A 72,089-nucleotide genomic window follows, 5' to 3' on the forward strand; every position below is an offset into this window, starting at 1 on the left:
TTCATGATTTTGCATTTATCATTCTTGAACTGTAACTGAAATCCTTTTCAACTAATTGACCAACACTCAAAATATTATGCTTCAAACCTTAAACATAATAAACATTGTCAGTATTGTGCTTACCATCAAAAGATATAGTTCCTTTTCCTCTAATCAAACAAGATTTATCATCCCCAAATCTTACTAGACCTCCATTGTTTTCCTGAAAAGATAAGAAATTACTTTTATCACCAATCATATGATGTGAACATCCGGAATCTATAATCCATTCATCCTTTTCTTCAATTTTAGCTGCTAGGGCCCGCTCAACTAGTGAAATAGTAGGTGTCGATTGATCTTCTTTTATTGCAGCACAAGCCCATCCATTGTCTTTCGGTTCTTCATCAGAATCATCAGTAACTCCTTCATCAACATAGTAATATGATTTGTCTCTATTCTTCTTAAATATGTATCTCTGATATTCAGGGTTAGGCTTATATGCTCTTTTAACTTCTTCTCTCAATCTTGCATGTCTATTAGGACATCTAGATGCCATATGACCAACTTTATTGCAGCTAAAACATTTAAATGGTGCTTTACCTTCATACTTACTTCCAATAGGACCTTTAGGTATTTTCCTTGCAAATGATGCTTCAAGTTCTTCCAATTCTTCATTTTCTTTCCTGATATCTTCAAGTTCTCTTGCATAAAGTTCTTTCCAATCAAATTTTTTAGATGATGATGATGATGCTACAGATGATGATGCTTTGAAGGCCAAATCTATTTTAGTTGTAGCAACAGGACCAAATTCCTCAAGCTCAAATGCTGAAAGTTTTCCAACCAAGGTATCTCTAGATACTAATGTATTAGGCATTGTTCTCAACTCATTAATAACAGTTACTTTCATTTTGTATGCCGGTGGAAATGCTCTTAAAACTTTAGAAACAATTTCATCTTCACTTAAGGAACCTTCACATCATTTTATTCCTAAAATAATTTCATCTACCCTTTCCATAAAAGCAAAAATTCTTTCATCTTCTTCCATTTTTAGATTTTCATACCTGGCCTGGAAGCATTCCAGTTTTGCAATTTTGACAGTGGTATCTCCTTCATTCAATGTCTCCAATTTATCCCAAATAGCTTTAGCAGTAGATCAGCCTGATAATCCCATGATTTGTTGATTTGATAATGCGCTCAAAAGTGCTTCTCTTGCTTTGCAATCATTTTCCATGTCCTTAGCCAATGTTGGTGGATGAGGTTGATTCGGTAAAGGAGCAACATAGCCATTCTTTGTAACATCCCATATGTCTCTTCCAATGCAATTCAAATGTGTCTCCATTCTGATCTTCCATATACCATAGTTAGTTCCATCAAGTTTTGGACTGTCCTTCCTAAAAAAGTTTGTTGCCATAGAATCTCCTCAAGCTATTAAACTTCTACAAAAAGAGGACTTAGCTCTGGTACCAATTGTTAGGACCCAGAGGCAACTAAGAAGGTGGGGGGGTGAATCACTTGTCTATTAATTTCAACCCAAATATAACTTAATCAAACTTGATACTTAATACCAGTAAACCAAACTTAATGTCAGTTGACAGATTAGCAGTTAATATTAATACCGGTGAAACTCAATGCATAGAATAGAAAGAGAAACAACATCCACAACACATAACACAGAGATTTGTATGTGGAAACCCTATAAGGGGAAAAACTATGGTGGGAAACCTTACCCACAATCAGATGATACTACTATAGATAGTATGTGTATACAAATGGGGTATGCACATGCAGAAAGGCCAACCGCCTAGAACTCACTGCTCAATCACAAAATAGGAGGCACACTGACTACAATTGGATGATTAATCCAATGATAATATACTACTCAAAGTAGCACCTCCAATGTTGGATTCAGTACCGGTTAAGCTCTGATAATCACCTTCAAACCTTCCTTGAATCTTCTCTATGGTCTTCTCATGCGATCTTCAATATTCGCACATATCATGTTATAATACCATAACCATATACCTTCTCTTTTCATCTCACAAATGAGATCTTACATATATACCAAAACCTAAAACCAAATGTGTAGGTCGGCTAACTAAGAATATTACAATTAAATCAATTACAAATAAGTCAAGATGTGATGCATCATGTCAGCTCAATACATTTACAATAATATCCAATTAATTAAATCATCTCCATAACGTGTCATGTTGATCTGGAATAGATAATGCACGTCGGTCCATAACCTAGACCAGTTTGCTGGTAACATCAAATATGTCAACCCGATTAGACCAATAACCAAAATACCAAAACCAAGTGTCCAAACCATGTCTTAAACATAACCAAGTCATCTCCAGATGATAACAAGTCATCCTTAGTGCCGGTGAACAATATAACCTACCGGTGACTGTGCATAAGTCACTAAACATGCCAGTGAACATAATGTGCTGATTCAACATAACCAAAGATCTCCAAAAGGATAACTATTGACATCAATGACAAAACCAATGCAACACATCCATAATACCAACAAGAGGGATTTAATAAATTTAAATAAATATTAATTTATATCAATGTGAGAAATGATATTTTAGGGATTTAAATAAAAATTAATTTATTTAAATGTGAGAGATGGGATTTGGGGATTTTAAATAAATATTAATTTATTTAAATAAGAGAGATGGGATTTTGGGATTTTAGATAAATAATAATTGTGCAGGGGCACCCAACAACATTGATGCATCCATGAGGAAATTTTTCAAAACATGTGTTGATTTGTATCAAATGAGGTCCTATGGACCATTTTTTGGTAATTTGTAATCAAAAGATGTGAGGGGACACACTTTTGTGTTCATGACACAAAGTTGTTAGTAAGTTGTCAAAGTTGTCATAGAGGTGCAAAATTTGTCAAGATGGTTGAAAAAGGGATTTAATCATGTAACAAGGTCTAATACACCACATGGAATCAATTTGATTCTATTTTAGGTCATATGTCAAATGTGAAAAAATTGTCAGAGGTTGACAAAAAGTTGTCATTGCAACTTTCTTATAAAATTGTCATATTGAGCAAAATTGATTAGTTTGGGGTTAGTAACAGAAAAAGGTTTAGGTCTATGACAAGGATAATAACAAGGAAAACACAACACTAAGACCTACACAAAAGGTCAAGCTAAATGGGCTTGTTATGCCTTGCATATCCATTCCCCATTAGTTTCCTTGTGTTACAATGTGGGTCCCCTATTTTTGCTCATTTTTGCTTTACCTTTTTCTTTTTGTTCTTTTATCTCAGAACTCCAGATTCTCGGACTCCTGAGGTCTCTTTTGTTGTCTCAGAACTCTGGAGTCTCAAAGTCCCAAGGTGTGTCTTTGTGTTTCCTTGTTCTTTACCTCAGAACTCCAAAGTCCCGAGGTATGTGTGTCTAATCCACCCCGGAACCCCGGAGTCCCAAAGTCCCAAGGTGGATCCTTGCTTTCTTTCTTTCCTTATCTTGGAACACCGGACCTCCGAAGTCCCGAGGTAGGATGTTTTGTTTGGTGTTTTGTTTGCTGAGCTCAGAACCTCAAGACCCCGGAGTCCCGAGGTCCTATTTAAATCACTTGTACGGACAAGTTTTGGGAGGGGGTATAAATAGGTATGATGAAATTTTAAAATTCATTTGTGCATTCAAAGCTCCTTCTTCCTTGCCTCCTAACTGCGAGCCTCTGACTGTCGAGCTTCCTTTTGCATTCTTGGGCATTTTGATCCACTAGATAAGTGATTTTTCTTTCCCTTTTGGTCATTTATTTTTTGTTTCCTCTTCTTTTCATTTTGTGTGTTTTTTCGTGTATCCCGCATGCCCTAATTTCCTTATCCCAGAACCCCAAAGTTCTGGGTGGTTTGCATTTCCTTATCCCAGAACGCCAGAGTTCTAGGTGGTTTTCTCTTACTTACCCAAGAATCCCGAACCTCAGAGTTCTAGGATCTTGTTGAAACTTTTCTATCACCCAACCCGAAACCCTGAAATCCTGGAGTTCCAAATTATTTCTTTGCGAGGAAGCCCTATCATTTACCCCGAAACCCTCGAGTTCCAAGGTCTATCTTTTTGCTAAACTCCTATTGGGTATTTGGCTCAGGACCACAAGATCCCGAGATGAGCTTAAATTCCATACCCCGGAGTTCTAGAATCAAGTGTTATCTACCCAACCCAGAATCCCATAGTTTTAGACTGCATCCATGAGTACCTACCCCAGAACCCCGGACCCTGTTTTAAAAAAAACAAAACTCCCTATTCTGGAAGCTCGAAGTCTCGAAGTGAATGAACTTTTTATGTTTTTTTTGTAAAGAAATGACCCTCGTTTTCTTCTCATAGGTTTAGGTACTTAGATGGACTCATCTTTTAGAAAAACAAGAAAAGATACTGACAAACTTCTAGCTACCATGAAGTATCATTATCAAGGACAAGTCTACTCTTCAAAGTTGGATGATCAAGTCAAATGGGTTACCGAGACGAAAATTGTCCATATTGAAATTGAAGATATCAGAACCTAGTTAAATAAGCCCAAACTAGAGGCCCTACATAGGAGAATCAAAAGGTCAGGCTTAGTGGAGACAACTATTTTTCCACAATTAGTGCAAGCACCGTAATTTATAATGACAATTGCTCAGTTCTACAACCTGAACACTAGAAAGTGCATTGACGCACAGGGAAGGACGGTTATCGACTTGTCTCTTGACATGCTAGGATTCATGTTTGGTATCCCAACCAGAGAAGAGATATTCCTCTCAACTAAAGAGGAGGCCTTGAAGGTATGGAATGACAAAGTTGCAGCAAATAAAAGGCACATGAATAAAAACTGGTTAGAAGAAGAGAGGAAAATAGGTCTCAAGGCAATAGAGATCCTGAGGGCAAACTTCAAGGAGCCCCAAAGAGACTTGATTATTATGTTGAGCAGGGCCTTTTGCAAGCCTGATTGTAAGCATTTCCATCCATGGATGTTCCAGTTTATGACCACTATCCTAATTGGAAAACAATATTTTGATTGCCCGCAGATCCTCTCTGACAACATTTGCAAACAAATGAAGGAAGTTTGCCAGACTCAAAAGTTCTTTTTCACATCTTTTGTCATCTAGGTGGCTTCCAGAGCTGGAAAATTTTTGGGACTAAAAGTAGAAGGTCAATTAGGGGATGAGGAAGGACAGAAGAAGGTATGGGAATACTATTCCCAACTCCCCCTAGCCAATGCAAAGGCTCATTTCAAAAGAATTAATGATGCCTTCATTTTTCTAGTAATAATTAAATTGATAGGATACATAGGATATCAGATTAGCCTTGAGGCCATGGCTATTATTCGAGAGTGGGCATGTTGGTTTATCCAGAACCCACGCTCCACTTACATTAGGGTCAGTGGATTCATAGGGAACCCAATGTTTCTTCCCAGATACTGCAATGATAGAGTAATCTTATTGGAATATGTAAGGCAACTATTGGGCCTCCAATCCCTCTTATCTTCAAAACATAAAATAGGCATTGATTTTTCAATATCTATTGGATACTTCTCATGCTCTAAGATATAAGTTGCAAAGCTAGCAGAGCCAGAGCTTCAAGATTTGAACTTGAAAGAGTATGATTATGCTAGGGAATTTTATGATCCCTACGGGAAGCTCAAACAAGCTATGTCTAAGGCATATGAGGGACACAGGCTAAGACTGGAGGATTTTTGGGCCAACCTCTAGGACAGTTTTGATGTCAGAGAGAAGAACTATAATAGGTTATCTGTGCCATAGAAAAGGGATTTCAAAATTGAGACCAATCTCCCTAAAGACCTCAGGGATGATGGAGACCTGCTCGATGCGACTTATAAAGGATTAGAAATTGAAAAGAAGCCCCTCTCCCTAATAAGGTAGTCTACAAATGAGGATGTGAATATTGAAAAGGTTTCCCAAGTGGTAATCAATAGGACCAAGCAATGGTTAAGCCAAAGGGTAAGGCCCAGTGCCTCAAAGGTGAAACAGAAGGAGTCCACTTAAAGGGGTACCCCAATCAAGGGGTTACAAGGAGTATGCTCGAAAGATGAGGTTAAGATCAAGACAAAATACATCCACCGATCCTAATGAGGGGGAGAAACCTCAAGAAAGCATTGAGGACTTGTTGAAGAAACTCCAAGAGAAGACTAAGGAGTCTGAGTTGTTGAAAAAGGTTGTAGACCTTGGAGTGACCGATGGATTAGGAGCAATATCACTAGCTAAAGTCCTCCCACCAAGGATAGTTATAAGACAGACTGCAGGAGAGGGTACCCAAGAGCAAGAAGAAGAAATAGAAAAAACTAAAGATATACCTACTCAACCACCTTCAACAGATGCCACACAGGATCCAAATACCAATGCCCCTACACCGCCACCAGCTAATATACCCGCAAGGCACCCTGGAGTGCAAGGCTTCAGGTCTAGCATCGAAGGAATAAGAGTTAGGAACATTGAATCTGATTTAGATTAGGAAGAAGAGGATCTTGAGCAACATCGACTACTAGAAGGCAAGAAAGAAGGGGATGGGGTGGATGACCTATTGAGTGAAAGATTAGTTCTAACCCCTCAAGATCAAGAGGACCTCCTCAAGGAAATAGCATCTCAGCAACGTGAAATAGAGGCAGGTGAGGAAGGGATTGCATTCAATGAAGAGGTTAGTGGCAAATTGGGAGAATTACATAAGCAACAAGCTCTCCAAAACAATCAGTAATACCCTAAAAATGGTCATCTAAACCATGAGCCCCTAATCTCGACAACATCACCAAGGTCCTAACCAAAGGCAATTAAATAAATCTTGAGCACACAATTAATTTTTAAAATCATCAATGTCACATGGAAAATTAATCAACTAATATTAATTAAATATTTATTTTAATTAATTGATAATTCCAAGTAAATCATTTTTAAAACAATTATCCTATTTATTTCATTGAATATCCTAACATATTTAATTAAATAAATTAGTTTGTCATTAAATCATCAAAAAGGAATTAATTTGAAAAAATAATTAAAATTTGAGAAAAGAAATCAATTGGAGATAATCTTGAAAAACAAATTAAAAATTGATAAATAATCTCAATGAAAGCAATTAAAACAATTAAATCTCAAAATTGAATGAAATAGAGAATACATCGGTTTTTTCCTGATTTTATCTTAATTTTAGTTCAATTTCCTCTCTTGGAAAATCTTGACTGCTCATCATCATTTGATCTCAGCCATTGGTTTCTTTCTAAATTTTCTAAAAATTCAGGCTCTCATCTCTCATTCAAAAGATCTTGGAGAATATATTGTTATTATGTTGTTTTTTCTCTAGGTTCATTGAGAATTTGCATTGAGATATTGCATATTAGTTATTTCATATTTCTTAAATCATTTAGCTTAAATATTCATATATTGCTTAAATCATGTTAGATTAATCTTGCTTATCTAGCTTACATCCTACATCCATTTAGCTCATATTCATGCTCATATAGATTTAAAAATCCTTAGTTTAGGTGTTGTCTAGTCACTGGATAGCTTAACAATCTGAGAGCAATCTAAACTCGCATCTACTATAAGGCAATGGGTCTCTTTGTAATGGTTTATTATTCATTGATTATTGATTTGCTAACCATGCATCTAATGACTTAATTGAAGTGTTGTGTATTCCAGATACAAATACAGGTCCACTTTTCACACACAACATTTTTGGCACCCACCGTGGGGCTCGAAATTCAATACTTCGGCCTCAAAATCACTTTTTTTATCCTGCAGATTTCGTCTATACAACCTCTGTGAAATATCATACGAGTGTATATCCTACATTGTATGGTATTCTATCAAGGTCTCTATTTTATCGTACGAATAAGAAAATGGGCTTGTTCGAATTTCTACTCTGAATATCTGATTCTATACTTTGTCATTCTATTCTCAATTCTAACTCATACGAGCAACTACTTTTGTCGTTTGCTTCTGTGATAATTGTCGTACGATTCTATATTCTGTTGGGTTAGAAATAAACGAGTTTCATTCTTCATATTTTCTGTTCAATTTTGATTACACTGACACTGACCCTGGCTGTTTGTCTATTTATCTGAAGAATTGTTACAACCTAACCAGTTTCTTGCAGAACGCTTGTCAAAGAATTTATCAATCACACACACGCCTGTCAAAGAATAAAAACAACATGACTAGTGATGCATTATTTTTTCAGGTTGCCTAAAGAAAATCGACCAAACATCATGTATTCTTTAAATTCATTTTTAGGCACTTAAATTGCTACCTGGTTAATGAACAAATTTGTCTTTTGTGTTTTAAAAAAAATCTAAGAGGTAGGAGAGTATGCTCTTGTCTTTTACAGACAATCAGAAATCTAGAACCTTGAGGCTTTTTCTAAAATTGAGATTTGTGTACCTTTAGCAGGCCTAATGGGAAAAAGTAATCACCCTGTGAGAATGACCCAAGTGAGTACAGTTGGACCTAAGCATTCCAACTCACAATAATAAATAGGCCTCTGATGATTAAAGTCTCAGAGGATGGGATTATTTGAGTTTTCTCTTTGAGATCTCTCATATCAAGCATTTTGTAGGGCTTCATGGTCTCAATCACGTTTATGTGACTACAACTTGTTTCGGTACCTTGTCGGGCTATATGCCTCAATCATGCTTGCATGACTTCAAGGGGTAATTTCAAATGAAATTCCTGACTAAGAACTATAAGATTAGAAGCTACCTGGTTCACCTCCGAAAGGTTGATATTTTTTATGCAAGAGAGATAGTAACTCTCCCAAGACACTTTTCATATCATGCCCCCATTAGCATTTGGATTCAGCTAATATAGCATTGAGAATCCATTGTGTGAGACTCAGTGGCCATATTCTAATTAGCTATTGGGTGTGTACCTAAGTCAGCAAGCAAAGGTTTTCTTCTCTAAGCCAACTTCCATAGGGTTAGCATGCTATGCTTGGAATTATTAAACATCTTGTGTAATTTTTGTGTTTTCATCCCTAAAACTGAAACTGAAACACTAAAAATGGAGAAAACAATACCAAATAACTTAGTGATAAACTCTATCAGTGTCAAAAACTAGTCCCTGTTGGTCATTGAAAATCAGTCCTATATCAAAAATTGGTCCTCGTCAGTCGTAAAAACTTTGTCTATCAGAATTTCATCTTTGTCCATTCCTCTGTTGTACAAGCCTTTTGAAATTTCATCATGTTACATACCTACTATCGTATGAGCTTTAATTAATCCTCATAGTTTGTCGTTTGGCTTTACAAACTTTGTGGTACGAGTCTCAGAAATAGTCATTTGTCCTTTTAAACTTTGTCATATGAAAATATGTAGCATTCACAATATTATCGTCCGGAGTCTGCCCAACTGTCGTACGAAATCAGGTAGCCACTCATACAAAATACTGTCTTTATCATCTGTAAATAGCTAAACTGTCATCTGGGTCTACAAACTTTGTCATACGAATTCCTATTCTTGTCAGTCAAAATAGTCAAACCTGCTCATATCAGTCTACAACGAGCATAAAACTTGACATTGTAATTCTAAGCATAAACAATCTTGATAGTGTACCCATGTCGTTGCGTTGCATGATTTTGTTGGTTACCTCTTAGCTAGGTCAATCAACCTAATCCAATCAACTAATCTGTTGTCCAAACTTCACTCTCGAGTATCACTTAGGCTACTTAGCCTTGACTCAAAATTGGAGTCAGAGTATCTCACCTGCATAGTTTTGAACATCAACCTCTAGCCTCAACAAACAACTAGATTTGATCTCACCTTGACATCTGTAACACCTCTCACTATCAATTGTAAATGGCTACCTTAGCTCCAATTCCCATGGCTACCTTGGCTCAAATGACTCAAGATATCAAGAAAGAAATATATGACATGAAAATCCAACAAAATAAATCAAGGACTCCATTTGAGAAACAAATGCATGATATCAAGAGTGAGAAACTTCAAGGAATGCTAAAATGATTATATGATTTGACAATTGAAAACCAACAAATAATTAACAATCAAAAGCCAAATCTAAAACAAGCTCACAAGATACCTTCACCAAGACATAAAGACATTTCCTCCAAGTATCCTCTAGATAGATAGTTTACACCTTTTGGGCAATCTATTGAGTCGACTTTGGAAGAGCTTCTTGAGCATAATCTTATCATATTGCCTAAAAAGACCACATGGGGATGTGAATTTGTGAGTAAGTATTATGCATATCATAGACAAAATGAACATAAGACTTCAAAATGCATGGAATTCAAACATAAGATTCAAGATCTCATTGATAATGCTGTCATTGAAATTGAAGATCCTAATGACTCACCTAAATAAAAAGAAGGAACTACTTCTAAGCATGATCAGATTCATGAACCTATGTCTAGCAAGGCTCCGTATGTGGCCTCCATCCCTTCCATGATGCATTCATCTCCTAAAACTTCTCAGCAACAATCCATACCATCTCCTTCAAACAATAAAACTTCTCATGTTTACCTTCAAGGGCTATCTCCTATGGAAATCCAAGTTAATGTCAATATTGATACAAGTTCCTCTAAAGATTTAAAAATCCTAGATCCTATGTCATCATCCACTCCAATTCTAAACATACCCACTCCAGAGAGTCCCACTCAAAATGCTTCCCCAACATGCCAAAACATGAACACCTTCCAAGAGTCCTCTATGCATATCAACAATATTACCCCTTCCTTAGAAGTGACTCCATGTCAAGAGGATAATCTTAAAAATGAAGAAACAAGTCCTATCATAAATCAAGATCAAGACACCAAAACTCCTCAATCCCATCTAATGATTGAAAAAGATCCCACCTCCCTAGAATCCCATGATGATCCCTTTATACCTTTCCTTTTCTTCCAAGATGAACTCCTTCCATCTCAAGAGCAAAGTATCCTTCCAAATCTCATTCCTAATCCACTTCCTAAGCAAGATCATGATGCCTCTTCCACCTTTTCAAATGGTCATATTCAAAATGAAGAGTCAAACACCCTTCCTACTCTATCCAATGGTCCTCTTCCATGTCAATATCAAAGTAACCCTTCATCTCCTTGTCATAATCCTCCATATTCACCTCAAGGATCCATCATGCCTACAAATCCCTCTCATGATCCTATCATTCCCTACATTCCATCTCCATCTCATAATGGACTCGTGTCTTCTTTCCAAAGCAAAGTGTATCCTACAAGTCAAAATATTTATAAAGGAAAAGGGGTAAATCTCCGCAAGCAAGAACCCTTCCATATTTAAGAAAATCTTAAAGGTCATGGCCTTAGGGATATTTCTCAATATGTTGGTATCTCTCATAAATCCTACATTTCTCCAGTTAAATCCAAATATAGGCTTTCCCCATCATCGCTTCCATCCATCTAAAAGACCTCCATATCATTCCTATCTATCCACACATCTCCCTCCAAGCAATTTGGATACCAAGCATAAAAGTCATAAGTCAAGTAATCCACATGTACTCAAGGATCAACATGTCCCATCTAATCAACATGTCAAAAAAATGAAAAATATGATCCAAAAAGAAAAAGAAAAATACCAAATGCCACAAAGGCCCACAAAGAAAGAAGAAAAGTCAAAAGTTATATGGGTTCCTAAGGCACTTGTACAAGCAATGCACTCTAATTAACGACAAAAACATGAAAAATAAAAAACCATGTGGATCCCTAAGAGGCTGCTTGAAGCACAACAGTCTAAAGAAAAAATCAAAATTGGCATCCAAAATTGTTGTTCCTCCATCTAAACCTTCCGAGTTTATTCCTCCATCACCTCCTTCATCCATTTTGGGTTCTTATGCCCCAAAATTTGTAACCTTTCCTCCATCCAAATCTCAAAATATGAGATTCACTTCTCTTCCATATGTCCACCATCCCTCAAGGTGTGTGTCAATGTTGATCTTTCCAAAATTTCCTTCTAGCCATACACAATTCTTCCAACATCCCATCCATTATCCAACTCTTCTTTTTCACCCTTCCATCCCTCTTATCCAATCCTTTGCATAAATCCTTGCCCTAGTTTCATTTAATTATCCTGCCAACATCTTTGAGAATACCTTCATAGCCATGGTCTATTGCAACTCATATTCCAAGGGTACCATCCAAAGAAGCGAGACGATGGGGTCCTTCTTCCATCCCCTATCATGCCTCCATTATCTTCCAAAAAAAAGAAAAATCAGAAAAAAAAGTAAAGAGAAATAATTTTGTCCATGAGTGAAAACCACTTCTTGTGGCACCTTGGGCAAGTACCATGATGAAAACCTGGCAAATAGGCATCATGCATAATCCATTATCCTTTTTCACTTTACACTGGGGGAAAGTTCCATCCATGTACATCCATCTATTATCCTTCATCCTCTATTATCCCTCATTCACTCTATCTACATTCATATCCCTTTTCCACCTTTGATCTTAACAAGGTTAAGGATCCTTGCAGGATTCATTTATCCTATCTATTACACTTGATCGAGACCCTTTAGCTCCTATCCATTGCTTGTTTACATCCTTCATTACCACCTTTGATCTTGATTATCCTATCTGCCTCCTATCCAAATCTATTCCTTGATCTTGATCAATACTATGGACAAAATGCAAAAACATGCTTTCCACAAACCTCTTGACATGGCCACTTATTGGGACCATATGGCTTCGTTATGCTATATCCTTTCTTTACATCACTAAAATCCTTGCTTTACATTGCTATATCTGGACTATGTCCTTGGATTAATATTGTAAGATAGTCCTTGATAGCATCCACCATCATTCGCTTATCCATTCATGTACTCAAAATCCCTTTTGCCTTGCTAGACACTAGGGGAGAACATCAAAATCCTAAAAAATCATAAAATGTCCTAAAAAAATCCTAAAAATAAGAAAAAGTCCTAAAAAAATCCTAAAAATCAGAAAATGTCCTGAAAAAATCCTAAAAATTAGAAAATGTCCTGAAAAAAATCCTAAAAATAAAAAAATTTCCTAAAAAAAAAGAAAAAGAGAAAGATCTTTGCCAAGTAGGTGAAAACCTAGTAAATAGGTGCCTCTTGTACTCAAGCGCTCCATCTATCAATGCAACATTGGCATTTCCTATTTTTATTCTTGCTTTCCTACATCTTTGCTTTTGCTTGTACATATCTTTTAGTCGCTTTTGTGACATCTGGTTCTTTTGGAACTCTCATGGCTTGAAATTGATCACTGACCTATTCTTAGGTTAATCGACTGATCAATTTACATGTCCTAAGCAATATCAACCAAGTCATCTTTATGTTAGTGAAACCTGGTTGTCCACTCCAAGTCAGTCACCTGTCTCCTAACCACTGAAGAGTTTTATCACTGAGTACACAAGCAAAACAATATTATTGAAAACAATCACTAAACAGTTTGAGCTATGCATGGAAATCTTCTTTGTGTGTTGTCTTTTATATTGGTTTTTGATTATTATCCCTCTGAGTAACTCGAGGAAGTCTATCTTGACTAAGAGGAGCAAGGATTGGAGGCATAATATTTTCTTTGTTTTCTGCTTGTAGGAATGATTCTGATGATCCGGAAACATCTAATTAGCTGGGTGTCTGTGATAAGAGCCATCACATCAAGGTGAAATCACCACACATACCTTGACTCCACTTATTTGTATGCTATAGGGAGGTTCCCATCATTTCTTTGTCTATTTTGAGGGAATTTCTTTATCATGCAATCCAGGTCCCTACGAAAAAATGGTCATTGTGGACAAGATAATTAATATTGCACATTAAAAGAAAGGAACTCTAATCTGCCTGCTATGTTTGTTAATGCTCAGTGATGAAACTTAAGCATTTCAAATCCAGTGACTAGGTTTAGGTTGCATTTCATTCTACATTTTGTGAATTTAGAGTAATTTCGGTATGGTAACAATGATCTCTTTATCTTCTGAATGAGAGTTGGAAGCATCATCATTTCTTAGCTTTGGTCTCTTCTTCATCATTTCTCTGATCGAGTACTTGTGTATTGAGATGTTTAGTTGCATACATAAGCATTTACTATAGATTCATAAATTCATTATCACTCATTTACATTTATCTTATTGCATTGAAAAATTAAAAAATTCGCACTACTCGTTGCTCATTCTCATCTTTCATTTGCATAATCATTTATTTGCATGAAAAAGAAACAAAAATAAACATCCATATTCATTTACATTACATCCATACTGAAAAGATATGCATACATATAGAATAACGCATATAGAAAAGCATCTCATAAATTGATTGACACAAGTACAATGAAGTCAAATCAAGATCTTGTATATATAATGATCAAGTCTTAGGGTACAAAATAGTGTCAATTGACATATACAAACTCCCATCGGAGCAAGAATCGTAAGGGCTACAAAAAATGGGCGTGTCTACAAAAAAATCTCAGAGCTACAAAAGGAAAATCTAACTCTCTGCCTCTCCCTCATTGCTAGGTGGAGGAGGTGGAGCCTGCTAACCTAGATCCTACCTAGGTGCTTGAGCTCCCTCCAATCAAGCCATATACTAAGAGTACGGTACAACCTGCTACGCTAATGGAACTGCTATGCTATAAGCCACAACACAATAGGCTGCTCGACTCGTCTGATGGAGAACCTCCTGCTGAAGAGCATCTCGCTCTGCCCTCATCGTTGTGACCTGACAATCGTGCTCTGCTCTAAGCTCAGCTAACTGACGATCTCTCTTTTCTCTAAGGTCCACCAGCTGTCGGTCTTGTTTTGCCAGCTGTCGGTCTCGTTTTGCCAACTGTGTTTGTGCCACTATCAACTATGACTACAAACCCGCTAGGCATGCTCTCATCGACCACACTGCGTCAGCCGCCTGATCCCTCACAGGCTCTTTGCCTCCATCGCCTCCTCCATCTCCACCTTCGGCTCCCCCTTGCTCCTCTCTCCTCTACCAAACATGTCTCAGAGCTGCTCTCTCCTCCTCTCCTCCACCCTTCGCTACCCTCACTCTGCTAAGTCTCACCCCAACATGCCCTAGAGATCCACACTCTCCTCTTTGTTGCTGCCTACCACCAAATGGTACCCTACTGCTACTAGCACCAGGATCACCACTTGCCCACCTCGAAGCCTCGACCCTCTATCCCTGCCTCTGTCCCTATCCCTGTGCATGCATAGGGGCATCATACTCTACCTCCTCTATGCGAGGTGCCTTCTCTACTGGATCACTAAATGTTGAGAAAGGGTGCTACTGAAACCAATCCCTATACTGGGGCAATACCCATGCATCTACAATATTATCAAGGTAATCCCATCTCAGCCACTTGTTGGCAAAAGTTTGCCTATATCCTAGGTTTTGTGGTCATCTTTCAATTTTTGTGTTCTAGTTCATGTCATGATCAAGGTTCATTTTGGGAAAGTTAGTTCTATGGTAATTTGTATCCTCCTCTTTAAATGTAAGGTCAGCAGTTTGTAAAATGTGTACCTTATTGAACTTGTGTGAACCTATTTGAACCAGCATGGACTGCCTTGTACTTTTTGTTTTCATTCAAGTCAGTTATTTCTCCTTTCTTTTCAATATAGTTGGGAGTCTTTCTTGATAAATACATAAACATGGTTGAACATGTGTGAACTGACTTGAACCTTTGTGTTTAATGGATTCGTGGGGTTCAATAAGGGAATGTTATGATTCATTTTGTACGCCAAGGACTCTTCTTTCAAAGACAATAGCTGGCGCCAAATTTTTCAAGGCACATGACATGATTGGATGTTTGTAATCATGGAAAGTTAAGTTTATGACATGTGTCAAAATAGTTGCAATGAGTGGAATGAGTGAGGTGATGGAAGTTAAGAGATTGCATTTAATGCTTGTCATATCAAAATCTTCGGCATGTGTGAGGCAGATTTGTTTCTCAATTAATTTAAATTTGATATACGACACCATTATAAGCGATGATTTTACCAACAACCTAGTCAGTTTTTGATAAGGCGGTGGAGGTGGCGAGAGGTAAACTTTTTCTGCAAGCATAGGTATTTCAAGAATTTGTTGACACAAGGTGAGTTCAGTTCTTTCATTTTCCTGTTGGCTTTTACTTCTGGTTTTTTTCTGCTCGAGGAATTGTATTTTAATGGCTAAGTTAGTGAAAGTGAAATCTGCATTTCATTTATTCAGAAATGCTACTAGTCTAGAATGTGTGCATCCTAAATTCAGTGACACTAACCTAAGAGATTTTGACATGGGTGACATCTTAGGGAGGTTAAAGAGTCAAATGTCAGAACCATTCATGACTGAGATAGAAAATAGTGGTTTGGTGGAAGCTGCAACCTGTCCAGAATTGGTGAGGAAATGCATCAATAGATTTGATATTAGACACCAGTGTATAAGGAAAGATGATGGTCAGGTTTTGTTAATAGTGAACCAAGAAACAATCATCTCAGTATTTAGAATTCCTGAGAGGGATGCATACTCTGAATTTACCCCTTCTCTCTCTGTTACAAGATTTCATGAGAAGGAAGACAAGCATAGAAATGCTATTGCTAAAAGTTGGTTGATTAAACCTCAGAGAGGTGGTTCATGGTTACCAGAATCCTTGAATTGAGATCATGTGAAACCCTACATTAGGGATTTCATAGTTTTGTTGCATAAGGTTAAGGGAGCGATTGATTCTTATCTGTTCATGGAATGGATGTATCATTTCATCCAAGTCATCTTAGAAGGAGCCTGCTACATTGATTGGGGAGAGGTTATTGCAGAAGCACTCCAAGATCAATTGAAACAAGCACAGTTTGGGGATAAGCATTTCTACATGTCTTCATATCTTATATATTTTCTGGCATGCACAAAAGAATGACAAGGAGTATCTCGAGCCCCAATGTTTGAAGGAATTCAGGTTTATGAATTCTATCCATGTTTTCAGAGTGAAAAGGCTTTGGAAAACTATAGGTAGGTTCATGATGCTTTTACTGGATGAATGTTTGCAGAACTGACAGGAAATCTAGAAAGAAGGATTTCTGAAGAGGCTCAACAATTAATTAGAGTATACGGGAGCTACTATATTCAATATTCCCACTTCACTTACCTTTGGCTGGGTGGTTTTGAGGAGGAACCCATGAAATTGCCTTGGTATGCTTTTGATTGTTCTGTGTTAGCAGAGCTTTGTAGACAATTGGCCCATGTGATTAAAAAGTATGCAGATTTAAGTGATCATGAAGCCCTCTTTCCCCTTGAATTAGGTTCTTTTTCTTGCAAGTCATTTGCAGATGTAGCTAGTGTTTGAGTTGATTTAAAAAATTCAATTTAGGTTTCTATCAAGCTAGAAATAGTTTTGATAATAAACTCTTTGTTGTTCAGACCTTTAAATTAGGAAAAAGTTATGCTCCTTCTACCCATTTGGAAGATTTTTGGGAGGACTGTAAAGATGAGTTTGAAGTCAGGGTTAGAGACTATAATAGATTGAGGATCCAATAGATTATTGATTGAAAGATAGAGGTGAATGTTGATGGGGTTACAGATCATGACAAAGACATCCTTGATCTTGAATTTGTTAGAATCAAATCAAAGCCTTTAGATGAGATAAGTTGGATTGAGTATGAAAAGGATGACATTGATGTTAGGGCAATAAACTTGATTCAAAGAACTGTACTTTGGCTTTCTAGAATGAGATGATTGGATGCTCAAAGTTCAGAATTACAAATGATTAAACAAGTTGTTTTTAGGGCTCCTGATGCTAACATTTCTGAAAATATTTGTCTTACAGGAACAAAAACAAAAACCAAAAAATCCTCTCACCATAAGAAACCCACCTCTACAGCTAAAGAGGCTATCAGATCACCTATTTCTGTTCGTGTGACTAGATCAAGGGCCAAAATCGGTATGAGCGAATTGCAGGTCACATAACACTTTATTGATCTAGACCCGAGCGAAGAAGGTGAGAAGGATAAGTTGCCAGAAGAAAGTAACTTGTCAAAGATGGATCACTTCGGTGCCAATATTGATATGGATTTTGCTGAAAACCTTGACACTTCTCTTGGTTTTAAAGAATAGACTCAGGAGAAGTCTTTAATCCTAAATGATTCTATTGTTAGTTCTCCCCAATGGCTAATGTCTTTTGTGAACAAAAGGAAAAATATTGTTCCCATCACCTTGCCAATCGGCGATGTTGTGAGTAAGTATGTGACAAAAACACCTCAACCAAAAAGGGAAAAGGCAATGACAAGGTTAGGGATTGATGATAAAATAGGTAAATGGATGGTGAAGGTTGCGAAGCCAAAAGTTGATGGAGAAGCATCAGAGCTTTCTGCCGATAGTTACGACGTGGAGAAAGTAGAGCTTGGAGTTGCTGACAGGGATACAAATAACCATCACCTTGAAGTTTCTACAAAATGCATGCTAACCTGATCGCAAAAGGATGGGAAGGATAAGATGGAGCTGAAATAGATGATCAAAGTGCTGGTGGATTACATTGATGCAATCAGCAGTGTATCTTCTTCTCCTAAGCCATTAGCTCAAGCTTCCCAATCTTTTGATCCCACATCACCTGCCAGTCAAAATTTATTGAGTTAGATCCAAAGGGGAAAGGCCATCATAGCTATTTTTGATGATTGGGTGAATGGAGTCATTAATATTAGTTGCAAATTTATTTAAGAATCCAGAAAAGTGTTTGATGAAACCTCACTGTTAACATCAGACATTCAATTAGAGGTTAAAATGTGGGAGAGTGAAGAAACCAAATGGACATCTGCCTCTTTACAAATTTATGAAATTCAAAGGTATGGAGTGGCTAAGTTTTTTACTGAAAAATTACTTAAAACAGTTGATGAATCACTCTTGTTCACTGGTAAGTGCAATATTGATTGGAGGAATGCAACAATCAAGACAAGATGTGTGGAATTCATCAAGTGGGAGAAAGAATTAAAGGGAGTATGTCAGAATTTGGCAACTGAATTAAGACATATTCATACCACTTATGTTTGGGGTGATGGCCAAGTAGAAAAGAACATGAATATGGTTGTAGAACTTTTCTCTGATGCTATGAACAAAGTTAAGAAGAATGTAGCACTCACGACAGCTGATTTCACAAAGGTCGCCAGAGTTGAAGCTGTATTATACGTTTACACAGATCAATTACCTAACTATGTGGATAAAATCAAGAAGATCCGGCTAGAGAAAGAGGTGTGGAAATAGAGGATGACATTTTATAAAATTCCCAGTATTCCATCTTTATAGGAGTTCATCACAGCGTACAAGGATTGGAAGGCGGTGCTGAATGTGAATGCCGAGGATGGCGCAACTCAAAGATCCCCAATGCCTAGTTAGGATTTGTTTTCATTTCTAAGGATGTGTCCTCTTTTATCTCACTCAAAAGACTTTTTCTATTATTTATAGTTATGTTTTCAAACTGTTTCTATTGGTAATTGTTTACCATAGAAAATTACTCAATAAAGGTTAAAAATAAAAATTGATGTTATTTAAGGAATGTTTTGAAACTGAAGAGGGGTTCGGATTTTTGGAGAAATCGAGAAGGTTTTGGGTTTATTACTATTTGTTGTATGTTTTTTTCAGAAAGATAATCATGTTGAACTATTATTTATCTTTGAATGAATGAAGAAAACAGATATTGGCTGAAAGACTTGAATTTGTGTGTTCAATCTTGAGAATTTGCCTCTTTGTGGGTTTAATTATCACTGAATCATATCTGTTTATGTGAATGATTTATCTAAGAAAGAACATTATCTAGCAATATTGATTTGCTAATTCCTTGTTTATGTGAAGTCTGAAATCTGTGAAACTGTGTTTTCATGATCAAAGGAAATATTTACGTATGTTATGTTCATTGCATGTTTATGAATGAATGTATTGCCTTACTGCTTTCTAGTTAAAAGTGTGCACAAATTTATATTGAATAATTCATTGAATATTATATAAGGGAGTTGTACTATTTTAAAATTCAGAGGGAAAAGAAAAACTGTGTTTTTTCCCAATTTGTTAGTTTATAGTTGTGACTTCATGAGGGCATGGAGTTTAATTGAATAAAAATCAAAGAAGCATAATATGTTAACTAACATATTTTTTTGGCGATACTACTGGGGAATGAAACTAATTATTGTCTTTGCATAAGACAACCGCCTTTTTACATTTCTATGAAATTTTAGAGAATGGTGTTACCTCATGAAGGTCTCTTACCAGTACTGCAACCAAATCTTAACTAGATACAAGAAGAGCAGGGTAATATTATTTTTGATTTAGACACATTGGCTTGGAGGAGTAGGTGTAGCCGAACTGAGTATGTGTGGATTAGTCTATTTCTTGAAGAAGAGGAAGGACAAGCAAATCATCCAGTGTTAGTGCTTGTGAGGGTAGTGGTTTCGAGGGTTTTATTTGTGAAAAATCGTGTTGTTCAAAATCAAAATCCTAGACGCTTGATGCCATGAGTTCTTTTTAAGGTTGATTCCTCATAGGATTTTGTTGTTTACACTGGAATCTAGACCTTATACTCGTTCATAGAGGAGAGAAGGTTGGGAGGATCCCATCTTTCAAGAATTATAGAACTTTTATTTTTCAAATCCCTCTCCCTCGTGTAGATCTAGGAGTAGACCCGCATCTCCTCCTCCAAAGCAAGCCACATCTCCAATTTTCCAAGCTTTAACCTTGCATGGTACAGTTTTGCCAGTTGTAATAAACTTTCAACAAGTAACTCACCAAATGGCTAATAATTCATGGGGAGCTGCAGTGGGACCTTTGAATCTTGCAGCAAATAACAATCTCCCTAAAGAAGCGAGGGATGTATTACCCAAGTTTAGTGGAGATGGTAAAAGTTCATTTGATGAACATTTGAATGCCTGTAATGTGGCCTATGGGATATTAGTCATGCAGCATGAGGATGTAGCTGTGAGATTATTTGTTCAAACACTAGTTGATGGTGCAGCTGGCTGGTTCTACCACTTGCCACATGGTGTAATAACAACATGGGATGATATTAAAACTTGGTTTGAAAATAGATATAGGACCACAGAGGATGATCATACCTTGTTAGTCCAATTAACTCAAATGAAGAAAGAAATACATGAACCAATGAGAGAATTTGTGGCCAAATACAACAAATTAATTCAAAAGGTTCTTGTTGCCAAAATACCAAATGATGAGAACCAAAAGAATTTATTTCTGAATGCAATGCCCCTAGATATATGTTTTCATCTTAGAAGAAGTCCTTTAGCAGATTTGACAGTGGCACAAAATAGAGCAATAAGTTTAGAGGATGACTTAATAACTACTGGAAAATGGAGGAAGATGTACAAACTCCCAACATGCAACCATCCACATCCTTAGACCCTGTGATACAACGCCTTATGAATGATGTAATTTCTCTTAAAATACAATTACCAAAGACTAATCCAACATACTAACAACCCTATCAAGATATTGGGAGAAGGTAGTTTAATTAGCCCAATTCAGGTAGGTTACCCCAATTACCTATAGCTCAACCAAGATTAACCATTGAAGCCCCACTTGGACAAACAAGTATGTGTGTATTTCATTTGACAACTGACCATGATGGAGCTACTTGTCTTGACATGCAAAGATATTTGCAAATGAAAGCTACCAAAGATACTTTAGGGGAGATGACAACAAAAGAGAGAGTTTTTGGAGTGTCTGGCGACTCTAGAACTTACTTCCTTGAATATGATTCAGATTATGAATGAGGAGGTGATATATTGGTTACTTTGGAGGACCCCTCTTGTGCCATTTTGACAAGGAATCATAAAGCAACTAAGACACAATTTAGAACAGTTTCTTCTATCAACTTAGCCCATGAAAAAGAGAAGTTGACTCAAAAGACTCTTGAAGATGTTAAGTCTTCTGATGTTAAAATTCTTCCAAGAGGTTCTTCTCCTTCTACTTCCATGTCTTCTTTATATGATGTTATTGAATTCTATAAAGAATCTACTATTCCAATATCTCCTGCAGAATATTTGAGATTAAATCCAAAGGAGCTAGATAAGTTGGTTAAATATGTTAGGGATGGGAGTCAGGAATACACTGATGACCAAAAAATTATTTTAGAAATTTCTGTGAGTACTAAATTACCTTTTCATGATTAAAGTTCACAAGATAAATCCAATTCAGCTTAGGGAATTTTAGGTGAACCTTCTCAGGCTTGTGAAGACAAACCCAATCCTTTCTATGTCTCACTACTTCTCAATGGTCATAAACTGAGCAACTGTATTATTGATTCAGGTGCTTATGATAATATTATGCCCTCGTTTGTAGCTAAATATTTAGGGTTAACTTTGACTAAAACTTTTGGGAGATGCTACTCAATGGATGGTAAATAGGTTCCGCTCATGGGTCAGGTTAAAGACGTTCAAGCTATGTTGGCAACATATCCTGATAAAAGGTTGAAATTAACAATATTAGTAGTTGATATACCTGCCAGCTATGGTATGCTTCTTAGTAGAACATTTTGTAAAGATCTTGGAGGAGAAATTAAGATGGATTGGTTTGATGCAGTTATCCCAGTTGGTAAAAAGCGAGTTAAGTTGGAGCCTGAGGTCAAGAACAAATTTACAGTCTTCCTTTCAAATAATCCAAAGGCTCGGATATTGTTTGAGGAGACTGAGTTTGGAAATTATCTCATTATTTTAACTAATGAGAAAAAAAAGAAGGAGTCGGATATTACTAACGATAGCCTATGGACCATGGAGTTTGATGGAAGTTATGCTAGCTTCTATTCAGGTGCAGGTGTGGTTCTGATTTCTTCACAAGGTGATATTATTCCTTTTTCTTTTAAATTGGATTTTAAGAATACCAATAATACAGTAGAATATGAAGCATTATTATTGGGTATTTAGAGGATAAAAATAAGGGTATTAAGTTATTAAGAGCGAAGGGTGATGCTGAGTTAATAGTGAAGCAGGTTAGAAATGTCTTTTTAGTTAAGAATGAAAGATTGAAACACTATAGGAATAGGGTATGGGATGAAATAGAATTCTCTAGCCATTTCCGCCGCACTTTGCCTCATCTAGATTTTAATGAAGATACATATAGGGTGGAGATGATTTACCAACCAAGTGTTCTTGACAACATTTAGAACTGGCAGGTTTTTGAGGGAGATGCATAGATAAGGGATTTTCTAGAGTGTGTGCGATCCTTTATTCACTCTTATTTTGAAGGTTCTAAGGATGTGTGTAAAGAATTTAGTCCTGATCCTGGGATCGAAGTAGACAAAGATGTTATATAGATTAGATCCCAAAAGGCCTAGTCACTCTTGAGAGGTTTTTCTCTTAGAATGATGTGTTTACTGGTAGTAAGAAGATTATGAATAAAGAAGATGGAAAAGGAGAATGTGAGAAAGTGAATATTGGGAGTGAGGAAGATCTAAAATGGATCACTATTGGTAAATGTTGCATTCTGGAGGAAAAATGTAAACTTATAGAACTTCTTAGGGAATATATTGATGTGTTTGCCTGGTGTTATGATGACTTAAAGGAGGTTAGAAATGGGCATGTTTGACATTAGATTCCTTTGAAGCCTGGTGCTACTCCTTTTAGACAAAAGTTGATAAATTTCAATACAATGGTTGCTGAGGCGATTTTCAAGGAGGTTGATAAAATGATAAAGGCAAGGGTAATTTATCCTATACATCATTCCACATGGGTGGTGAACATAGTTCTAGTAAGGAAAAAGAATGGTGAGATCAGAATCTGTGTAGATTTTAGGAACTTGAATCAAGCAAGTTTAAAGGACAATTATGCTCTGCCCAATATGGATCATATCTTGTAGACTATTGTTGGTTCAAAAATAATGTCAATGTTGGATGGGTTTTTTGGCTACAACCAGATTGGAGTTGATAAACAGGAGCAACATAAGACTGCATTCCTAACCCCATGGGGAACTTTTGCATACAATAGAATGCCTTTTGGTCTGATTGATGTAGGTCCAACTTTTCAAAGGGTAATGGATTCTTCTTTCAGATATTTCAGAGACAAGATAATGGTGATTTATTTAGATGATTTGATAGTATTTTCAAAAGAAAGGAAGAATCATCTCAGAGATTTGAGAGTAGTCCTTCAACATTGCAGAGATCATGGAATTTCTCTGAACCCAAAGAAGTCAGTTTTCTGTGTTACAGAGGGAAAATTGTTGGGGCATATAGTTTCGAAAGAAGGAATTAAGATTGATCCTAAATGGGTTAAGGCAATTCAGCAGCTCAGTTTGCCGTCAAACTGGAATGGGGTAAGATCATTTTTTGGGCAAATAAATTTCTTAAGAAGATTTGTTCTTGACATCACAGAAACTACAAAGCACATTGTTGGGTTGATGAGTGAAAAACATCCTTTCAAATGGACTGAAGAGGCTAGGGAAGAATTTAAAAGAGTTAAAAGTTCAGTTGCTGAGGCTCCTACTCTTATCAATCCAAATTTTTAAAAAAAAATTATTGTGTATTGTTGTGCATCAGAGCACACGATGTCTGGGATCCTATTGCAAAAAGATGATGCAGGAGTTGAAGTGCCTATTGCATTTATGAGAGTTCCTCTCAAGAAACACGAGCTTAATTATTCACTTTTAGAGAAGCAAACTTTCACAGTTGTTAAGGCCATGAAGCAATTCAGATATTACATTCTGCACTCTCATTCTATGGTATTCATTCTAGATACTGCGGTTAAGAGCATCTTAACCCAGCAATAAGTTGGACTCAATAAGAGGGCTACATGGGTGACCAAAATTCAAGAGTATGATCTAGACATACGTCCTATAAAATTGGTGAGAGGTCAAGGATTGTGCAAATTGATTGCAAAAAACAAGGTAGAAATAGAGGAAGAATTTCCATTAACCTTGTTTGTTGGTTTACAAGACACCTGCTTTTCTAATGTAGCATATTATTTGACTTATGGTAGCTATCCAGGGCATCTCTCTGCTAAAGAGAAAAGGAATCTTAAACTTAAGACAACAAAATATGTAATTTGGCAGGATATTCTATACAAGAAGGGCTTAGATGGTACTTATTTGTGATGTGTAGATAAAGAGCAACAACAAAAGTTATTGCACGCATATCATAATGAGGCCTACGGTGGCCATTTTTCCTCAACTATTACTACATTTAAAATTCTTTGAAGTTGTTTCTATTGGCTTGGCATGTTCAAGGATGGATATAGATGGGTTGTGGAATGTTAAAAATTTAAGATGTTTACTGGGAGACCTTAATTAGCGGCTTTTCCTTTGAAGCCAGTTGTTGTAGAGGAACCTTTTAAGCAATGGGGTCTTGATTTTATTGGTCCAGTGAATCCTTCATCAAGTGCAGGGCATTCATACATATTGATAGCTACCGACTATTTTACCAAATGGGTCAAGGCTATACCAGCCAAGAGAACAACCACATAGGTGGTTTGTGATTTTCTGAAGAGCAACATATTGGTTTGTTTTGGTGTGCCACAAAGAATAGCGATAGATAATGTTTCATATTTTACTTCTCAGGAGTTAATGATGCTTTGTTATGATCATGGCATATCTCTAGTGCATTCATCTAATTACTATCCACAGGGTAATGGTCAGGCTGAGTCGAGTAACAAAAAATTTGTTAATATAATGAAAATTTTGGTTGATGAGAATAGAAAAACCTGGCATAAACATCTCTATGAAGCTTTGTGGGCTAATTAGATAACTCCAAAGAGAGAAATTTGTATGGTGCCCTTTGAATTAGTATATGGGATTCGGGCTCAAGTGGCACTACCATTGGAATTGGCTGCTTCCAGACTTCAGACTGTGATTGAGGATCAGTTCTTCAAGGATTCTATTGAGAAGCACATTATGTATCTCACCAAGTTAGAGGAGGAAAGAGAAGAACTGGTTGACAGAATAAATTTGCAACAAGCTCGTGTCAAATAGATATTTGACAAAAAGGCAAGGCCTCAGAAGTTCATGGAGGGTGATGAGGTCCTTTTGTGGGATAAGCATAGGGAGCCTGTTGACGGGTGTTCTGACACACTCACCAAAAGTCAGGTAGTTTATGCAAACACTCACCACCTTTCCTGAAAAGTAATGAGTTTGGAAGAACTCACTACTCCAAGGTCTCTGTAGTTAGGTCTCGATGGTGATGGATACCCCAATGGTTGATGTGGTTATACCTATAAAAGGGCCTGCTGGTTAGAACTAAATCTTGTTGGTTATGGATAATTGCACTTCCTCTTTTTTTGTATTTTTTCATTTAAGATTCTCTGGGGAAATAAAATGTGAAGTGTAAAGGGAAACAAGAAAGTAGCAATAAAGATCAATATAATGAAAACTTAATGTACTCAATCAGTTCCCTACAATCCAAGCAATTATCAAAAAATTTCCAAGTTAGCATTGAACAACAGACCTCCAGAAAAACCTGTAAAATCATCAACAATATGGCCTATCCTAATAATTCTCATACACTACTAACGTGCGCAATATGATTCATAAAGTGATAGACAAAAATATTAAACCATACTGCTAACTCAAAATAATAGACGTTACCGGATTACACCGAACAATTTGATAGAATATAAATGTAGATCGGGCAATCTACAAGCTGCTTTTCATATTAATCTCCATGAATGTATAACAAAAATAACTCAAACTTCTTAGCAATCTGCAAAATACTCTAAAATCTCTAAGTAGGCCACAAATCATCAATTTGGGACCCCTACAAATGAATTCAACGTCTCAATTTATAGAAGTTTTCCACCCTACTATCTAGGAAATAACCCTATTCTAAATTAATAACTGATCCTAGGAGTCACAGTTAACTTGCAAGTTTCTGCCTTGATTCTCCACTTAACAACTACAAAATGGGGATTGCATGAGTACTATGAAGACCCTTCTTGGTGAGCCACGTTTTCATAATCATCCAGGATTTCTCTCAAAATTGGAACTGTAGTAGGAGCAACAGTTTTAAAATACAAGAGAAAGCTTTGCTATCTTTAGCAATTGTGTGATTATCTTTTTATTTCTTGGTAAAAGCTTTATAATTTTCAATTATACATGTAACTTCTTGGACTGGAGGATTAGCTACATGCTTAATTCTAAATTTATATTTCTCCAAAACCTCATCCGCATGTGCTCCTTGTTCCTCTAACTTCTTCACTGTATCTGCCACCTCTTGACACTGAGTAATCAATTGCATGTATCATTTTGAGTTAGCAGCGTGGTTTAATCTTTTTGTCTATCACTTTATGAATTATATTGCACACGTCAGTGGTGTATGATAATTATTGGGATAGGCCATATTGTTGATGATTTTATTTCCATAGATTTGTGAAATTGATGATTTTATAGGTTTTTCTGGAGGTCCATTGTTGAATGCTAACTTGGAAAATATTTGATAATTGCTTGGATTGTAGGGAACTGATTAAGTAGTTCATTAAGTTGTCATTATGTTGATCTCTATTGTTACTTTCTTGTTTCCCTTTACGCTTCGCATTTTATTTCCCTAGAGAATCTTAAATCAAAAAATACAAAAAAAGAGGAAGTGCAATTATCCATAACCAACGAGATTAAGTTCTAACCAGTAGGCCCCTTTACAAGTATAACCACATCAACCATTAGGCTATTCATCACCGTTGAGACCCAACTATAGAGACCTTGGAGTAGTGAGTTCTTCCAAACTCGTTACTTTTCAGGCGAGGTGGTGAGTGTTTGCATAAACTACCTGACTGTTGGTGAGTGTGTCAGAACACCCGTCAACAGAAACTAGTGCTAGAAGGAGGGCCTGAACTAATCCCCTCATAGGTGAACTGCATATGGTACTTCCAAGAGATGGATTGATACCCTTTACCCAACCTAACCTCAACAATGAGCAAGATGATATTCTTACTCAACTATACGACTTTGCTTGGGACAATACTAGAAATTACAACCATTGGTTACAAGTACGACAAGTCTTAGACAACGAGAGACAAAAGGCTATACGTATAGAAGTAGAGGCACAAAGACAACTCAATCCTTAGGTGAACCCATGAGAAAATCTGCAACCACCTCCTCAACCAGAAAATTGAGGTACTAAGCTGGATCGTAAATCATCTTTCTCTCCTGAGAGATTCCACCGAGTCCTTAGGAGTGGTTCTTCACCATCTGACTTAGTTGAATTAGGGCCTAGCACTAGGAGAAAGAAGAAAAAAGCTAAGAAACAACCCTCAACATCCTCACCAATACAGTCATCCATACCCAATGTAAGAGATCAACTGATCCCTAGTCCTCATCCTATCGCTGTACCTTTTGTGACTCAACGTCCACCGTCACTACCTTCGATGGCCTACTTCAACCAAGACACCACACCACTAGGAACCATACCAGGGGGTATACATGACCTACCTAGAAACCCGGACAAATTTTGCAGCAAATTTTACTATTTAGGGGGTCGAATGATTGACGAACATATTGAAGCATTCAAAGATGTGGTCATTCTAATCATATTGAACACCAAGATGTAGTATGTAGACTCTTCCCATATTCACTTAGAGAGAATGAATACAATTGGTACTTAACCTTACCTGCAAACTCCATCATAGGTTGGGACCTCTTGGAGAAGGCCTTCATTGATCAATTCCAAGTGTACATAGACCTCGGGACACTATACCATCAGTTTGCTTCTCTTAAGAAATTGCCAAATGAGCCATTAACAACTTTTAATACCAGCTTCCAAAGGGCATTCAAGAGACTGCAAGCCCCTTACCAGGTAGTGCCTAACATATCCATTGACTCATATCTAAGAGCTATTGACCCTTGGACTGCTATGTTTATTAAAAAGAGTGTTCCTCAAGATCAAAGGGATACCTTGGCAAAACTCTTCACATTAGCTATTAGCATGAATCATGAGCTGAATCAAACCCTGGGAAGGATCGGATATAATTTACCTATAGGGGTGAATCAAGGAAATTACAATCAACTCCTAGGTGTACCCTCGTCTCTACCTATAGGTGCCCCAATGATGAAACCCATGCGAATCTATTCACCCCAACCTTAGGCAAATCAACAGTTCATTGCTCAAGCGTTGACTTGGTAGAATGGTACCAATACCACCCCCACTCAAACACAATACGTTGGTCAACCACAAGTCGGAAATCAATAATTTGACAATATGAATTCAGCAAACCAACTTCCGACTACGACACCTGAGAATCAAGGATCCCATTTATCCACTGAAGTAGAGGCCTTAAAGAAAATGATCTCACAAGTTACTTCAGACTTGAGCCAGCTAAAGATGAATCCTCCAGGAGGGTATAATCAATCCCAACCATATACTAATCAGCAGAACTACAATAACCAGAACCAAAATCAAAGGTACAATAACAAACCTTATAATAGGCAGTAGAATATGGGTCTGAATAACGATGGAGTGAACCATGATCACCTGGATGCATGGGATAACCCAAACCACACACAAAGTGTTAACCTTGCTGATATGAATTTGCTAAGAAATTGGTACAGATGACACAGCTACCCATTCTGAGGTTAATTGTGCTCAGTTTGAGAAAATCATAAGAATTGCTCAAGCTGACTCTCAGCCCAAAGATTGTTCCAATGATGAACCTGATAAAGTTAATACTGCCATGTTGGTTGATACTTTCTTGTGTAAAGAATTTCAGGCTAAAGCTGACAGTGAACCATGCGTATATAATGCTCAGGCCTTTTAGACTAGGAACAATTACAATCTTAGGAGTCAAGGCAAGGCTCCATTAACAGAGCCACCTCCCCCGACGAGCGGGTTTGTACCTCTGGATGCTAATGCAAGCAACAATCCTCATCCTCCTCAAGCTTTCCAAGGAACACGCCCTAGACAAGCTCAGGGGAAAGATTATGTTTTGAAAGGATCATTTGATGTTACTAAGGAGATGGAAAGGACTGCCACGACTATGTCCTTAATGGAAGTATTGAGATATTGCCCCGAACAAAAGAGGGCTCTCCTTAGAAAGTTGGAAATGTTACAATCTCAGGGCAATGAGGTTAAGATGGAAGACTTTAATGAAGTCAATGCTAACATTAGTAGTGATGCAGTAGAAAATCCGCCATTTTTACTGAGTTTGAAGATATGTGGGAAGAATTTACATAACTGTTTGGTAGACTCAGGAGCTTCAGGAAACGTAATGCCCTACTCTATATACCAGCAACTCAGACTTCAACCAGTACATGTAAATAGTAAGGTAGTGCAATTAGACAAAACAAAGGTTAACGTCATTGGAGAATTGAAAGATGTATACATCCAATTAGGCGCTGATCCTTGAATATCTCGCTATATTGACATTCAAGTGGTGGATATTCTAGAAGTATATGGGATGCTCCTCACTAGGGATTGGTCCAAGATATTGGGAGGATATTTCTCAACTTGTTTTACGTACTTATGGCTTCCATGGAAGGGGGTGAGCAACCAGATCTGAATTGATAGTGAGCCTAAATTAAAGAAATTAGTCACAGATTATGGTGCTCTCAACAAAGTGGCATTTGCTGAAGTAAGCCCAAGATTTTACAGGGTCAATGAGATTCTTACCTTCTCTGCACTAGCCCCTCTTCAACTATTTCAAGCTGACAAGACCACATATAGAAGGTGGGTCAAAGAGTTCACTACAATAGTACAACAAGGAATGTGCTTATTGGGAAACACTATGAAGATACAAGAGTTGTTGCTTTCGAAGTGGTGTCGGATACACCATGAGGAGCACTCAAAAGTTTCATGTATCCCATGTCAGAATGAGATTATGAAATTGATGAGTCTGGTTCCATACGAAGAAGATGATCATACCACCAATATTGAGGGGGGTCACGGTTTAACTTGTAAAAAATTAGGGCCCCAAACAATTGAATCTATAGATAAGACTACCTTACCTAAAGAATACAACCAGGAGATTCTTGCGGTTGAGATTGTTAAAAATGAAGAGGAAGATATTCCTCTAGAGCTTAAGAAGGAAGAAACACAATCCAAACTTCAACCCCAATCGGAACAGGTTGTTCTAAATAATACTTAAGTGTTTATACAACCAGACGTTGAACAACCTCAATTGTCACAAGGTATCGAGCTTGAGAAGCACCAATCCTCTCTAAGCACTAACCTCACCATTGACCCAAAGGTGAAGAATATGAAGAGACCAAAAGATGAAATATGGTTCTTAAAATTTGATGGGTCAAGATCCAAGCAAGGCAATGGAGCAAGCGTAGAGTTAACCAACCCAAAAGGGAAAACCCTTTTAGCTTCTTACCGACTTCAGTTCCCTTGTACTAATAACATGACAGAGTGTGAAGCCTTAATTAGAGGATTACTTTTCACCCATAAGAAAGGGGAAAAGTGTATGAAGGTGCAAGGAGATTCTAAGTTAGTGGTTAAACAAGTGCGAAGCCGATATGCGTGTCACAACAAAAGGTTAGGAGCATATTGGAATAGAGTGTGGGATCTGATTGAAGATTTTGAGGCTTTTGATATTCAACCGATACCTAGGAAAGTAAACGGAATACCTGATGTGTTGGCCATAGCTGCCAATACATTAGAACCAGTATGCCAATCCCCTTTAAAGAAGTTCTCGGTGGAATTAATCTCTACACCTACTGTACCTAACAGTATCAAACATTTCCAAGTCTTCCAGGATGATGCCCACATCTTAGCCTTTCTCACCAATTCAGTGGCTTTTGAAGATCAAATTATTGATGAGGAAGAAAAATCGGATGATCTTGACAACGAAGGTGATGTAGATATTTTGGATTTACCGACTAATGTTATTCCTAAAGGGATGGTCACCCTGGAGAGACTTTTTGATTCAGACCCTAAAGTAAAAGAGAGATTAACAATAGATTCAGATGTCAAAAAATACGATCCTTATAATATTGGTCCAGAAGGACAAGAGAGAATTGTCTATATTGGGAAGATTTGCACTCAAAATGAAAGAAAAAAACTGATACAGATCTTGAAAGAGTTCATCGATGTAATAGCATGGGGGTATGAAGATTTAAAGACATTCGATACAACAATTATCACCCATGTGATTGCCCTAAAACCTAACATAAAGTCATTCCAGCAAAAGCAACGTCCGGTCAATGCACTAATAGAACCCTTGATCTTCAAGGAAGTACAAAAGTTACTTTCCGCTAAGATAATTTTGTCAATATGATATTCTACTTGGGTTGCTAATTTGGTACCAGTGCAGAAGAAGAATGGAGAAATATAGATTTGCATGGATTTTCATAATCTCAACAAAGCCTCTGAGAAAGATAATTACCCGCTCCCTTCTTTGGATGAAGTACTACAAATAGTGAATGGTTTGCAAATGATGTCGTTTTTAGACGGTTATTCAGGATATAACCAAGTGTTGGTAAATTATGAAGATCGTATGAAGATGACATTTACAATGAAGTGGGGAACGTATGTATATAAAAGAATGCCATTTAGATTGATTAATGCTAGGGCAACATTCCAGTGAGTGATGGATACAACCTTCAAAGAACTGATTGGAAAATGCATTATTATTTATATGGACGATTTGATGATATTTTCCAAGGTCAGAGAAGACCACCCAGACCACCTCATAAAGGTATTGGAGAGATGTCAGAGATATGGGATTTCCCTTAACCCCAAGAAATGTGTGTTTGGAGTGGCTGAAGGAAAGATACTTGGCTACATAATCTCTGAGAAGGGGATATCTATAGACCCAGATCGAGTAGAATCTCTATTAAAATTACAAATGCCCAGTAGTAAAAAGGAGATGAGATCTTTCTTTGGGAAGATCAATTTTGTTAGAAAGTTCATTACTGGGTTTGCAGAAATAGTCAAGCCCTTGAATGAAATGATGAAGAAGGATGCTAAGGTCGAATGGACAACCGAAGAAAAAGAGGCTTTCACCCAGATCAAGAAATCCATTGTCGAAGCTCCTGTACTAACTAGCCCTGATTACAAACTAATGTTTTACATATATTCTTTTGCTTCGCTACACTCAAGAGCAGTTGTTTTGATGTAGAGGCAAGTAGGAGACAAGAAGCCTATTGCATTTATGAGCTCTCCTTTCAAAAGTGCTGAGGTTAGATATTCTGCTCTTGAAAAATAGGCCTTTGCATTAGTAAGAGCAATCAAGAAGTTTAGACATTACATCCTGAGGAGTAAAATTTATGTGATCCTTCCTGACCAAGCAGTGAAGTCACTACTCATGCAGTTTGAACTGGGAGAACGATGAGGGAAATGGATTGCAATATTGCAAGAATTTGACTTAGAGATGCATCCAATGAAGTTGGTCTGAGGCCAAGGATTGTCTCAGGCCATGGTGACCGACATCCCTCAAATCCAGTGCCAACAGTATACATTGAAGTCATTCACTCAGGACCCTTGGTACACGGATTTGGTATTTGTATTGTTGAATAATAGATGTCCTGAGGGATTGACAACCACGCAAAGATGAGAATGAAGGCTCAAAAGTGCCAATTACATGATCAAGGATTTGACACTCCATAAAAAAAACTATGAGGGTATCTACCTTCAGTGCCTTAATCATCAAGAAGCCCATAATATGATTGAGGAATTTCATGAGAAATATGGTACTGGTCATGGGTCAGCAGATGCCATTGCACATCAAATCTTGAAGGCTGGATATTATTGGCCTAGTATATTTAAGGATACTCTTGAGCATGTTCAACATTTCCATATGTGCCAAACTACAGCCTCCAGAGAAATAAATCCCGCTATGCCTCTCCAACCAGTGTTCGAGGTAAGACCTTTTGCTCAATGGGCACTAGATTTCATAGGTGTTATTAACCCTAACTCTTCTACAGGACATAAGTTTATTCTTACAGCAATAGATTATTATACCAGGTGGACAAAAGCCATTGCATGCCGAAATGCTACTGCTGAGGTAGTCCTGAAATTTATTGAAGAGCATATTGTCACCAAGTTTGGTATGTCGTTTGCTCTAGTATGTGATAATGGTCCTGCTTTTACTTCTACATAGTTGATGCAATGGTCATACCAATATAAAGTGATATTAAAATTTTCATCCAACTATTACCCGCAAGGTAATGGGGTAGCTAAATCCACGAACAAGAACATCCAAGATGTCATCAAGAAGTTAATCAAGAAGAACCCTAGGGATTAGCATAATCAATTGAGATATGCCTTATGGGCTAATCAAACCAGAGTAAAAGTTGCCTTGGGAACTTCTCCATACTACCTTGTCTATGGCCAGACCCCTGTTTTCCCAATAAACTTGCAAATACTGGTCCTGCAATTCATGAAAGAACTTGACATTGAGGATCAGGTGGAGGTTCGCCTTTTAAATTTATTAAGACTTGATGAAAAAAGGATTAATACGCTACAACACTTTGCCAAGCATCAAGCTGTTGTTAAGCGATGGTTTGATAAAAGGGCCAAGGTGAAAGCTTTTCAGATCTCTGACCTAGTCCTATTATGGGACAAGGCCAAGGAAAAGAAAGGTGATCATCACAAGTTTGAAAGGTTGTGGCTAGGTCCTTTCCAAATAGCTGAAATTCTAGGCGAGAACACTTTTAGGTTGAGCTCATTGACTGGAGAACTGGTACCATTGCCTGTCAATGGTCAGTGTCTCAAGCACTACTTCGATTAAATCCTCAATAAAGCTTAACCTGTTGAATATAGTATTTAGTTGTTTTCTTTTTGGTTGTTCTTCATATTTTTGGGGCCTTGTTATGTGTTTTCCCTTTTGTTTTGTTTTCTTTGCTTGTTTGTTCTTTTTTTTGTTGAGTCGGGGTATACATGTTTTGTTCTTAAAGATTCTAAAAGGAAGTAGGTATCCTTTGTATAACACCTTGCCAAATTTTGAGAGACTTTGACTCTCTGCTATTTATGATTTCATTGTCATTTGGTTAAGTTTGAAACCTTTGTCTATACTCATTCAAAGTGGTATATAATCATTTAAATATGATGCAAGTTTTGACTTTCAATTTGGGAAAGGCTGGCTTGGTGAACTCAACACTAACGTCACATTAAGATACATTAGAAAGGTTTTGTGAGATAACAGATAAATTGGTTGTCAAGAGAAAAATCTGAAGTCAAAGCATTTCATGTTATCCACCATGGCTCCCAACCCAGTTATCGAAATTCAATGTTTGAAAGTTTCTTAAAAGGTTATTGAAGAAAGAAGTCATTCTCTATATCTTATAATGTTTTCAAAAAAAAAAAAGAGAAATGATCCTCTAAAGCAACTCAAATGGGTGTTTCAAGTAACTTGCACCGGGGCTATGGATGTCTGGCTGGTAGTGGAGCACTGTTTGACGGAAGCCAGAGGTATCCCTGTCGAGGCTATAGACGTCTTCCTGGCAGTAGATCTATGCCTAGGATAACCTTGCACAAAACACACTTAATGACTTCACCTATGTAGCTTGTGCCTAGTTTCCTCTGACTATCTACATTATTGAAATGATGGAGTAACGATTCATATGCAGACACTTAAGAGTTAATCATGTCTATTTATCATCTTGGTTGTTTGTTCATTACTTCACTCATCTTTTACTCTTATACATCCTTTTGAATGATAATAGCCTTAAGTGTCGGGTTAACTAGAGATTCTGAAATTCTAAATTGCCTATAGTCATTTTTCCTAGATAGTTGCCATTTGTTATGCCTAGCATATCTATTTTCCCATTAGTCTCCTTGAGTCTAAATGTGCGCCCCCTTTTTCTTTTTTTCCCTTTTATTGTTTTACCTTGGAACCCTAGAGTCCCAAAGTCCTGAGGTCCTTTTTGTCCTTTTTACCTTAGAACCCCAGAGTCTCGAGGTCTTTTTGTCTTTTTACCTCAAAACCCTGGAGTCCCGGAGTCCCAAGGTCTTTTAGTTGGTTACCTTGGAACTCTGGAGTCCTGAGGTCATCTTCACTGCCTGCTTCAGAACCCCGAAACCCTGGAGTTCTGGGGTGGGGTGTTCTTTTTTCTTTTGTCAAGCTCGGAAGCCCAGGACCCTGGAGTCCTGGGGTTGTGTTTAATACCTTCGTATAGACAGGTTTGGGGAGCTATAAATAGAGATGATGGACTTTTGAAAGTTCATTTGTGCATCCACAGTTCCTCCTCTCGGGCTCCAAGCGTGAACTTCTGGATCTCCAAGCTTCTTTTGGCATTTTCGGGCATTTTGATTCACCAGGTTGGTGAATTTTCTCACCCTTGTTGTGTTTTCTATGTTAGTTTTCATTTCCTTTCCTTTTTGTTTTGTTTTCTTTCATTTTTGCATTTTGTTTGCATGCCCTAGTTTTGACCCCGGATCCATGGAGTTCCGGGAGGTTTCAAATCCACACCTCGGAACCGCGGAGTTCCGAGTAGTTTCCATTTCCACACCCCAGAACCCTAGATCCCTGGAGTTTCAGGTGGTTTCATTTCCACCACCCCATAATCTAGGATCCTTGGAGTTTTGAGTAGTCTTTATTTCCACCACCCTAGAACCCCGAATCCCCGGAGTTTCAGGTGGTTTCCATTTCCACCATCCCGGATCCCTGGAGTTCCGAGTGGCTTCCATTTCCACACCCCAGAACCATGGATCCCTGGAGTTCCAAGTAGTTTCCATTTCCACCACCCCAGAACCCCGGATCCCCGAAGTTCCAGGTCACCACATTCCATGAGCCCAAAACCTTGGAGTTCCGAGCCTTCTCCCCTTGTGCCTAACCTGGGACCCTGAGACCCCGAAGTCCTAAAGCAAATTAAAGTTTATGCCTAATTTTGGAGACTGAAGATTTGTGTTTTTCTTACAGGTTCGAGTGGTTAGATGGACTCATCTACTAGCAAAAGAGGCAAAGAAATTGATAGACTTCTAGCCACTATGAAGTACCATTACCAGGGATAGGTCCATGTTTCAAAGCTTGAGGATCAAATCAGATGGGTTACAGACACTGAAATCAGCCACATAGAAATAGAAGATATCAGAACTCAATTGAATAAACCTAGCTTGGAGCCCCTCCACTGAAGAATCAAGAGGTCTGGCCTAGTAGAGGCCACTGTATTCCCACAATCATTGTAGGCACCTGAATTAATAATGTCCATTGCCCCATTTTTCAATCTAGAGACTAGAAAGTGCATAGACACATAGGAAAAAATAGTTATAGACTTATCCCTAGATATGCTTGGATTCATCTTCGGTATCCCCACCAGGAAAGAAGTGTTTATGCTAACTGAAGAAGATGCCTTAAAGGCATGGAATGACAAAACATCATCCAGTAAGAGGCACATGAATGCCAATTGGCTAGAAGAAGAAAGAAAGATAGGGCTTAAGGCAATAGAGATCCTAAGGGTGGATTTCAAAGAACCTCAAAAGGACTTGATCATTATGCTCAGCAGGGCCTTTGGCAAGCTAGACTCCAAGCTCTTCCATCACTGGATGTTCCAGTTCATGAGCACTATCTTAATAGGGAAACAATACTTTGATTGGCCACAGATCCTCTCTGATAATATCTGTAAGTAGATGAAAGAGGTGTAGTATACCCAAAAGTTCTTCACATCATATGTCATTTGGGTAGCTCCCAGAGCTAGAAAATTCCTAGGCCTACAGGTGGAAGGATAATTGGTAGAGAAGGAATGACAAAAGAAGATATGGGAGTATTATTCCCAACTCACTCTAGCCAATACTAAGGTGAACCTCAAGAGAGTTAATGATGCCTTTGTTTTCTCGATAATCATCAAATTGACAGGGAATGCTAATAGTTCTGATACTTAAAGATAAGTATAGATCCAATAGCCAACAAGATGAGAGGGGTGAGTGAATCATACAAACTTAATCTTCCATAAAAACATCAGATTCAACCTCGATAACATATACTTCAATAATATAACCACAACTGCTAAACATGCAAACTCAAAAGCATATAAACATCATAACACTCATAACACCAGATTTAACATGGAAACCCAAATAGGGAAAAACCACTATGGGATTTCGAACCCACTAAGAAATATACTCTTCTAGTGTATGCTCGGTTAAAAGCAAATCCTGTTCAAGATTGCAAACACATTGCTAGGTGTGACCCGGTTAAGGGATTTCCCTCAGATCTGTTAGGATCTTCACCTTGTTAGAAGTGACCTTGTTAAAGGATTTCAAACACTCAATCAGAATGTCACCTTGATAGAGGATTTTACAAATGAGACTATTAAGTCCACTCGGTTAAGAGATTTTTTGTCACTTTACAAATAACAGTAATAAAAATCTATTTGCAACTTCACATCTAAAATGATAAAGAAGATTCTTATTTTCTCAATACAATATAGACATAGAATTAATCTTGTCCATCTGTTGGGCTCTATACTCTATTTATTCAAAACAGGTCTTCAAGCTTTTGTGCTCGATAATCACTATGTAGCATCCCTATGCATACACTTGCCTGCATACATTGTATATCAACAATTCCCTATTTATAAACAATTCGCCAACCACTTAATCTCCTTGATTATATTTCCCATGATCAATCATAGCCATCAGATCTTCAAAATTTGACCAGGTTCAATGTATCCTTCGATCTAAAAAATATTTTACCCTGCCTTGGAACTTGCATACATTTCTTGGAATTTGTGCTAGGGTATTGCGGTTCAATCTAAGCTGTAGATCTTCCTGCCAATTTTCCTTTTCCGTAGATTCTTTAACAAACTTCATTCATGGCATACCAATAATTTAATCATATCCAGCTCATCAGCTTTCTTCATTAAATAATGCTTGTAATCATTTAATGCATTCTGTTACAGCTCAGTTACAACTTGGTAAATACTAAAATTCACTGGGTAGACATTCTACCTTCATTAACCGATAGCGATAACCTTAGGGTTTATCGACTAGGTTTCTTAGGGTTTACCAACTAGGTTCTTTGCTCAATAACATAGTATAGTATTAACCTTTCAATCAATAACATATTTATGATATCAAAACAATCTAAACATCATGATCTCATCATTGTCTAACTCGGTAATAGTTGCCCATTGAATAACTTATTTCTCCCATTATTCATCATATTCTTTCCATGTCTTTTACTGACAACTTTATACTCATCAAATCATACTTCTTAAGATACGGCAACATCATACTGAATTAGAAAATCAATTTCTCGACATCAATGACAAAATAATAATATTAAGACAGTAAACATCCTTAATCAGTTATATCCATAATCATCAACAACCTTCTCAATATCCTTATTGAAATGCCAACAATCTCTTATTGTCTGTTATAATGCCAAATGCCAACAATCTCCCCCTTTGGCATTGATGGCAAACCAATTGATTTGACCTAATTGATTTGGATTGCTGTGAGATTCTGAAATACTGAAATGCTCTGCTTCTATCATCAAAATTCTTCCCCATACATTAGTCTTCTCCTCTTCTTCAGTCTTCTCCCCTTTGACAACAATGCCAAAAAGTAAAGAACTAAAACATAATTTCTTCCTGTATGAAGTGATTTCTTGCTGTTATGTGTCAACTTAGTCTCAGTCAGAGCACTATGTCTTCAATTCTTGTTCTGTTTCCTGCATAGTTTCCTGTACACCTTTAGAAAACATCCTAAAGTGTGTAAATCAGCATCAACTCCTAAAAGATATTCTGTAGAGTCATCGAATTGATGCTTTCACCAAACTCGGTCAGTAAGTAGAAAATAGGGGTAGGACCCTTAACTTACTTCTGAGATACTCAAACGTGTCCCTTGGCAGTGGCTTGGTGAAGATATCTGTTATTTGTTCCTTTGTGCTAACATACTCCAACACCACTTTCTTCTCTTGAGCTTCTTCTCTAAGATAATGATATTTGATAGAGATGTGCTTTGTCTTAGAGTGCATAACAAGATTCTTGGAAATGTTAATGGCACTAGTATTGTCACAAAATATAGTTACTAGCTCGGTAACTTTCTCATTTATACCTTCCAACAGTTGTTTGATCCATGCTATGTTGGTACAATTCAGTGCTGCAGCAACGTATTCAGCTTCCGTTGTTGACTGTGAAACACATTCTTGTTTCTTGCTAAGCCAACTCACTAGTCTTTCTCCTAAAAAGAAAGCTCCTCCACTTGTGCTTTTTCTATCATCAATGTTGCTTGCCCAATCAGCATCAGTATAAAATTTTAAATCAAAAACATTTCTTTTCTGATATACTAAGCCATAATCTTCAGTGCCTTTCAAGTATCTAAAAATTCTCTTGATTGCTGTCATGTGTGTTTCTTTAGGATCTGCAAAGAATCTTGCAACTATACCTACTGCATGTTCTATGTCTAGCCTGCTATGAACAACATATTGTAGCTTTCCAAACATGGATCGGTAAAGTGTCTCATCAACAGATATAGATTCATCATTCTTTGATAGTTTACAGTTGGTAGTGATACCCTGCAAAATGGATGAGATTAGCAAATGACAAACAACACAAGAAACCAAAAAACCATTAGTGTTATTCAATCAAAGACTAATCTAAATAGGCATACCAAGAGAGACACTAAAAACATGAAAGCATATTTAACTAAAGAAGCAAATATGATGAGGCATCTCCAATACCTCCTAACATGCTCTTAACTCTTTCTCCCTTGTTCCTCTCCTCTCCAAGTTCCAAAATAGTGTAGCTCTCAGTAGCTTTTTGCACTATGGATGCTTATGGAGGATTGAGATTGTAGTATTGTGCTCCAAATCTGAAATGAAAAGCTAATACTAAACTATTGATGCTAAAATGATTGATTTTATCCAAAATGACAATACATGAATTAATTATGCTAAAATGCTCTCTTAAAATGCCTATAGCTTAAATGCATACAAGTTTTCAGGATCTGGATTATGAAGAAATGGGCTCTATTTATAGGAAAAATGGAGCAATGGATGGTTGAGATTGAGTAATCTCAACAAGGGTCAGGATTGAATGATTTCAAATCCATGTGAGGGCTTTCAACCCAATCCCACGATGACAAGTGTCAATGTGAGATAGGTTGAGAGGAGAGGGAATAAGCATTAGATGCTTGATATGACCTTGGGAGCTAAAGTCAAGGTTGGTTTAATGAATAAACTCTTTATTCAAAGAATAAAGCTTTTATCCAATGGATAAACTCTTGTGCAAATGTGAAATGGATGAATATGGTCAAAACAATAAATGTTTGGGGGGACAAGTTTGAAATAACCATAAATGGTTATGTAAGAGCCATAAATGGTCATGTAAGAGCCATTAGTGGTCTTGGAAGACTTTGGGGGTTAATTTGTTGAACACACAAAGCATTAAATGCTTTTCAAAGACTTTGGAGTCTTTGAGAAGTGACTCCATTTTGCTTAGGAATGTGACAATAATTAGGGGATGGATTAGGCTAATTAGGAAGGGGTTAGAAGAATCTAGAAGGGGATTTAGGAATGCAATTGGATTTGGTGGGTGAGGGAAAATAGGATTTTATTAAAATAAATATTCATTTATTTCAATAAATGTGTGCAAGTTGCATTTGTAGGAAAATGCAAATGGGGAGGGATAATGATTTAAATAAATGTTTTATTTAAGTTATTTAAAAGAGGAAAAAGGGGATTTAATTAAATAAATAGATTTTATTTATTTAATTGATTTGAATTTGATTTAATGAATTAATTAAAATAAATTGTATAATTTATTTAATTAATAGAAGAATGTTTGGGGATGAATTAATTAAATATTAATTTAATTAATTGATGGCTAGTGGATTTTTAATCAAATAAATAGCGAATATTTATTTAATTAAGCTGGACAGATTTGTGTGACTACAGGTAGTCGTAGGAGTACTTACTGGTTTTGAATCCTCCATTCCAAATTTCTTCAAGATTTCCTTTATGTACTTGGATTGAGTAATGAAAATCTCATCTTTCATTTGTAGTATCTGTAAACCTATAAAATAATTTATCTCACTGATTAATGACATCTCAAATTCTTTGCTCATTTCATTTCCAAAGTTCTTACATAGAGAGTCAATCCCACAAAATATAATATCATCAACAAATATGGTTGAGATTAGTATTCCATTTTCATCATTCTTCATGTAAATGTTGTTGTTTTCACTTGTCCTTATAAAACTAATCTTAATCAAATAAGAGTGCAATCTTTGATACTATGCTCTAGGTGCTTGTTTCAGAACATATAAAGCTTTGTTCAATTTACATACCTGATCTTTATTCTTGTCTTCAACAAATCCTTCAAGTTGTTCAATAAAAACTTCTTCTTCTAATACTCCATTCAGAAATGTAGATTTGACATCCATTTGATATACCTTGAATTTCTTGTAAGCAGCATATGCCAACAATGTTCTTAATCCTTCAAGTCTTGCTACAAGTGCAAAAGTCTCACCATAATCAATTCCTTCTTCTTGGGCATAACCTTTGCAAATTAGTCTTGCTTTATTTTGAATGACCTTTGCCTTTTCATTCAGCTTGTTTTTGAAAATCCACTTTGTATCGATTACATTTTTGTCTTTCAGTCTTGGGATTAGTGTCCATGTGTCATTCTTCTTGATTTGATCAATCTCTTCTATCATAGAATTTATCCAATCTTCACTGTTAAATGCCTCTTTCACTATTCTCGGTTCAAATTCAGATATCAGACATGTGTTCTGTCTCAGTTTGTTCCTTGTCATCATTGGATCATCCTTATCTCCTATAATCTGACTTGGTGCATGATGTCTTTTGACATACTTGGCTAATATAGGCTCGGTAGGCTCTATATGATCTTCTTCATCACTCAGTAACTGGATATTCTCTTCATTTCCTTCAACAGTTCTCTCGATAAGACTTGCCAGTTGAACATAGACAAATTCATCATAATCTTCTGGTTCCTTGGAATTTACTTCATCATTTCTTTCTGCAAATTCATCAATTTTCACATTTGCACTTTCTACTATTTTGTTAGATGATTTGATCATACATTTAAATGTTTTACTTCTAGAAGAATAACCAAGAAATGTTCCTTCTTCACTTTTTTGATCAAACTTGTCATTTCTATCATCCTTGTGTACATAGCATCTACTTCCAAAGATTTTAAAATAACTTACATTAGGTTTCTTGTCATACCAGATTTCATATGGTGTCTTCAAAGTACCTTTCTTTAGTTGTACTCGGTTCAAGGTGTAAACTGTTGTGCTTATTGCTTCTCTCCAAAATGTTTGTGGCACTTTCTTTTCAATCATCAGGGTTCTAGCACAATCCACAATAGATCTATTTCTTCTCTCAGCAATTCCATTTTGTTGTGGAGTTCTCAGTGTAGAGACTTGTCTTTTTATACCATGATCATTGCAGAATAAGTTGAACTCATCAGATGTGAACTCTCCTCCTCTATCTGATCTAAGACATTTTAGTTGTCTTCCTGTTTCATTTTCAACTCTTGCCTTGTACCATTTAAACATTTGAAAAGCTTCTGATTTTTCTTTTAAAAACATTACTAACATCATCCTTGAGTAATCATCCACAAATAATATGAAATATTTGTCACCATAATAACTTTGAACTTTCATAGGACCACAAAGATCAGTGTGCACAAGATCTAAAATTCCCTTAGAGGTGTAAGACTTACTTGTAAAGCTTGATCTTGTCATTTTACCCATCTGGCATCCTCGGCACATAGCATTCTCAGGTTTTTCAAGACTCGGTAGACCTCTTACTCAGTGCTTCTTGCTTATTTTGATCAGATTATCAAGATTTACATGACAAAACCTTTTATGCCATAACCAGGTATCATCTATCTTTGCATACAGACATTTATTCCGAGTTGAGTCAAGGTGAAATGTGTTACCTTTGTTTGTGTCTCGGTAGTAGCTAACTTTCCATGCTTGTCATGAACTTTGACAATTCCTTTCTGAAGTTCTATTTGGTATCCTATATTGTTTAGTTGTGCTACACTGAACAAATTGTATTTCAAACCTTCAACCCAATAAACATCATTGCATCTTGCATTGTCAAGAAGTGTTATGGATCCTTTACCTCTTACTGGACACGGTGCATCATTACCAAATCTTACATAGCCTCCATCATAGTCTTCTAACATAACAAACTTGTGTTTATCACCTGTCATGTGATGTGAGCATCCAATATCTATGATCCAAGAATCATTAGTATTTATGTGAGATATTAGGTCCTTTTCTTCATACCTTTCTTCATCTGATCCATCTTTGATAGCCACATAAACTACTTCCTCTGAATCAGTTTCATCTAATTTATCATCATTGGATTCCTCATCGGCTATTAAGCATGTCTTTCTATCTCTTCTTCTTAAATCTCGGTGTCCTTTGTAATGATTATCTTTTTGTCTATCATCTTGGTAGTCTCTCTTTTCAGTAGAATCTTTGTCAGGACAGTTAGAAGCCATATGTCCTATCTTATCACAATTGAAACATTTCAAAGGTAGTTTTCCTTTATACTTACCTTTGCCTCTCGGTAACCTTCTGGCTAATAGTGCTTCAAACTCTTCTTGCTTTTTGATTTCCTCGTATAGTTTGTGTACTTCCTCCATGTTCTTATGAAATCTTTCACTTGCTCCATTGTGATCTCCTTCAGAGTACTTATACTTTCTTTCATTGTAATCATTAGATTCATCAAGATGAAAAGAACTAAATGTAGATTCAACTTTATTTACCGATGACCCAATGTTATCAAAGTTACTTAACTCAAATGCATGTAGCTTACCAATAGTAGCATCTAAAGAAAGTGGCATATTAGGTACAGACCTCAATTCATTGATTGCAGAGACTCGGATTGCATAATCCGGTAGAAGGGTTCTTAACAACTTACTTGTTATATCCTTTTCTTCAATAATTCCACCTGCTCCTTTGATTTGATTGACAATCTCCTTTAGTCTTGTACTATACTGGGTTATGTTTTCACCTTCATTCATCCTCATAGATTCAAGTTGTCCTCTTAGACTATCCACTTTTTCTCTTTGAACATGTTCATCTCCTCCATACACAGATATGAGCTTGTCCCACATTGCCTTTGCATCATTGCAACCTTCTAGATCATTAAACTCTAAATCGGTCAATGCAGATGTTATTTCAATCATTGATTGAATATGTTCTTGCTTTGCATTTATTTCTTCCATTGTCAATGGATAGGTGCTCAGTGTGATGAAATCATTCTCCAGATAATATACAACATATTCTCCAACTCCTAATAGGTGCAGCTTCATCCTTTTCTGCCATGTAGAGAAACTTGAGTTGTTTAGCTTCGGTGCATCCCTCTTATACATCTTTGGATCTTTGCCTCAAGTACCTTTAAACTTTTCCTTATGGAGTCCAAAGCTCTAATACCAATTGATAGTTCTGATACTTAAAGATAAGTAAAGATCCAATAGCCAACAAGATGAGAGGGGGGGGTGAATCATACAAACTTAATCTTCCATAAAAACATCAGATTCAACCTCGGTAACATATACTTCAATAATATAACCACAATTGCTAAACATGCAAACTCAAAAGCTTATAAACATCATAACACTCATAACACCAAATTTAACTTGGAAACCCAAATAGGGAAAAACCACTATGGGATTTCGGACCCACTAACAAATATGCTCTTCTAGAGTATGCTCGGTTAAAATCAAATCCTGTTAAAGATTACAAACACATTGCTAGATGTGACCCGGTTAAGGGATTTCCCTCAGATCTGTTAGGATCTTCACCTTGTTGGAAGTGACCTTGTTAAAGGATTTCAAATACTCAATCAGAATGTCACATTGCTAGAGGGTTTTACAAATAAGACTGTTAAGTCCACTTGGTTAAGAGATTTTCTATCACTTTACAAAATAACAGTAATAAAAATCTATCTGCAACTTCACATCTAAAATGCTAAAGCATATTCTTATTTGCTCAATACAATATAGACATAGAATTAATCTTGTCCATCTGTCGGGCTCTATACTCTATTTATTCAAAACAGGTATTCAAGCTTCTATGCTCAGTAATCACTGTGTAGCATCCCTGTGCATACACTTTCCTGCATACATTGTTTATCAATAGTTCCCTATTTATAAACAATTCACCAACTGCTTAATCTCCTTGATCACATTTCCCATGATCCATCATTTCCATCAGATCTTCAAACTTTGACCAGGTTCAATGTATCCTTCAATCTAAAAAATGTTTTACCCTGCCTTGGAACTTGCATACATTTCTTGGAACTTGTACTAGGGTATTGCGGTTCAATCTAAGCTGTAGATCTTCCTGCCAATTTTCCTTTTCCATAGATTCTTCAACAAACTTCATTCACAACATACCAATTATTTAATCATATCCAGCTCATCAGCTTCCTTCATTAAATAACGCTTGTAATCATTTAATGCATTCTGTTACAGCTCGGTTACAACTCGGTTACAACTCGGTAAATACTAAACTTCACTCGGTAGACATTCTGCCTTCATTAACCGATAGCGATAACCTTAGGGTTTACTGACTAGGTTCCTTAGGGTTTACTGACTAGGTTCCTTAGGGTTTACTGACTAGGTTCCTTAGGGTTTACTGACTAGGTTCCTTAGGGTTTACTGACTAGGTTCTTTGCTCGATAACATAGTATAGTATTAACCTTTCAATCAATAACATATGTATGATATCAAAACAATCTAAACATCATGATCTCATCATTGTCTAACTCAGTAATAGTTGCCCATTGAATAACTTATTTCTCCCATTATTCATCATATTCTTTCTGTGTCTTTTACCGACATCTTTATACTCATCAAATCATACTTCTTAAAATATGGCAACATCATACTGAATTAGAAAATCAATTTCTTGACATCAATGACAAAATAATAATATTAAGACAGTAAACATCCATAATCATCAACAACCTTCTCAATATCCTTATTGAAATGCCAACAATCTCTTATTGTCTGTTATAATGCCAAATGCCAATAGATGCAGGATATCGGATTAGCCCAGAGGCTATGGCTATCATCCGAGAGTGGGCATGTTGGTTCATCCAAAATGTACACTCCACTTACATCAAGGTTAGTGGATTCACAGGGAACCCGATGCTGCTACCTTGTTATTGCACTGATAGGGTGATTCTGCTAGAATATGTAAGGCAGCTTGTGGGCCTCCAGTCATTGTTGTCATCAAAACATAAAACCGGAATTGATTTCTCAGTGTCTATTGGATACTTTGTCTGTTCCAAGATACAAGTGGCAAAATTGGCAGAACAAGAGCTTCAAGATTTAAACTTGAAAGAATATGATCATGCTAGGGAATTTTATGATCCCTACAGGAAAATCAAAAAATCTATGCCTAAGGCATATGAGGGGCACAAGCCCAATCTGGAAGACTTTTGGGCTAACTTACAAGATAGTTTTGAGGTCAAGGAAAAGAACTATAATAGGTTATATGTCCCACAGGTGAGAGATTTTAATATTGAGACTAACCTCCCTAAAGACCTGAGGGATGATGGAGAGTTACTTGATCCAGTCTATAGAGAATCAGGTATAGATAAGAGGACCCTCTCCCTAGTAAAGTGGTCTACAGCTAAAGATACAAATATGGAGATGGTCTCCCAGGTGGTCATCAATAGGACTAAACAATGGTTAAACCAGAGGGTAAGGCCCAGCATATCAAAAACAAAACAAAAAGAATCCACCTCAGGCGTACCTCAGTCAAGGGGCCATAAGGAGTATGCTCGAAAGACAAGGTCAGCCTCAAGTCATAATACCTCCACCAACCTAGGTGAGGAAGACAAGCCTCAAGAAAGCACCGAGGAATTATTGAAGAAATTCCATGAAAAGATGAGGGAGTCTAAACTGTTGAAGAAGGCAGTAGACCTAGGGGTGACTGATGGGCTGGGTGCGGTGCCACTTGCCAAAGTTCTCCCACCAAGGATGAATATAGGCCACACCAAAGGAGAGGGTACCCAGGAACAAGAAGAGAATGTAGAAGCTACCGAGGGGATACCCACTCAACCACCTTCAATAGGTATAACAAGTGCTCTAGGCACCACTGCTCCTACACCACCATTAGTCAATATATCTGCAGGGCAGCCCGAAGTGCAAGGCTTCACATCCACCATTGAAGGGGTGAAAGTTAGAAACATCAAGTCTGACTCTGATCAAGAAGAAGAGTATATTGAGCAACAACGGCTACTAGAAGGTGAAGGGGGTGAGGCAGAAGACATATTGAATGAAAGGTTGATCCCAACTCCCCAAGATCAAGAGGACCTTCTTAAGGATATAGCAGTCGGGCAACCAGAGATGGAGCTAGGTGATGAAGAAATGGCATTCAATGAGGAGGTCAATGGCAAGCTAGGAGAATTACACAAACAAAAAGCTCTCCAAGCTAACCTAGCCTGCCAGATTTCCTCATCCCAAGATCCTAGGCAAACGAGAGCCGAAGTAAGAGATGAAGCCGAGGAGCAGGCAGATGTTCATGTCATAACTGCAGATATTGTATCACATCAAGGTGATAAAGATGAAGATATACCACAATGGCTGGAGTTTACCTTCAGGAATAAAAAGAGAAAAGCAGAACTCCCAGAGGTCACTCTACAACAAGTAATCACCGAGGAACCTCCAAAGGTTAAAAAGCTGAAAACCATCCATCATTTGTCAAAAACATATTCTGGTGAGGTGATTGCAGACGTGGCAGTACCACATGAAGTTGAAGGATAGGTTTCTCCCAAGTATCAAATATCCCAGGTAAATTTGGGTAAGCAAACCAAGTGGGGAGAGCTAGATACCTTAGAGCTAGCCACAAGTGTTGTCAGAGGGTGTGTTGAAAAAGAACATACCTCAAATATGGAGCTTAAGGCACAACTTGGGAAATATAAACAACTCCTGATTGAAATGAGTAAGCCTCTAGACTCTTGTAGAACTAATGACCTGCCTTCAATCTTATCACTGCCAGAGGGAGAAGTAAAGGCACTAGTAGAGGTGAGATGAGTGGTTGTTGCTGCCAAATCTTGGACCCAGGTAAATGGAGCCAAGATTAGGTTGTTCTTGCAAAATACAGTAGAAATATACCATAAGGCGGTACATGTAGGTGGAGCTCTGGCAACCTACTCCACACAATGGGAGCAGAAGGAGAGCACTTTTAATAAATAGCTCCGAGTTTTGAAAAGGATACTACGGCTAGGAGAAGAGGTGGTAGTAAAAGAGGATCTCTTAGGAGGAGATAGCTATGAAAACTTACAGTCCTATGTATACATTTTGGAGCTAAAGATAGAGATGTATCAGTAGTATATCAAGGATATGACTGACATTCGGGACCCTCTCCTCAGGGAAATTTTGTCATATGAGAATTTTGTGACTAATATACTAGGACCTTTTGGCCTTAGAATAGCTGATACGGAAATTATGGACCAGCAACAAGTTTTGAATCAATGGGATGCATATGAGGAACAACACCTAGGACATGTTGCCCAATTTGATGTCACCCTTATGGAAAGATACATGCAACTGATTACTCAATGTCAAGAGGTGGCAGATATGGTGAAGGAGTTAGAGGAACAAGGAGCACATGCAGATGAGGTTTTGGAGAAATATAAATTTAAAATTAAGCATGTAGCTAATCCTCTAGTCCAAGCAGTTGCATGTATAATTGAAAATTATAAAGCTTTTACCAAGAAATAAAAAGATAAGCACACAATTGCTAAACATAGCAAAGTTTTTTCTTCTACTTTAAAACTGCTGCTCCTACTCAAGTTCCAATTTTGAGATAAATCCTGCATGATTACGAAAGCATGGCTCACCAAGAAGGGTCTTCATAGTACTCATGCAATCCCCATTTTGTAGTTGTTAAGTGGAGAATCAAGGTAGAAACTTGCAAGTTAACTGCGACTCCTAGGATCAGTTCTTAATTTAGAATAGGATTATTTCCTAGATAGTAGGGTGGAAAACTTCTATAAATTGAGAAGTTGAATTTATTTGTAGGGGTCCCAAATTGATGATTTGTGGCCTACTTGGAGATTTTAGAGTGTTTTGTAGATTGCTAAGAAGTTTGAGTTATTTTTGTTATACATTCATGGAGATTAATATATGAAAAGCATCTTGTAGATTGCCTGATCTATGTTTATATTCTATCAAATTGTTCTGTGTAATCCGGTAAAGTCTATTATTTTGAGTTAGCAGCATGGTTTAATATTTTTGTCTATCACTTTATGAATCATATTGCACACATCAGTGGTGTATGAGAATTATTGGGATATGCCATATTGTTGATGATTTTACAGGTTTTTTGGGAGGTCCGTTGTTGAATGCTAACTTGGAAAATATTTAATAATTGCTTGGATTGCAGGGAACTGATTGAGTAGTTCATTAAGTTTTCATTATATTGATCTTTATTGCTACTTTCTTGTTTCCCTTTACACTTCGCATTTTATTTCCCTAGAGAATCTTAAATCAAAAAATACAAAAAAAGAGGAAGTGAAATTATCCATAACCAACGCGATTTAGTTCTAACCAGTAGGCCCCTTTATAGGTATAACCACATCAACCATTGGGCTATCCATCACCATCTAGACCTGACTATAGAGACCTTGGAGTAGTGAGTTCTTCCAAACTCATTACTTTTTAGGAGAGGTGGTGAGTGTTTGCATAAACTACCTAACTATTGGTGAGTGTGTCAGAACACCTGTCAATAGAGCCGAAAGGTGCACTTGGAAAATTTGATTCTCTATGGAAGGGCCCCTTCAAGATTCATCAGGTATTAGGCTTGAATTCTTTCAATCTCTCATATTATGATGGTACAATCTTGCCCTTGTCAGACAATGACCAAGATCTCAAGATTTATAGGTTCTGAAGTTGTTTGTCCCTTGTATATAGTTTTTGTTGTTTCGTTTTGTTTTTGTCTTGTTTTTGTGTTTGTTTATCCCTTCCATAGTTTCAATTATGCGGAACCAGAGTTTGAAGTTCTTTGTATTTAAGGCATGAAATCCATTCCCCAGTCAGAGCTAATGTTGGCAAAAGTTTGCCTATATCCTAGGTTTTGTCGTCATCATTCAATTTTTATGTTCTAGTTCATGTCATGATCAAGGTTCATTTTGGGCAAGTTAGTTCTATAGTAATTTGTATCCTCATTTTTAAATGTAAGGTTGGTAGTTTGCAAAATGTGTACCTTATTGAACTTGTGTGAACCTATTTGAACCAGCATGAACTGCCTTGTACTTTTTGTTTTTGTTCAAGTCGGTTATTTCTCCTTTCATTTCAATATAATTGAGAGTCTTTCATGATAAAAACATAAACATGGTTAAACATGTGTGAACTGACTTGAACCTTTATGTTCAATGGGTTTTTGGGGTTCAATAAGGGAATGTTATGATTCATTTTGTATGCCCAGGACTCTTCTTTCAAAGACAATAGCTGACGCTGAATGTTATTGAAGTTTATGATGCGTCAAAATAGTTGCAATGAGTGGAATGAGTGAGGTGATGGAAGTTAAGAGATTACATTTAATGCTTGTCATATCAAAATCTTTGGCATGTGTGAGGAAAATTTGTTTCTCAATGAATTTAAATTTGATATAGGGCACCTTTATACGCGATGATTTTATCAACAACTCAGTCAGATTTTGATAAGGTGCTGGAGGTGGCGAGAGGTAAACTTTTTCTCCAAGCATAGGGATTTCAGGAATTTGTTGACACAAGGTGTGTTTGGTTCTTCCGTTTTCCTGTTGGTTTTTACTTCTGGTTTTTTCCTGCTTGAGGAATTATATTTTAATGGCTGAGTTAGTGAAAATGAAGTCTACATTTCATTTATTCAGAAATGCTGCTAGTCTAGAATGTGTGCATCCTAAATTCAGTGACACTTCCCTAAGACATTTTGACATGGGTGACCTCTTAGGGAGGTTAAAGAGTCAAATGTCAGAACCATTCATGACTAAGATAGAAAATAGTGGTTTGGTGGAAGCTGCAACCTTTCCTTTACCATTCATTTGTCCAGAATTGGTGAGGAAATGCATCAATAGGTTTGATATTAGACACCAGTGTATAACGAAAGATGATCGTCAGGTCCTGTTAACAGTGAACCAAGAAACAATCATCTCAGTATTTAGAATTCTTGAGAGGGATGCATACTCTGAATTTACCCCTTCTCTCTTTGTTACAAGATTTCATGAGAAGGAAGACAAGCATAAAAATGTTATTGCTAAAATATGGTTGATTAAACCTCAGAGAGGTGGTTCTCGCTTACCAAAATCCTTGAATAGAGATCATGTGAAACCCTACATTAGGGATTTCATAGTTTTGTTGCATAAGGTTAAGGGAGCGGCTGATTCTTATCTATTCACGGAATGGATGTATCATTTCATCCAAGTCATCTTAGAAGGAGCCTGCTACATTGATTGGGGAGAGGTTATTGCAGAAATGCTCCATGATCAATTGAAACAAGCGTGGTTTGGGGATAAGGATTTCTACATGTCTTAATATCTTATATATTGTCTGGCATGCACAATAGAATGGCAAGGAGTACCTCGAGCCCCAATGTTTGAAGGAATTCAGGTTTTTGAATTCTATCCATGTTTTCAGAGTGAAAAGGCTTTGGAAAACTATAGGCGGGTTCATGATGTTTTTACTCAAAGAGTGTTTGCAAAATTGATAGGAAATCTAGAAATAAGGATTTCTGAAGAGGCTCAACAATTAATTAGAGTATACGGGAGCTACTATATTCAATATTCCCACTTCACTTACCTTCAGGTGGGTGGTTTTGAGGAGGAATCCATGAAATTGCCTCGGTATGATGTTGATTGTTTTGTTTAGTAGAGATATGTAGAGAATTGGCCCATGTGATTAAAAAGTATGCAGATTTAAGTGATCATGAAGCCCTCTTTCCCCTTGAATTAGGTTCTTTTTCTTGCAAGTCATTTGCAGATGCAGCCAGTGTTGGAGTTGATTTAAAGAATTTCTATTTTGGTTCCTATCAAGCTAGAAATAGTTTTGGTAATAAACTCTTTGTTGTTCACGCCTTTAAATTAGGAAAAAGTTATGCTCCTTCTACCCATTTGGAAGGATTTTGGGAGTACTGTAAAGATGAGTTTGAAGTTAGGAAGAGACTATAGAAAATTGAGGATCCAACAGATTATTGATTGGAAGATGGAGGTGAATGTTGAGGGGGTTACAGATCATGACAAAGACATCCTTGATCCTAAATTTGATAGAATCAAATCAAAGCCTTTAGATGAGATAAGTTGGATTGAGTATGAAAAGGATGACATCAATGTCAGGGCAATAACCATGATTCAAAGAACCATACATTGGCTTTATAGAATGAGACGATTGGATGCTCAGAGTTCAAAATCACAAATGATTAAATAAGTTGTTTTTAGGGCTCCTAATGCTAACATTTCTAAAAATATTTGTCTTACAGGAACAAAAACAAAAACCATGAAATCCTCTCACCATAAGAAACCCACCTCTATAGCTAAAGAGGCTATCAGATCACCTATTTCTATTCATGTGACTAGATCAAGGGCCAAAACCGGTATGAGCGAACTGCAGGTTGTAGAACACTTTCTTGATCTAGACCCGAGCGAAGAAGGTGAGAAGGATAAGTTGCCAGAAGAAAGTAACTTGTCAAAGATGGATCACTTCTATGACAATATTGATCTAGATTTTGCTAAAAACCTTGACACTTCTCTTGGTTTTAAAGAACAGACTCAAGAGAAGTCTTTAATCCTAAAGGATTCTGTTGTTAGTTCTCCCCAATGGCTAGTGTCTTCTATGAACAAAAGGAAAAATATTGTTCCCATCGCCTTGCCAATCAGCGATGTTCTGAGTAAGTATGTGATGAAAACACCTTAGCCAATAAGGGAAAAGGCAATGACAAGGTTAGGGATTGATGATAAAATAGGTAAATGGATGGTGAAGGTTGTGAAGCCAAAAGTTAATGGAGAAGCATCAGAGCTTTCTGTTAATAGTTACCACATGGAGAAAGTAGAGCTTGGAGTTGCTGACAGGGATACAAATAACCATCACTTTGAAGTTTCTACAAAACACATGCTAACCCGATCGCAAAAGGATGGGCAGGATAAGAAGGAGCTGAAACAGACGATCAGAGTGTTGGCGGATTACATTGATGCGATCAGTGGTGTATCTTCTTCTCCTAAGTCGTTAGCTCAAGCTTCCCACTCGTTTGATCGCACATTACCTGCCAGTCAAAAGTTATTGAGTCAAATCCAAAGGGGAAAGGCCATCACAATTTTTTTTTATGATTGGGTGAATGGAGTCATTAATGATGGTTGCAAATTTATTCGAGAATCCAGAAAAGTGTTTGATGAAACCTCACTGTTAATAGTAGACATTCAATCAAAGGTTAAAATGTGTGAGAGTGAAGAAACCAAATGGATGTCTACCTCTTTAAATATTTATGAAATTTAAAGGTACGTTTCTGACTGGAAAATCACTTAAATTAGTTGATGAATCACTCTTGTTCATTGGTAAGCGCAATATTGATTGGAGGAATGCAACACTCAAGATAGGATGTGTGGAATTAATCAAGTGGGAGAAAGAATTAAAGGGAGTATGTTAGAATTTGGCAATTGAATTAAGACATATTCATACCACTTATGTCTGGGGTGATGGACAAGTAGAAAAGAACATGAATATGGTTGTAGAACTTTTCTGTGATGCTATGAACGAAGTTAAGAAGAATGGAGCACTCACGACAACTGATTTCACAAAGGTTGCCAGAGTTGAAGTTGTATTATAGATTTACGCAGATCAATGACCTAACTACTTGGATAAAATCAAGAAGATCCGGCTAGAGAAAGAGACGAGGAAATAGAGGATGACATCTGTTAAAATTCCTAGTATTCCATCTTTACAGGAGTTCATTGTGGCATACAAGGAATGGAAGGCGACGCTAAATGTGAATGCCGAGGATGGCACAACTCAAAGATCTCCAATGCCTAGTTAGGATTTGTTTTCATTTCTGAGGACGTGTCCTCTTTTATCTCGCTCAAAAGGCTTTTTTTGTAATTTACAGTTATGTTTTCAAACTGCTTCTGTTGGTAATTGTTTACCACAGAAAATTACTTAGTAAAGGTTAAAAAAAAACAATTGGTTTTATTTAAGGAATATTTTGAAACTAAAGAGGGGTTTGGATTTTTGGAGAAATCCAGAAGGTGTTGGGTTTATTATTGTTTGTTGTATGTTTTTTTCAGAAAGATAATCATGTTGAATTGTTTTTAATCTTTGAATGAATTAAAAAAATAAATATTGGCTGAAAGACTTGAATCTATGTGTTCAATCTTGACAATTTGCCTCTTTGTGGGTTTAATTATCACTAAATCATATCTTTTTATGTGAATGATTTATCTAAGAAAGAACATTATCTAGCAATACTAATTTGCCAATTATTTGTTTATGTGAAGTCTAAAATCTGTGAAACTGTGTTTTCAATATTTACGTATGTTATGTTCATTGCATGTTTATGAATGAATGTATTGCCTTAATTCTTTCTGGTTAAAAGTGGGCACAAATTTATATTGAATAATTCATTGAATATTATTTAAGGGAGTTGTACCTATTTTAAAATTTAGAGGGAAAAGAAAAACTATGTTTTTTCCCAATTTGTTAGTTTACAGTTGTGACTTCGTGAGGGCATGGAGTTTAATTGAATAAAAATCAAAGAAGCATAATATGTTAACTAACACCATTGTAACCCAGTCAGCTCCTGCATGCCCAAGGCATATGATAGCCTAGGTCCCCATCCCCACCTCTCCTCATCTACATAACGCACATATGTAGTAAACTCCTGTGAGATCCCCTAAGGTCTACCATACTGCCTCATCACTCGAGTAACAACAAAATGATCAACCATTGGTGTTGATCTACCGATAAGAGGTTGGGTCATGAATAGGTCTTTGTACATAGCTCTCCAATCATCCCAAGGCTCCAAACCCCTGTAAGGTCTCCATATGACAACTATAAGATCGTCCAGCTGCCGTCTCCAATAATCTGTCTTGCCCAGATGGGGCTGCGTAACGTATCCACAATATATGTAAGAAATAGGCTGTTGTGGATCTCTGGCCTCATCGACAATTGGTCTACATACTGGGAGATGCACCCAGGCCCATACCTATAAAATCAACACCCAAGCAACCATACTCTTCCCCTCCTGGTAGACGATCTCATGCATATCATGATACATGTGTGCCAGTATACATGAACCACATCCTAATCTCTAGGGGTCCTTAACAAGTCTCTCAAACATCTTGCCCCATCCACATAAAAACCCCTGTTGTCCCCTGTTTGGCATAAGAAAACAATCGATGAACCATGCCAAGACACAAGCTAGTGGAAAGTCCTCACTGTATCTAGTCATCATCTCATCCCAACTGATAGACCATGTCAGAATGTTTGCATCATGAAATACCTGCCTCAAGGATAGAAGGCTAGGACATTGTGTTGAATCATAATCTACCTTATCCCCAACAAAAAGGATACAGAGAATCTTGTATACATCCTTGGGAGTGATGGTCATCTCCCCAATTGACAAATGAAACCTATTATGCTCTGAATGAAACCTCTCAACTAATGTAGTGAGAAAACCATGATTCACATAGATATCAGGCAACCCAAGAAGATGAGTCAATCCGCATGCATCAATATGTGCCTGGTCTACATCTAATAACTGATGAACTAATGTCATCGTAGGTGGATATAAACATCTGAACAACACATGAGGCAATCAAACTTGCAAAAATCAAACAATGGTGCATCGGGAAACATTTCAAATTAGCCTATAAAGGAAGCAAAAAATCATGCAAATCCAACTACATCAACTACAAAATCAAAATTTCAAGTTTGCACCTTCAAAAATGCTCACTATTTTTCAAATGACAAAACATCATAGAGGCAGCAACTCGTACGAGTCAGGAATTGGCCTAGTATGACAAAATAGTCTAATACGACACAAGACTAGTTGCAGGACGACAAAATGGGCTCTTTGAAGCTTTTTTTATGATAGAAGGGTAGGTCTAGAATGACAAAACTAGTGACTTTAAATGATAAAACAAACTTGTGTAGTTTGTCATACGAGACAGGATCCTTTCTCGCATGACAAAATGATGAAACCCGACTTCAACATGCCAAAAAAATGAAAAATTCAACAAAAAAATTCAATTTTGAAATGATTAAAAGGCATAAGATCAATCACTTACCGTTGGCTCATATTTCCATGGTTGATTATATCATCTCTGGCACTCGAATCGATGCTCATGTGTGGGAACCACCATTTTTCTTCACAGAAGGCTTTTTGAATTTTCAAACTTGGGAGGTTAAAATGAATTAAAAATGACACCTTTACCCCATATATAACCAAAACCCTAATTTTCAACTTTCTCTGATGGACATGAAAATTCTATCCTTAGCTAATTTGCTCATCCTGATTCCATTTTCGGGGTTGAAATCAAAATCTGAGATCATTTTGCTAGTCAATTTCCAAAATTTGGAACACTTAGCACTTTTCATCAAAAGTGCATTCTTTCTTCAATTCGAGCTCATTTTCTAATGAATCAATGCTAAATATCTATTTATTCTACAAATCAGCTTTGCACTCAATTTCTCATCAATCAATGCCAAATTTTCAAAAATTCCTCTAAATCATTTTTTGTGCTCAAATCATTATCATCTCTACAAATAAAAAATTGCCTATAATCATGTACCCTCTCTATCTTTTGATTTCGCTCCCGAGGGGGCATACTCATGACCTCAAAGTTGATAATTTCTTTCAAAAATCTTCATTACAAGTCGAGCAACTAAGCTTCATCGAATCAATTGCTAGGGGCATATCAGTTTCATCACTTCAAATCAAGCTAGACAGTTTATCTCCGTTCATCATGTCTTGATCCTTCAACTTCAAGATCAATTTTATCTTCACTCACTGTGTCTAGTTCAATCAAGTTCTAGATCAGTAAGATCCACTTCTTGATCAATCAAGTTCAAGTTCATTATCTTTGCTCTCTATTGTTCCTAGTTCAATCAAGTTCGGGATCAATATCACTTTAATTAACTCTGTTTAGTTTCATCGCTTCAAAACAAGCTGAATACCTCATTCTTCATCTGGTTCATGATCAATCAAGTTCAGTATCTCCTAGACATCAAATTTTCTTTGAACCAATGTGCTACTTGCACATTAATTCAAAGAGGGGCAAATGTAATACCCTAAAAATGGTCATCTAAACCATGAGCCCCTAATCTCGACAACATCACCAAGGTCCTAACCAAAGGCAATTAAATAAATCTTGAGCACACAATTAATTTCTAAAATCATCAATGTCACATGGCAAATTAATCAACCAATATTAATTAAATATTTATTTAATTAATTGATCATTCCAAGTAAATCATTTTAACAACAATTATCCTATTTATTTTATTGAATATCCTAGCATATTTAATTAAATAAATCAATTTGCCATTAAATCATCAAAAAGAGGAATTAATTTGAAAAAAGAATTAAAATTTGAGAAAAGAAATCAATTGGAGATAATCTTGAAAAATAAATAAAAAATTGATAAATAATCTCAACGAAAGCAATTAAAACAATTCAATCTCAAAATTGAATGAAATAGAGAATAAATCAATTTTTCCTGATTTTATCTTAATTTTAGTTCAATTTCCTTTAAAACTAAGAAAAGCATCCAATCACATCAATTCACCCGGATTGTGCTTCCTCTTGGAAAATCTTGACTGCTCATCATCATTTGATCTCAGCCATTGGTTTCTTTCTGAATTTTCTATAAATTCAGGCTCTCATCTCTCATTCAAAAGATCCTGGAGAATATATTGTTATTATGTTGTTTTTGCTCTAGGTTCATTGAGAATTTGAATTGAGATATTGCATATTAATTATTTCATATTGCTTAAATATTCATATATTGCTTAAATCATGTTAGATTAATCTTTCATATCTAGCTTACATATTGCATCCATTTAGCTCATATTCATGCTCATATAGATTTAAAAATCCTTCGTTTAGGTGTTTTCTAGTCACTAGATATCTTAGCAATATGAGAGCAATCTAAACTCACATCTACTAGAAGGCAATGGGTCACTTTGTCATGGTTTATTATTCATTGATTATTGATTTGCTAACCATGCATCTAAGGACTTAATTGAAATGTTGTGTATTCCAGATACAAATACAGGTCCATTTTTCACACACACACAATCTAGCCCGCCAAGTTACCTCACCTCAGGATCTCGAGCAAACAGAAGCGGAGGAAAGAGATGAAGTAGAGGAGCAGGCAGGGGAAAGAGATGAAGTAGAGGAGCAGACAGAGGTCCATGTTATAACTACAGATATAGTGTCACATCAAGGTGACAAGGATGAAGATATACCACAATGGTTTGAGTTCACTTTTGAGAAGAAAAAGAGAAAAGTAGAGCTTCCTAAGGTCACTTTGCAACAAGTAATCACTGAGGAGCCACTAAAGGCTAAGAAGCTAAAAACTGTACATCATTTATCAAAACTGGGCTATGGTTAAGTGATTGTAGATGTGGAAGTTCCACTCCAAGATGAGGGACAAGATTCCCCCAAGTATCAAATATCCCAAGTAAATTTGGGTAAACAAACCAAGTGGGGAGAGCTAGATACTTTGGACCTAGCCACAAGTGTTTTTCAGATGGCATGTTGAAAAAGAGCATACTTCAAACATGGAGCTCAAAGTGCAACTAGGGAAATACAAGCATCTCCTAAATGAAATGAGCAAACCTCTAGACTCTTGTAGGGCTGATGACCTACCTTCAACCTCATCACTACTAGAGGGAGAAGTGAAGGCACTAGTGGAGGTGAGACAGGTGGCCGTTGCAGCCAAATCATGGACCCAAGTAAATGCAGCTAAGATTAGATTATTTTTGTAGGATACTATGAGGATATATTGGAGGGCAGTACATGCAGGAAGAGCTTTAGCTTCTTGTTCTATGCAATGGGAGAAGAAGCTAAGCATTTTTAATAAGCAGTTCTGAATTTTGAATAAAGTATTGTGGTTCAGGGAAGAGACAATAATGGAGGAAGACCTCTTAGGAGGGGATAGTTGTGAAAATTTGCAATCCTATGTGTACATTTTGGAGCTAAATATTGAAATGTTTCAGTAGTATATGAAGGTTATGGCAAGGATTCGGATCCCTCTTCTTAGAGAAATTTTGTCATATGAGAATTTTGTAAAACATATGCTTGAAGCCTTCGGTTTAAGATTAACTAGTACCAAAATAATGGAAATACAACAAGTTTTGAATCAGTGGGATGCATACGAGGCTCAACACTTAGGACCTTCGGCCCAGTTTGATGTTGCCCTCATGGACAGGTACACATACTTGATCACTTAGTGTCAAGAGGTGGCAGAGACAATAGGGGAACTAGAGAAAGGAAGGAAGCATGCAGATGAAGTTTTGAAGAAGTATAAATTTAGAATTAAACACGTAGTTGATCCTCTTGTCCAAGCAATCACATGCATAATGGATAATTATAGAGCTTTTATTAAGTGAAGGATGAACATACAGTTACTAAAGATAGCAGGGTTTTTGTATGACCCCCAATTTTGTATTTTCAGTTGCAGCTCCAACTCAGGTTCCAATTTTGAGAAAAATTTTGCATGACTACGAAAACATGGCTCATCCAGCATGGTCTTCGTAGTGCTCATGCAACCCCCATTTCGTAGTAGTTAATTGGAGTATCAAGGTAGAAAATTGCAAGTTAACTGTGACTCCTAGTTTCAGTTCTTAATTTAGGTTAGATTTATTTCCTAGATAATAGGGCAGAAAACTTCTATAAATTGAGAAGTTGGATTCATTTGTAAGGGTCCCCAAATTGATGATTTGTGACCCACTTAGAGATTTTAGAATATTTTTGTATATTGTTAAGAAGTTGAGTTATTTTTTGTTATACATTCATTGAGATTAATATAAGAAGCGGCTTGTAGATTTCCTGATCTAAGTCTATATTCTACTAAATTGTTCTGTGTAATCTAGTAATGTCTATTATTTGGAGTTAGCAACGTGGTTTGATCTTTTTTTTGTTTATCACTTTATGAATCATATTGTGCACATTAGTGGTGTATGAGAATTACTATGATAGGCCATATTGTTGATGATTTTATTTCCATAAGTCTATGAAATTGATGATTTTGCAGGTTTTCTAGAGGTCTGTTATTGAATGCTTACTTGGATAATATTTGATAATTTCTTGGATTGCAGAGATTTAACTGAGTAGTTCATTAAGTTGTTATTGTATTGGTTTTATTATTATTTTCTTGTTTCCTTTTACTCTCTACAGTTTATTTTCTAGAGAATCTTAAATCATAAAATACAAAAAAAAGGAAGTTTAGCCATTCATGACCAGCAAGATTTAGTTTCAACCAGCAGGCCCCTTTATAGGTACAACCATATCAACCATTGGGCTTCCCATCACCGTCATGACCCGACTATAGAGACCTTGGGGTAGTGAGTTTTCCCAAATTCATTTCTTTTTAGGAGAGGTGGTGAGTGTTCACATTGGCTACCTGACTATTGGCGGGTGTGTCAAAACAGTCGTCAACAAGGCTCACTACAATCCCAGAGTACCCAATGTTGAAACATGGGCTCTGATACCAAATGTAATGCCCCACCAGGAACCCCAAAGGAATACCACAAAACTAGGCAACAAAGGGGGTGAAATAATTTTTTTTTTTTAAAGTATAAAACACATTAAGTGCATTAATTACTACATTTCACAAAATAACACAAGCGGAAGGCTTACACCAAAATTCCTAAAGGGTTACCAATGAAGATTAAGACTAAAAGTTAAATTACACAATTACAATTAATCCAATTAATCCAACATTACTCAATTAACAAAACTAATCATAGATTACACCAATAAAAGATTGAAAGAGTAACAATATAATTTCCTTTAAAATAAAGCATTTAACATATCATAATGAAAGTTGATAAATAACATCCAACTCTTAGGATTACATTGACCATTAAATACATGGCTTCCAATTTACATTTAAAGTTAACATCTATATCAATTACAAGGCTACATAAATTTAATGATACAATTGACCACATAGGTCTCATAATAATAAAATCCAACATGAGCTGGAGCATGAATCATGAACCATGGGCACACCTATGAAGCCAATCCTTGCATGACAGTACGAACAAGAATATTCGATGGGAAGTGGCACTAGCACCCGACCATGTGATCCTAAAATGGAATCACCCCACCATGGTAGGAGATAGCAGAGGACCCTCAAGCAAGCAGAAACAAGACAAGGATGACACTACAAAATGACTCCACAATGCTCCATGTGCCTTGAACTCACAATATACTAGTGACCCTAAAGAGAGAGTGTCATCACATGACTTAATATGGTTACCCTAGGTAGGTCTCCATAGGTCCTGACCCCCATCCTGGGTTATCCTAGTAACCTTTCCTGAACCCCCGGCTCCATCTAAGTCTCACGCGGACCCTACCAACCCTTTGTGAAGACAAGGTGGTCGGTTTGCCATTCCAAGCCTTCCCACTACATCTTGAGCCTATACAAGCACTCAACCATGTGCGGGGTACAATATCTTAATTAATATTACAAGTACCCATCCCCTAATCAATTATTAGGTTATCACTTATTAACTGACTTTTGAGGGGTTATCCTGCCAACCACTTCAGGTGCGGCCCCCACTCAAAAGCAACTCTCTCATAGGACACTTACAAAATGCAAAAGAGTTAGAGTTGAAGACCAAATGTAATCAACAGGTGCAAGAAAGTAAAGACCTAAAAGAGGCAGCAAATGCGATGATGATGCTTGTCAAGGATGCTAAAGAGACCATAAAGATTTTCACCTAAAATGCTCTATTTTTGTTTTAGGTGTGTCAGTCTCTCACTGGCCTTTTGTTGTTCTTTACTCTAGTTGTTGTCTTTTGTGTTGGTCTTTTGTAGCCTTTCTCTCCTTGTTCTATCCTCTCTAGTTTTTCTATTGCTTTTCTTTTCAATATGTAAGTAGGTTCTGGGTCCCTTAAAACCTGGTTTTCCTTAATAAAAATCAAACATGGTCACTCTACGAGGACCCTATGGCAAAACAGAAAGCCATAACACCACTATCCAAATACAAGTGGCCAAAACAAAGGCATACTAACCCTTGGCTAACCACAAGGATCAAGCACTACATGGTTACGACAATGAGGTCATACTACATTACTTGGTCAAGGAATACCAAAATACTTCACAATAGGATGACTGACATAAACGAGGGATAACAACCAATTAAACCCCCTTGCAAGAAAAGCTAAAATCACTAAGACCCAACACGGTCAATCTTTTAAAGGAACCACAACATATATATACTTGCAATTTTCATCGATCAAATTAAACAAATCATCATCATATAAAACTACGAGAAAATCAAGTCATCATTGCATTGATAGGGCTAAGGATCTAGCTAATCAGAATAATCCATTTAATTCATTTAATTTGAAATAGTAAAAAAATCATAACAAAAATAATGAACAATTATTCCCAATTAAAAAAACTCATTTATTCTCAAACAAATAAACCCACTTTATTACATTATTAATAAACTAATAACAATTATTATATATAACAAAATATATATAATAATAATTATAATCAATTAATAATTAATAAATTACCAATATTAATTACAAACACTCAAAAGATTGGAAATATTACTTGATACAAAAATACTTATTAATAATATTAATTTAACTATTTTTTTTTTTCATTATAAAAATAAAAAATACTTAATAGCAAAATAGGCATTTAAATATTAATTAAAATTTATTAATAATAATAAAAAATTTAAATTTAAAATAAATTAAAAAGAAATAAAACAAATTTAATGTGGCAGTGGGGTCCATGGCCCACCGCCGACAGTTGCCCTGCTATCACAAGCATGTGATAGCAGCATTGCACTGTTATCACATAGTTGTGGTAGCAGGGTAGCGAAGCCTGCTACCACAAGTATGTGGTAGCAACTTTGCGCTACTATCACATGCTTGTGGTAGCAGCATCGTTGCTCGGGTAGCGTGGTTGGGTTGAGCTCGGCTCCCCACCACGTGACCCATAACAATAAAAAAAATATTTTATTTAAAAGTTTCTTTAATACATTTTTTTTATAAAATTTTTCCAATTCAAACTTAATCAACCCAGAAAAATATTACTAGTAAAAATACAAAAAAAAAACCCAAAATCTCTGTGACTAAACAAGGAGTAGAAAAACTCATATTTATTAAAAAAAAACTTCCATAAAGCCAAATTGGTTGCAAACCAAAGAGATTGACAAATCCCAATTAAAATTTTGGGCAAAAATAAGAATGGCAAAGAACAGAGAAAAAGGAAATTTAACTCAAATTCCTCATTCCTCTAAATTTTAAAACACTCGGGAAGAAATTTAATTGGAAACACAAAGAGGGTAAATTTGGCAAAATTTTGCTAACATAACCTCCCCTAAATCTCACAAATCAAAACTAAAACATGTTGGCATATGCACACTTCAATGAGACATTGTAGGTGATTGAAGGTTTTGTCATTGATGACAACCTTACAATCCTATGGCACCGGCAAGGCATTACACTGGCAAGGCATTACACTACACCGACATAGCAAGATCAGACTCTACACCAACACTCAAACCATCGACACCACCACAGAGAAAGGAAGCATACCGACACAGAGACCGATAGGATTTTTGATATATTATATTTTGTTTATTATTGTAAAAACTTTGTAAGCTAACTTGGTAGGTTGTAAAATGACTCTTATATATAAGAGAGATCATTGTAGACATTTTGTAAGTGACAAGAAAAAGATATTAGGTAGACCTATTATTCGAAATATAGGTTGAAGGTTTTATGTAAAGAACGGAGCAGAAACCGGTACTGGATCTGGCATTATAGATGCTATTGTAAAGCAGTACAAGATATTGGATTTGTATAATCCACATTGTAAGTCAGTGAGACTTCCCATTGAGCAGTGAACTCTAGGCAGTTGGCCTTCCTACATGTGTAGGCCCCTCTTGTAGCAGTAATATTCTCTTATTGGCTAGTAAGTGAATATTGTGGGTCACAAATCCCACCGAGGTTTTTCCCACACTGGGTTTCCTCGTTAAAACATTATGTTATGGTGTGTTTCTTATGTGGTTACTTTTAATTCTATTTATTGCATTATTTCTTGCATATCGGTACACTGTTATAATATATTCTGTATGTTTTAAGTTAAGAAATTCACCTAACCAGTTAGATACTGATTCACCCCCCCCCCCCTCTCAGTATATGTGGGAATCCTAACAATTGGTATCAGAGCCTGGTCCTCTATTTTCAGAAGCCTAATAGCTTGACGAAGATCTTGACACTAGTAGATATGGAAAATCTGATGAAGCAACTTGAAGGAGCTCTCTCAGATCATGATATAGAAAAATTGAAAAATATCAAACTAGAAGATGATCTAAAGGCTACTCAAGATATCATTCAAGCACTTCAAGAGAATCTTACTATTGCAAGAAATAAAAGAAGAGAACTTTGTGAAAAGATGCAAAATGAGAATGATGAAAAGGAATCACTTAATGATATGATAAACAAGATGAAACAAGAGAACATGACAACAAAGAATGAGATGCAGGATATGACTATGAGGTTTTGCAAAGAAATTGAAGATAGGAAGAAGAATGAAGAAGAATTGACTAGAAGACTAAGTGATGCAGCAAATGAGAACACAAGATTTAGCTATGAAAATGATTTGTTGAAGGCAGATCTGATGCACACTCAGAATGACTCCAATGAACTAATGAGGCAGAAAGAAGTCTTAGAAAGAGAACTAGAAACTGCAAATCAACATAAAGAAAAATTCAAGAAAAGCTTAGAGGAACTTGGCAACTTGCTGAAAAATCAAAAACCTAAAGGTGACACTTCTGGAATTGGCTTTGAAGTTGGTGAAAGCTCCGGTACTACAAACACACAGGATCACAGCAAACCGATAAGGCAACCTAATGCTTATAAATTCAATGGAAAATGCTTTAACTTTAATAAGTATGGTCATAGAGAAAATGAATGTAGATCTAGAAATTATCAAAATATCAACACACCCACCGGTCAATGTTCAAAATGCAACAAAGTTGGTCACAACTCTGAAAATTGTAGAATGAATGTGAGATGTTATGTTTGTGGAAGATTTGGACATTTATCTAATCAATGCAGAACAAAAACAGACATAGGTTATGGGAAAGCTATTCAAAAGAATAATGTGACTTGTTATGCATGTAACAAGATTGGGCATATTGCAAAATTCTGTAGAAGTAAAGGATCACCGACAGACAACAAAAGTTCTAGCTTGAGAGGTAAAGAAAAAGTTGAAGAGATTAAGCAAGAATTCTCAAAACAATGGATTAGAAAAGCTAATCTAAATGTTGGGAATACTCCTCCACCGGTAGAACCAATCAATGCTTCACCGGCAGGACAGAGTGATGCTTCACCAGTAGGATAGAGTAGTGCTCCACCGGCAGGAAGTTCTTCATCAAATTGAAGAAAGTTTCCTTGAGGGTTTGGCAATCTAATGACACATGTGCTATTATTCCCTCGGTTAGAGATGAAAAGTTGGAAATTACTTCCTTACTGGCAAACAATGTTAAGTGACTACTTAACCGGCATGCATTAAATGTGGTAGATGGCAAATAAACATTATAAATTTGTGGTTTTGGCTCCATTTCATTTCATCATGATTTCAAACATTCGTAGAGTGCGAAATTTTTAGAGCTAAGGGATATCAAGCAAAGAGGCGAAGCACTTCAAGCAATCAATCCATCCAAAGATAGAAAAAGGTATTTATCATCATGGCATCCACCTCTGCACTTGAATATATAGCAAACCCTATTGTAGTTGAGGTTATAAAATGCCCTAGGCCCATATTTCAACTAGTTCCCAAGGTAGCAAAGAAAGATGGCAATATAGGTGCTTTCTCTCAAATACCAAAAGGAGTTGTTTATGCTGAAGACCCCAAAATTTACATTCACTGTAACATAGAGGAATTGGGAGATGAAGAGATTAAAACAATGTATAAATCTATCATATGTGATAATTTTGGAAATGTAAAATTGGAACATAAAATCATTGAAACCCTAGGATTTACCGAAATCCTCTGCATTCTTGAATTTCCCAAGGATGTGATTAGGATAGTCTTAAGCAGGGTACATGGTGAATTTTTATGGTTAGATGCAATTCACAAAATTACCAAGAAAGTTGTGAAATCTTTCACAGGGTTACCTTCCACCGGTAAAAGACCAGACAAGACTAAAAAGGTCTCAAATGACCTAGTAACTAAACTAACTGGTGCAACATCCAACAGAAGGTCCTTGAGGGTAAATGATGTAACAAATACAAATGTGAGATTTGTTAGCATGATTTTAGGGTATAAAGCTACTCATGCAAATAGACTTAACTCAATTTCAAGTTTAAGCATTAAAAGTGCTTATGATATGGTTACAGACAATGTGAAAATTGACATATGTGAATGGTTAAAAGATGAGCTAATTGACAACTTAGGCAAGATAAAGAAAGATAAGAAAGGAACTTTTAGGTTTGGCAATCTGCTTGTATGCTTGATGCTACACATAACCAAACAAGTTCCTGGTATAGGCTATAAAGTACTTGGATTTGATATACCGGTAGGAAAACAGTTGACAAAACTATTCAACAACATGGGTGAAGACAAGGAAAAGAATATCCATGAATAATTTCAAGTACTTAAGGCCAAAATGAAGAAGAGAATCAGATTATCATAGAAGATTGTTGACAAGTACAAGGATGATATATGTTTTGTAATAAAAAAGGATGAGATCTGGATGGAAGCAGTCATCCCAAGAACAATTTGGGTAACAGAGATGGGTTATGAGACAGATGATCATATAATTGAAACTTACGCTAAAGCACTTCTAGAAGCACCAAACAAACCAAAGGAAGAAGTATTTGGTAGTGCTGAAACCATCAAAAGTCAAATACAATCTAAGAAGAGAGTGAAAAAGGTTGAGGCAGTTGTGAGAAGAGGTTCTAGACAGGCAAAGGCTATTAAAGAAGATGTATTAAAGCAAACTGGTATCACTGAGGATGAGTTAGGAACTCTACAGCTTGAGACTCACCTATCACCGGTAGGCACTTCTTCAGAGAGTGACATGCCTGCAGCTTTTAAAAGAGTTGTAAGGAAAATAGATCCTTCACCAGCAACCACACCCCCACCTAGGAGAACTAGATAGAAACAACAAGCAGTGAGATCTCCAGTTAAAAAGACTACACAAAAGAAGAAACTAACACCCAAGAAGAAGAAGAGAACAAAACAAAACTTGGCCCCTCTTGACATATTCCTAAATGAAATTATAGAGGAAGGGAAACTCAAAAACATAGGAAAGGTCTATGACACTTTGATAGCAAATGAAAAAGAACAAGTGGAAAACAATGGTATTTTGCACATGGACATGTATAAGAAGTTTCTGATAGAAGTTGTAAATGAAGTACCAGATGAACTGTTCAAAAGATGAGAAGCAAGAAGACAAGCTGTTATAGAGCTTGATAAGAAAATCAAAATTGAAAAGTTACTAGTTGTTTATCCAATAAACTCACCTAAGGAGATAGATGACTTAATTGCTGAAGCCAACCAGTCAGTATTCTCTACTGCACACCGGCATATTGCTTTAATGGTTGGAAGAGTTAATGAGGTAACTAAAGAAACAAAAAATGCATGGGACATATTTCTTGTTGAGAAAGAAAAATAGGAAGAATACAGGAACCCCAAACCAATAAAGGTATATCAGAAGGAGAGAGACAAGGGTAAAGGAAAGGTTAGTGGACCTCCAAGTATCAAAGTTAAAGATAACTTATCCCCACCGCCTCAAATTACATCACCGGTAAAAACTATTAAAGATCAACCAACAGATGAGAGTATGGACATAAAGGATACTAATCCTAATCCTGAGGTACTATACACAGTTGATGTTGATACACAAAAGGTCAACATTGTGATAGAAAAAGATACAACTAGAAAAATAGATATGGCTAGTGAGCCACCGGTAATTGAGCAAACTAATCAAACACAAGAGAAACCGGCAGATGATAACACAGGAGAACAGATAGAGAAACAAGAAGAGCAATTACCTTCCCATTGAGCAATTTTGAAGGTAACATAGACAATAAGGATTCTTTAAAACAACTTGATACTTTGTGTAAATACATCACTAAGAACACAGTGACTATTGAGCAAATAAAGGAAGAGACTTTGAAGAATAAGGTAGAAATTGAAAAGAAAAAATTCTTTGAAGATCAGATAAAGAAGTGTACTCGAGAATTTGACACACTTCTACCAGAACCATGTAACTTATTGAAATAATACAAAACTCTATACAAAGACACCTGCAAGACAAACTTTTTGATAGTAGACATAGATAAGAAAATGAGCAAGGTACAGGATGAAATTAATAAACTTGCTGATAATTTTGTTAACTCACCTGATACATTATTAGTTTTTGAGAAAAGGATAAAAAATTTTGAGGAAGAGTTACTTAAGTTAGAAAGAGAAAAGGAGAGAATGGTAAATAAGGCAAAGAATTTGAGACTAAAACTGAGTCCAAGATTGGACTTTCTAGCATCATTGCAGAAGGAAATATCTGAGGCACTGATACAGGGACAGAAAACATCGGTAGAGCATATGCAGCACCTCACCGGTACAGCTAAAAGAATAGAGATAGCAATAAGAGACAGTAAGAAGTTTATGGAGAGTATAAACTTGATTTTGGCGGATCTATTTCAAATTCTAACTACCCAGTTACAAGGTTGAGACTACAACTCTACTGACATCTTGACAACCTTTGTCATTGATGCCAAAGGGGGAGTAGTAGTATGAGAAAATAACTGGCAAAAGACTTATCTACTCAAGGGGAGTTCTTATATTTTTGGTAACATATTTTTGGAAACATTTTTGGATTACAGTTTTGAATACAGTTTTGAATTTTCTTATGAGTGTTGCCATCAATGCCAAAGGGGGAGATTGTTGGCATATGCACACTCCAATGAGACATTGTAGGTGATTGAAGGTTTTGTCATTGATGGCAACCTTACAATCCTATGGCACCGGCAAGGCATTACACTACACCGGCACTAGCAAGATCAAACTCTACACCGGCACTCAGACCACCAACACCACCATAGAGAAAGGAAGCATTCCGGCACAGAGGCCGACAATATTTTTGATATATTATGTTTTGTTTATTATTGTAAAAACTTTGTAAGCCGACTTGGCAAGTTATAAAATGACTCTTATATATAAGAGAGATCATTGTAGACATTTTGTAAGTGACAAGAAAAATATATTAGGCAGACCTATTATGCGAAATATAGGTTGAAGGTTTTATGTAAAGAACAGAGCAGAAACTGGTACTGGATCTGGCATTATAGATGCTATTGTAAAGTAGTACAAGATATTAGATTTGTATAATCCACATTGTAAGTCAGTGAGACTTCCCATTGAGTAGTGAGCTCTAGGCAGTTGGCTTTCCTGCATGTGCAGGCCCCTCTTGTAGCAATAATATTCTCTTATTGGCCAGTAAGTGAATATTGTAGGTCACAAATCCCACTAAGGTTTTTCCCACACCGGGTTTCCTCATTAAAACATTGTGTTATGGTGTGTTTCTTATGTGGTTACTTTTAATTCTGTTTATTGTATTATTTCTTGCATACCGGTACACTGTTATAATATGTTTTGTATGTTTTAAGTTAAGAAATTCACCTCACCGGTTAGATACTGATTCACCCCACCCTCTCAGTATCAGTGGGAATCCTAACAAAACATACTTAGAAAATAAATTCCATCCATAAGACATAAATGGAGGAATTGATTTCAAGCTAAATTAAAAGCATGAAATAATCAAAGAACGAAATTGGAGAAGCATTCTAAAACAATAATGAACTGAAATCTCCATTAAATCTTATAGAAACTACTCCAAAACAACTACACACATTTTCAAAAATTTCAAACAACACATAGGAAGAAGAGGAAGAAATCTATTTTTTTTTTATGAAAACAAAAGCAAAGGCTATCCAACTTGCAAAGCTATCCAGGAAGCAATTTGTGGAAAAGCTTCAACCTTGCAACCAAATTCTCAAACCCAGTTCCTTCTTCCAAAACAATTTTCAATTCTACCTTCCAAAAATAATTTTTTTTCTTCCCGTGAACTCATAGGCATATATTCAAAAATATTTCAGCCTAAACTTTTAGGTTGAAAATTTTTTCCCCACCCAATTAGAATAAAGTTAATAAACAAATAAATAACCAAAAGTCAAAAAGGAAAGGTAAGAGAGGAAAAGCCTTTATTATTCATTTTTTTCATTTACCATTTTCTAAGAGATTTAACTCAACATGGCAATTTGAAATATAGATAGAAAGGAATATACTTGCTTATTTATCCAATATATTAATATGATTTAACACAATATATTAAGCCAATTTTTACCTTCAATTCTAGCAACTTCATCTATTTAATTTAAATCAATTACTCAAGGCATATTAAACAACTAATTACGCCGACACAAAAAATAGCATCATTCACTCAATTTAAGAACCATTTAAATAACTGAAAACACACAAAATGAGGATTGATCAAAAGATGACTCGCATACCGGTCAAATGGGAAAGACGACCGACTGACAACACTCACATGAGTGTGATTGCAGGTCAAGTTAGGGTCCAACCACTATCTCCTCCACTCCCATCGGACAAATAAGTTATGCTCAGACCTGTGAAACTAGGTGGATTCGATACCCCGTACCTACCCGGTACTTTTGCTTGCAATGTCTTGCATCAATGAACCACACATGCATATAGACAAATATATAATCAGACACGACACACACACCAATGAAGGAGAATCGTGGCGCTCCCTGTCTCACCGGAGTGAGTGAAGGAAAATCATCCCCTCGCATCCCATACACTTGCAAACATGCAACATATAAATAACACATCGTATGTGTAAGGTAAAAATGTCAATCCATGACAATAATCCATAAAAATAGCATTAACTAGAAGTACTAAAATACTGCAAGAAAGCATACATCACATATCCAGTAAAAAGCATGAAATAACATCGAATAAGTCTGAATAAAATATAGCAGTAATGTATCAACTGAAAAGTCAACTAAAGTCAAACATAAGTCCAAAAAGAGTCTGATCGAGGAGGGGTACTACAAGGTGAAATAAGCATAAGAAGATCAAAGGAGGAGATAAAACATGATTTTGGTTGCAGGTCCTCACTCAA

The sequence above is a fragment of the Cryptomeria japonica genome, chromosome 3 (genome assembly GCF_030272615.1).
Source record: "Cryptomeria japonica chromosome 3, Sugi_1.0, whole genome shotgun sequence".
NCBI classification, from domain to species: Eukaryota; Viridiplantae; Streptophyta; class Pinopsida; order Cupressales; family Cupressaceae; genus Cryptomeria; species Cryptomeria japonica.